General features: G+C 35.2%; 1 protein-coding gene and 5 pseudogenes across 1 annotated transcript; 5 read left to right on the forward strand and 1 right to left on the reverse strand.

Moving 5' to 3' along the window:
* Positions 1-11,272: 11,272 nt before the first annotated feature.
* On the reverse strand, positions 11,273-13,922 carry LOC132177944 (L-type lectin-domain containing receptor kinase IX.1-like; annotated as a pseudogene).
* Positions 13,923-27,839: 13,917 nt separating this feature from the next.
* Positions 27,840-29,936, forward strand: LOC148586202 (L-type lectin-domain containing receptor kinase IX.1 pseudogene; annotated as a pseudogene).
* A 6,834-nt stretch (positions 29,937-36,770) lies between these two features.
* LOC132176957 (L-type lectin-domain containing receptor kinase IX.1 pseudogene) lies at positions 36,771-44,070 on the forward strand (annotated as a pseudogene).
* Positions 40,916-42,320, forward strand: LOC148586203 (acetyl-CoA acetyltransferase 1-like). The gene is made up of 5 exons (XM_088515181.1): positions 40,916-41,065; positions 41,560-41,645; positions 41,766-41,865; positions 41,946-42,056; positions 42,143-42,320. Exons 1-5 carry the CDS (start codon positions 40,916-40,918, stop codon positions 42,215-42,217), a joined length of 522 nt encoding a protein of 173 aa, XP_088371307.1. The 3' UTR covers positions 42,218-42,320.
* A 4,810-nt stretch (positions 44,071-48,880) lies between the features above and the next one.
* Positions 48,881-51,276, forward strand: LOC148586204 (L-type lectin-domain containing receptor kinase IX.1 pseudogene; annotated as a pseudogene).
* Positions 51,277-57,087: 5,811 nt separating this feature from the next.
* LOC148586205 (L-type lectin-domain containing receptor kinase IX.1 pseudogene) lies at positions 57,088-59,238 on the forward strand (annotated as a pseudogene).
* The last annotated feature ends 1,710 nt before the right edge of the window (positions 59,239-60,948 follow it).

The following is a 60,948-nucleotide window of genomic DNA, read 5'->3' on the forward strand; positions in this document are numbered from 1 at the left end:
CGAACGACAATCACATTATCCACATCCACAAAGCGTGGATTCATTTGATGGTGACGAACTTTAGGGCTACCCCGGTTGTCAACTCGGGTCGTGAAGATCTCTATTTCATTCCGCAATATCTCCACCTCATACACCATTCATTGCCAATGAATTGCCGCTTGATTCACCTTTAATTTTTTCCACAACATCTCCACCTCATCCACCATGCGTTGCCAATGAGTCGCCGATTGATTTGTCACCTCCACTGCCTCGCTAGGAACCTTCTTTTTGCTAAAATTTTCTATTTTTTCTTTTTAGGTGTCAAGCTTGACGCCTGCGCCCCAGGATATAGCATGGGCTTGTCCAGTTGGAAATTCCTTCTGCACTCCGTGCCCCGCATAAGGATTGATAGGTTCACCCTCAATGATAAATTTGTCTCCCGCCCCCGCATATCGCGGTCTTGGTTGACGACGACAAACAATCGGACCATCCATGTCGGCCAAGTGATCGGTAAGGACGCACGCACGCCCCTTGTTCCTCATGGTTAGACCACCAAACCTCTCCTCCATGTGCCACAAACGAATCACCGGTTGCTCCTTACGTGCTGCCTCCGTGTGGACGTACACCTCGTTCATGTCTGCAAAGCGGTTGCTCCTCCCCATTCATGGAAAGTAATTGAGCTCTGATACTAATTGATGCAACGTGACTTAGTGGGCTGCAGCGAATAACAACATTAAGCAGGGGATAAATACTTCTAGATCTTGAGACTATCAAGGGATCTAAGAAATCTTCTTCATAAAATCTAGATGCTATCTTGGTTTTGAAGGAAAACAAAGAAAAAACTTAACTCTGAGTAATTCTTATTAAACAAACTTAATAATAATCCAAATCCGCATTCTCAAGGCTCTAAGCATCTATTAATAGCCCCAAGACTCCTAGTCCTAAGATAACAATGAAATAAAGTCAGTTTAGAAGTCTACGAAAGACAACTAAACCAGATAAAAGACTAACAAATAAACCTAATTAAAATAAAGACTGAAAGATAAGATAGAATAAAAGACTAATAAAGAAACTTAATAAAAGATTGGAAGATAAGATAAGCCTTGAATTCCAATCTACATCAGTAACTCTCCCTCATTTTCATGTTTCTCGCCACGATTTGGGAGCATTTTATGATATTTGACGGTCACATTTTGTGAAGTGACTGAGGAAAATGAAAATGAGAGAGGTTTATGCACGGGGTAGAATTTTGGGAAAATAAGAGATTAGGTTAATTTACTGTAACAATATGATGTATGTGGAGTGAGGGCTAATGTGTATTCTTAGTTGGCAAAGTGATTGATTTTGTTAAGTTTCTTAACAGAAATTGATTTCAAGAAGTAAATTATTATTTTCGCACACCTTGAGGACATATAAATCATTTTTTTATACCACATGGAGTGATTTGTAATTTATGCCAATTACATGGACAGATGGACTTATAAATTAGTTTTTTATACTACTTGGAGTGATATGTGATTTAAGCCAACCGCAAAGACCAATTTTACATTTATCCCTTTATAAAAGATAAATGTTATGGAATGGTCCCATTTGAGTTCTCCCCCAACTGTCCCCAATTTACGTATTGACTTATTTTAATAGCAAGTGTTGATGTATAGTTTTGGCATTTCTCTAATAACTTTCTATGTTTTTTTTTTTTAATAGCAAGTGTTACAAAATTTATTAGAGAAATGCCAAAACTATACTCCCATTCCATTCTCATGATTTTATATCCTTAAAATTAAAATGTTCACAGTCGGTAAGTGGAACTGGGCATTCCAATTTGAAAAAGAGTGTTACACATCGAATCGCAGTGATCTACCTTGATCAAGCAAAGCGAAGACTTCGGATTGATGTCATAATGGTGCAACCACACCAATTTCAGCACATGGGGTTGGCCAGACCACTCCCATGGGACACAAGGTTTGGAGGTAGCCAAGCTACTCTCATTTGGCCAAGGGGTGGCCAAGCCACCCCCAGTCAGCCGGTATAGAGGTGGCTAAACCACCGTTATTGATTGGAGGGTTATATTGTCAAATTGACGTAGATCGGAGTGTTTGGGATTACATGAGGAAGACTGGGGCAGATGTGAGTGTGAAGAGACCCCACAGAGTCAAAACACGATCGCAAGGTCCGAACACAACATCCGTGTCCGAACACGGAGATAATATTATTTTAGATAACTCCTAATTACTCTCCTGATATTATCTAAACTAATATATTAATATAAAATTAACTAAAATTAATGTGCTTTTGTGTGGATGGTATCTAATATAATATATAATATGGTACCAATCACAAACTCCCTATTAAATTGTCACTCATTTTTCTTAAATTGTACTAAGTACATATAACACAAGTCAATATTATAAGTATATATTGTCAATTGGATTGTAGTTAAGGGGGTATGTAGACTTTTTCCTACTTATAATTATGTATTTTAAAATTTTAGATCAATACCATTGATTAAATGGTTGAGTTTCAGCTTTCAAGGTAAAATTATATATAAGGAAGTAAAGACAATTCTTAGACTCCATTTGTTTCGGCGTAAAATATTTTTCGTCATAAAATATTTTCTAGGAAGTCATTTTACAGGAATATATTTTACGATAAAAACATTTTCTAGCGTTTGGTGTGTGCACAGAAAATCACAAATATTTTTTTATATTCACAACAAAAGAATACAAATATACAATAATTTAAAAAATAAAATATAAAAATACCCATTCGGAACTTGACCAGGACCCGCCAGGGACTTGACCGGGAGCTGCCCGGGGCTTGACAAAGACTTGTCACCGAACTTGCTTGGGACCCGCCCCGGACTTGATTAAGACTTGCTCGGTCCTGGTCAAGTCCCAGGCGAGTCCCGGGCGGGTCCTGAGCAAGTTCCGGCGGGGTCTCAGGCAAGTTTTGTTCAAGTTTGAGGCAGGTCCCGAGTAGGTCTTGGGCAGGTCTCGGCCGGGTCCCGGTTAGGTCTCAGTCAATTCCTGGTCAAGTATCGGGAAGCTCCCAATCAAGTCTCGGGCGGGTCTTGGTGAGGTCTTCGGCGGGTCCTGGTGAGGTCCCGGCAAGTCTTGGTCAAGTCCTGGAGAGGTCCTAGGCAAGTCCCGGTTAGGTCCTGGTCAGGTCCCGAGTAGGTGCTGGGCAGGTCCCTAGCGGGTCTTAGTCAAGTCCCGGTCAGGTCCCTGCGAGGTCCTGGGCGGGTCCCCAGTCAAGTTCCGGGCGAGTCCCGGTGAGGTCCAGGTTAGGTCCCAGTCAAGTCCCGGGTAGGTCCCGAGCGGGTCCTGGGTGGGTTTTGGCTTGGTCCACCAATTCTAGAATGAGATGTTCAAAGTCGACAAATGGTTTATTATTTTGAAAACCGTAAACCAATTTCTTAAAATTAAAGAAAAATTTTCGATCAAATGAAAAATATTTTCCGTTGATTATTATTTTATGTCGCGCCAAACACCCGTAAATACATAAAACATTTTACAGCAAAACAAGCGGAGCCTAAAATTCTTTCTATATATATATATATATATATATAGATATATATATATATATGAGGTTGTGATAATGAAAGCAGTGAGGAATTTTCATGCACATATATATCCACTTTCTAGCTAGACACACCAAGAATAAATCCAAGCAAGTTAGATATTGCAAAATAAAGGAGATGTAAACATTTCCTTTTAAATCCAAAAAAGGTTTGGAAGTTTATCTTAATGAATTCCACACGAACCTAATTATAAGCTATTTGAAAACAACCGGCGCATTATTAAAAATAGAAGAAAATTAAATTTCTATACCATGCTTTGATGGATGTCATTTTATTGCGTCATAAAAAGGTCAATCGATCTGACTGATTAACAAAATTCACAAAATACACAATTTAACAATTTTTTTCTTGAATATTAAATTTAACGGTAAAGTTCACAATACATACTCCTTTAAACTACCATTCAATTAAAAATATCCCTCAAACTTTCAATTATGACAATATTTTTTTCAAATGATCAAAACATTGTCAATATCCCCCTCTAATGCTAGCAAAAAGATAAAAATGCTCTTATGTATTTCTTAATAAGACAAAAATACTCTTATAAATTCAAAAAATAAAAAAATAATAATAATTTTTTTTTAAAACAATGTTTAAAAAAAAATTAAACAAAAATTTTTAATTTTTTTTAAACTTGATTTTTTTAAACATTTTTTTTTAAAAAAAAAAAAACGAAAATTTTTATTTAAAAGAAAAGATTTTTTTTTTTAAAAAAAAAATTGTTTTAGAAAACGAAAAATTTTTATTTTCTTAAACGAAATTTTTTAATTTTTTTAAACCAGAAATTTTTAATTTAAAAATATATTAATTCACTATAGCGTACTACACATCAATAAAATATTAATTCTTTCTTTTTCTCTCATTATTTTATTGGAGATGCTCGATCCAACACGGCTCTCTCTCTCTCTCTATTTATTAGAAAATAATACTTTAGAAATGGTAAAAAATGAATCAATATTTTAATGTAACCTAATGACTTTCTTGACATTTCAAATGAAATGGAGAAGATAATATTTCCTTAAATTGATGCTCCCCTAACCAGAAGTCCAGTTCATAACTCACCTTTGTCAACTCAAATAACGGGAGACTTTACTATTTCTAAAGGACGACGCACGTGCTAGGTGATCATAAGCCAATACCATACATTGTTGAGAATTTTCTCATCAAAATGTTTAATGGTTCAATTCTGGTAGCTAGTATGACATGTATGATACGTCACAACAGTTACATTCTCTGTACGTATTATTTGAATATGATGCATCTTTGAATATAGGATAAGAGACTTTATCATCCGCCTTAAGAATCTTCAAAGTAATTGGGCGTGTACTAGTTAGGATGAGATCAGTTTAATTCTTGAAATGAGAATCTTCAATTTTATTAGCATCAGTCACTTTGGATTCTACTATTATGTCAGATTATAGCTCAGTTGAATTTGAATGAACGCTTACAGTTTTCACCGTCTAAGTACTCAGCGTGTCAATACAACTATGGTCACACCTAAATAAAATAAATACGTGTACTCTCCCTTACTTGCTTTTTTAATTTAAAAAAACAAAAGCAGAAAGAAGAAAGAAAGAAAGAAGAAGAAGATGATGATGATAAGAGAGACTTTGTTTACGGTTGCTATGTCTCTTTACCAACATCTACCCAAAGTCATAGATAGCCAGTTTAATTAGTTATAAGTCAATATCAAAGTCCACTTGCATTATTCATCCTCAACTCCCAAAAGTCTCAAACCTTCACATTATGCTTCTGAAATATCCGCGCTTGCATCTTGGATAAGAAAGATTTAGGGGCAATAGCCCATATCTCCTTAAGGTCAATAACATTAATTAAACCAATATTAAATCACACCCAACCTGTGGAACTTTTCAACGCATGCACTCAATGAAAATTGTGCTCAAATCCACGACCAGGTCAACGCATTTCGTAGATTTGCTGTCGTGATTATTGGTTCAAGCTTTTGTTAAAATGGGAGACTTTAGAGATTTGCTGTAAATCCTTTATAAAATTGGATAATCAAGGGCATGTTGTAGATTTGGTGTTTCATGGTCAAGGCACATATCTCTTTCATTCCAGAATGGCAAAAAAACAAAAAGGGAATGCCGTATTGACACGGTAATGAAGGCATATAGAGTGGAAGATTTCTTATATTGATAATGGCCTAATTAGCTTGAGACAGGCCAAAAGGAACACGTTTTTGGACCACCTCTTGACTTGTCTCCTAGCCTCTTTCCAAGGGAGTGTGCTGAAGTGCCTTGGATGTTTGTTAATTTGTCAACACACGCAGTTACGTACACTAAAGAGAAAACTGAGACCGATCTTACCGATTGTAATAGGTTTGTTCTTCTTAAGATGCAAAACTTTCTACACTAATCACACCTTGAATCAAAGTTAAAGTTTCTATATAATTAAATTTATTCAATCAGTTCATTTTGATGCTCATTGACTTAATTTCTTCTACTTCTAGTATGTCTACTACTTTTAATAAAAGATAAATGTAGGGGAATGGTCCCCATTTGAGCTCTCCCCCACCTCTCCCCAATTTACGTATTGATTTATTTTAATAGCAAGTGTTGATGTTTTTTTTTTAGTAAGAATCAATGATTTTCATAAATTTATTTGTTAATAAATTTATTAGAGAAATGCCAAAACTATAAGTACTCCCATTCCATTCTCACAATTTTGTATCCTTTAAAATAGAAAGTTCGCAGTCGGTAATTAGAATTGAGCATTATATTTTGAAAAAGACTGTTACATATCAAATTGAAGTGATCTACCTTGATCAAGCGAAGTAAAGACTTCGAATTGATGTGATAATGGTGCAGCCGCCCCTATTTGGGCACATGGGCACTACAAAAAAATATATGTTTTTTGACGTGGAAAACAGTAACTTATGTTTGCCACGTCAAAAACTTTTGACGTGTCTAAGCAGACACGTCAAAAAAAAATATTGTTGACGTGTCTTATTTTAACACATCAAAAAGTTTTGACGTGTTAAACTAACACGTCAAAAACTTTTGACGTGTTAATTTGACACGTCAAAAGTTTTTGACGTGTCAATTTGACACGTCAAAAAGTTTTGACGTGTCAAATTAACACGTCAAAAGTTTTTGACGTGTCAAATTAACACGTCAAAAACTTTTGACGTGTCAATTCCACACGTCAAAAACTTTTTTTAATAAAAAAAAAATTTAACATTAATTTTGATATAAACAAATATGCATTAAAAAAAAATTAATGTTAATTGGCATAAAAAAATTACTTTTTATTGTCATTAGTATAAATTATAGTTTTTTATCATTAGTATAAATTATATATATATATATATATCACATGCATGCCAATTAATATATAAATATATGCATGCATAATCATTCTATATATATATTGTGTACCAATTAATATAATTATTACATGCAAGCATATAATTCAACCATTTCATTAATATTAATTTGAACATCATATATATATATATATATTATATATCATGCATGCATAAATTGATCAGTCTAGTAATATTAATATGATAGCTAGTCATATTAGTTTTGTAAAAATATATAAAACATACTTGATACATTTATTTTATAAGACCCGCAAACCTCATATGAACTCGACAAACACAACATATGTGGTCGGTTAGTTGATACATCTAATTATCTATACATCTAGAATATTAATTTATTTATTCTCTAATTAATTTTAATTGGATAGAGTAAATATATGATAGAGTAAATATAATTTTAATAAATAAAATTTATAATAATTTAAATAAGATAATATATATATATATATATATATATATATATATATTATAAGTTTTTGTGTGGCACGTCAAAATGTTTTGACGTGTCAAGCATGACACGTCAAAAAAATATTAATTTTAATTTTATATATATATATATATATATATATATGTATATATATATCAAAACTAATTGTAATTTTGATATAATAATGTATATAATAATAATTTTGATTAATTCTGATTTATTATATGTATATAATAATGCAAATTATATTTAATTTAATTTCATTATATTATATAATTAAAAATATAATAATTTATCATATTATTTTTGTTTTATTATAATTATATATGAAATTATATATATATATATATATTAAATCAGAAATATACATATATAAATAAAATATATTTTTTATTAGTCTTTTGCATGGCACGTCAAAAGGCTAATAAAAATTATTATTTTAAATTCTTTTAATTATATATATCACACATATAAACGATATTATATATATATATAGAGAGAGAGAGAGTTTTTGACGTGCTGGGTTAGCACGTCAAAAATTATTACTGTTTCAATTTTTTTTTTTTTTTTTTAAATCTGGTTTATTTTTGACGTGTAACTTTTAGCACGTCAAAAATTTTTGACGTGCTAAATGTTAGCACGTCACTAAAAGAAAAGCGGGATTTTTAACTTTTTTCCCTCTTTTTCCTATCTTCTTTTCCTTTTTTTTCCCCTTTATAATTCTTTTATATATTTGGTCATTTTTCTCTCATTTCCAGACTCAACTCTCTCTCTCTCTCTCTCTCTCTCTCCTCTCTCAATCTCCCTAGCTTCTCTCTGCAGCCGGCCAGCTCCCTCTAGAGGGAAGAAGAAAAAGAAGAAAAATAAAAGGAGAAGAGAAGTAGATCTGCAAAAAAAAAAAAAAAAAAAAAAAGGAAAAGAGAAGAAGAAGAATAGAAGATAAGAAGATTTTTTGGGTTTGGGTTTTTGATTTTTCAGGTTAATTTTTTGATTTGGTTTTTGATTTTTGAAGATTTTTTGGTTTTGAGTTTTTGAAAATGAAGGAAAGAAGAGAGAGTAAGAAAATGGAGAAAAGAAGAGAGGGAGAGAGCTGGGGGGGGGGGGGGGGGCAGTAACGAAAATGGAAAATGGAGAAAAGAAGAAAGAAGAGAGAGAGTAAGAAAATGGAGAAAAGAAGAGAGGGAGAGAGCTGAGGGGGGGGTAACGAAAATGGGTGGGGGGGGGAGTAACCAAAATGGAGAAAAGAGAAAAGAAGAGAGGAGAGAGCTGGGGGGGGGGGGGGAGAGAGCTGACCATATAATTTTAATTGAAAAATAATTTAAATTAATAAATTTTTTAATTAAAAAAATTTATTTAATTAAAAAAAATATTTTTGACGTGGCAAAACTGACACGTCAAAAAAATTTTGACGTGCTAAATTCAGCACGTCAAAAATATTTTTGACGTGGCAAAATTGACACGTCAAAAATGTTTTTGACGTAGCAACATTACCACGTCAAAAATATTTTTTTTGACGTATTACTCCCGACACGTCAAAAATTTTTGACGTGTCACTGTAGACACGTCAAAAATCTGGGATTTTTGACACCCACCCTTTTGACCGCTGATAAACGTCAAAAACTCTTGGTCAAAAATTATCACCATTTTTGTAGTGGGGGTTGCCCGGACCACTCCCATATGACACAAGGTTTGGGGGTGGCTTTCAATCGGCTAGTATAGGGGTGGCCGAACCACTCATATGCGTTGGGGGTGGCTGCAAGCCATCCCTTTTGGCCAAATAGGCTTAAGATCAAACCCAAAAGTCTAGAGCAGAAGCAAGCGCATAAGGCGAGGAAAAATTCCTTAACCCTACCCATTGAGCACTAAGAGAAGAGTATGTGGTAAAACCCAAGCCCAATTCCCTAGGCAAGGGAATGCATGGACTAGGGAGAAATTTCCTAGCCCTATGCATTGAGTACACAGAGAAGGTTATGGGGGTAAAACCCAAGCCCATTTCCCTGGGCAAGGGAATGTATGGATCAAGGAGAAATTCTCTTTGCCCATGCGATAATTACATGGAGTTGGCTAGGGTTTTTTGCCACAGCCGTCCATGCAGTCTCACGGTCCTTCTTGGACTGTGTTTTGCACTTAGGCTCCATTTACTTCGATGTAAAATGGTTTTCAGAAAAGGATTTCCGCATTTTACGGTGTTTACTTGGACGTAAAATAGTAGTCAGCGGAAAATATTTTCCTTTTGACCGAAAATTCTTCTTTAATTTTTAGAAAATTGTTTACGGTTTTGAAAACCGTAAACCATTTTCTAACTATGAGCGTCTCATTCTTAAATCGATGGACCTTGCCAAGACCCGCCCAGAACCTTGCCGAGACTTGACCGGGACTCACCTAGGACCACGCCAGGACCTGCTTGGGAACTGACTGGACTTGAACGGGACCCGCCCGGGACCCCGCTGGGACCTGCCTAGGACTCGCCCGGGACCCCGCACAGAACCTACCACGTACTTGGCCGGGACCTCACCGGGACTTGACCGGGACTTGCCCGGGACCCGCCCAGTACCTGACCGGGACTTGACCAGGACCCGTTTGGGACTTGCCCGGGACTAGTCTGGGACTTGACCGAGACTTGTCCAAGACCCACCCGGGTGCTGACTGGGACCCGCCCAGGACTTGATCGAGAATTAACCAGGGCTTGCTTGGGACCCACCCGGAACTTGCCCGGGACCCTCGCTAGGACCCACCCAGGACTTGACCAGACCTGTTCGGGACTTTCCCGGTCAGGTCCCGGTCAAGTCCCGTTGGGGTCTCAAGCGGGTCCCGGTCAAGTCCCGGTAGGGTCCCGGGCGAGTCCCAGTCATATTCCGGCGGGGTCCAGGGCGTGTCCCAGTCAAGTCTTGGCGAGGTCCCCGGCGGGTCTCGGTTAGGTCCCGATCAAGTCCCGGTCAAGTCCTGTACGGGTCCTGGCAGGGTCCCAGGCATGTCCTTACAGGTTCTCGAACAAGTCCCCTGCAGGTCCCTGCGGGAACTTTATTGGAAAAATATATATATAAAAAAAAAATTGAAGAAAAATATTTTCCATGTGCGCGGTAAACACCGTAAAATGTTTTCGACACAGATAAAATGGCTTTCATGAAAATATTTTCCGACGGATACCATTTTACGTCAAAGTAAACGAAGCCTTAGTTCCACATTACTCTTTTTTGTTGTTTTTATTTTTTTTTCTAAGCAAGTTCCACATTGCTTATTTCTCAATCTCTGTGCCTGCTAGATATTAAGCATAAATGGAGAAAAGCCTAAGCTCTCAAATCAATTCATCAAGTTCCCTTGATAATTAATTCTTCAGAAATTCTTTAAGAAAGATTTAAAGAGCCAAGTAAGTACCAGGACTTTTTTGGTTAGTGTAGTCATTGGTGAGACGATCTAGATGTCTCATATTATCCTTGAGATGAGCTGTGTTTTTGGAAGAAAAAAAATCAAAACATTTTTGCCCAAAGTTAGAAGTGGCCGTTGATTTCGAAGTAAGTGTTATTTATTTTAAAGTCAATCTTGTTTTAAAAATTTATTCCACTGTGCAAACTAGTTTTTGCAATCCTATAGCCAACAAGTTATGCCCGGCGTCAAAGTCTCTCTCTGTATCTCCTTCGAGAAACTGATGGTCTTCTCATCATTTTATGTCCGTACGGACGGGAAGGGGCGTATAAGCATGTTCCATCAATATATAATAAAACATACAAATCAAAACGCTCGAGAGATGTTATATACTCTGCCATTTTGGGAAACAAACCAGCTGTAGGAAATTATTTAAATATCAAAATCTAATGGTTTCATACTTGACTCGACATTATTACAGGGAAACATAAATATATATAATCTAAAAATCAAGATCAGAGCATGATTTTAACATACAACTATGAAAACAAATACATCGATCCTTGATAAAATGAGTTTAACGTCCCATGTTAATGGATGAGAAAGACATCGTGGGCGCCAAATCCGTGCTTACTCGAGGGGCCGCAGGTACATTATAGTTGGCAACAGGCATTTTCTTCGGAAGATTTGGCAATGGTGCATCAAAATTGAGAACCTGTATGGCTTGCCTTATGGATGGTCTCAGGCTCTGATCCGGGTGGGCGCACCAGAGTCCCACAATCAACAAACACTCCATCTCTTTCATGTCAAACTCCAACAATCTTTTGTCAACCACTTCATCAAGCCTTTCATTTACGTAAGAATCCCAAACCCATCCAGCAATTGGAACATGAGGACCCTCATATTTGGCTTCTGTTGATCTTTTTCCGCATGCTATTTCCAGTGCCACTATGCCGAAGCTAAAGACATCTGATCCCTATTAGAATATTAATTAAATGATTAAATTTTTTTTTTATAAGCTTAGATTTTTAAAATAAGTGGTGATGTAACACAATATCAGAGTTGTGGTCCTGAGGTAAAACCTTGTCTTCGTCACATCTCACATTTCAGTTAAATATTATATGTATTTGGCATTAGAATATAAATTAAGGGTGCACATAAAATATTTTCAATCGAAAAGTATTTCAACGTATCAATTTTTAAGAAAAAAACAAAAGATTTTCCTAAAAATACTTTTTGCCGTTTGGCTCGTACGAAAAATAAACGACAATAGAGAATAGCCGGCGACTTCCGGCGGAGGTTCGACAGCTTTCGGCAGTACAAACCGGTGGTGGTGCGAAAGCTTTCAGCGATGATCAAGTGAACTCTGGGGCAGTCTGACAAGTTCAAACAAATTTTGACGGTTGTCTGATGATTTGATTCGGAGAAGCTCATACTCAAAAAATAGTTTATGCTTTCATAAAAGGAAAACATTTTACGGAAATCAAAAGATGGTTTTTCTCGTCAACCGTAAATATTTTTGGTTTGACCAAAACTTTTGGTAGTATCAAATAAACACCGAAAAACAGAAAAAACCTTTTTCCATAAAACATTTTACATGGAAACAAACCGAACCTAATGATTAAATTCATCTATTCTTAAAATAAAATTTTGAAATAAGTAATGATTTAACAATACCTTTGTGGCCTTGCCTGTGCTTGCATATTCTGGTGCTATGTAACCCCAAGTTCCAGCTAGCCCTGTCGTCTTCACGCCTGCCTCTTCATCCATGAGCCTTGCTAGACCAAAGTCCCCAAGCTTCGCATTGAAATCTGAATCCAACATTATGTTGCTCGATTTGATATCCCTATGCACCACATATTGTCCTGATTCTTCGTGCAGATAAAGCAGAGCAGAGGCAAGACCAAGAGCTATCTTATACCTAACTTCCCATGTAACTCATAGACAAGAAGGTGAAAATCAAGGCTACCATTAGGCATGAACTCATAGACAAGAAGGAGGGCGCCATTTTCATGGCACCAACCAATGAGTTGTACGAGGTTTTTATGCCTCAATATGCTAATGATTTTCACCTCTGTTGTGTATGCCTTCTTTCCCTGATCGGACGGTCTAGAAACCTTCTTCACTGCAATAAACTGCTGCAACTCACTCAAGAAACCTTTGTAAACACCTCCAAAACCTCCTTCACCAAGTTTGCCTTGTTCTGCAAAGTTGTTTGTAGCACGAACAAGATCATTATAAGAGAACCTTTTAGGTCCTTTTCGCTGTTCAATCTCTCGTTCCACGGGATCAACATTCTTCACACCCTCTTTTCTATTTCCTCTACTCCTTTTTCTCCAAACGAACACCAACATTAAAACAATTCCACAAACTAAAAATAACCCACCAACTACACAACCAACAATTAATCCAGCACTAAAAGTACTGTCTGGAGCCGGTGATAATTCCGTTGTAAATTCCCATGAAAGGATTTCATGAGTCTCAAAGAAATAGGCTGATCCAGCCGCAAAGCCAATTGATACCCACTCAGGCAAAAGTGATGTCAGGTTAACTCGATGTGAAAGGCTAACAAAAGGGTCACCTGGGAAAGACCAGGATATGCTTAAATCATTGGCTTTTGAGTCGTAGCGGATTATTGCATTAACAATTACTCCATTTTTCATACTTCGGCTCAAATCCTGTTCCTTGTCGGATTTGATGGAGTTTATGTTGATGCCGACATGTTCCTTGTTGGTTTCATCCCATGTATTTCCATAGGTGTCAAACTCGACAGCTACCATATCTTTTCTTGGTATAGTGAAATTGTCACATTGGCTAAAGAGTGCAAGGCATCCTCCTGAAGCATATTCCGGGAGGAGAGAACCGTTGGGTGCAAGGAAGAAGGCGAGCCCATCTTGGCCTGGTGGATCAACGGTTGATATTTTGAATGAAAAATGAGTACTGAAGTCGGTGGAATTACCTGTAATGGGATCATAAAGATGCAGCTGTTGAGAATATACAGCTCGGCCGGCAGCGGTATTGTTATTGCGGTCACTGGTGAGGGATAGAATTCCATTTTGGATGGCAGCAGTGCCATTTAATATCAGCCTGCTATCGGTAAAATTAGAGAAATTGAATGATAGAGCATGATGCAAAGGAAGATGGAAATGTAAGCAGCAAAGAACTAGCTGGGAGAGAAACCAAATAGTTCTAAGGATGCTGAGATTCATATTGGGAAGGGAATGCATGCATGCAAATTGCAATGGCAATTTTGGAGGTTTAAAGGGACACTAAAAAGATTAAATATATCTAAAGTAATTGCTGCTTGCCAGGAAAGTTCGTGTAACTAATTACATCAACTTTTCAAAGCCCTGATAAATTTTTTCTAGTTGCGTTTTGGATACTATATTAATGATGGCCTTGAAAAAAGGAACACGTTTTTGGACCGACCACCGCTTGACTTGTTCCCTGTTTTTAAAAATTTGAAATCTTCAAAGGGAGTACCTTGGATGTCTGTTTATTAAATTACTAACTATTGACGAAAACTTGCTGAAGTGCCTCGGATGTCTATTTTGTGAACACGGTCACATGTTCTACGTATCTGCCCTCACATGTGCTTTGTACACTAATGACACCGGCCTTGAATCAAAGTTAAAAGTTCGTATAAATTCATTCAAGAAGTTCATTTCGCTGCTCAATTAGTTTCCTCTACTTCTAGTTTGTGATCCCCCACCTCACCCCCACTTCTCAATATCCAAGAAATGAGGTAGATACTGTAAAACGTATACATCTCCATGCTTTAATATATATATATAGAAAGAGAGAGAGAGAGAGAAAGAGAGAGAGACTAATGGAATTCGGTTGCAACCAAGTGTCATCATGGGAATAAGCATCTTATATTGACAAATCAATCTCCAAGAGTTGTGCATTTGATAATAGGATCACATGGATTTTAAAATTTTAGAGTTTTCTTCTTAACTGAATTAGAAGAATGAGTGGTATTTGGAATACTATAATAATTTTCTGAATTAGAAGAACGAGTGGTATTTGGAATACTATAATAATTTTTATCACAAAATTATTTACAAACTGATATGACACTTCATATATTACCAACAAAATGATGTGGAACATTTAGCATCTCAGCTTTTAATACAAGTCATAAGTGTAATTATCTGAATTTTTGATGTAGACTAGAATGCTAGGGATTTCATAAAGAGGAGCGAGGCAAATGCATGTGAGGGTAAAGGGTCTTCAAAAGACTGTACTAGCTAGGGGTGACAAGACAAGGCTGCAAGCTGGCGAAAGGGAATTGTTGAAGCAGTCATGAAAACCTCCGTTCGCTAGCCGTCCAAACGGTTTAGCTAATAGGACACTCCCGAAAGGCCACCATAGTAAATCTAGAGATGGCCATTCGAAATACGTTCGAAGCTAGTTTAAACGCCTATGTTATATTTCAGTTTTCATACTTAGATTTTAGTTTTATGTTGTGACCGTCTAAACAGTGGTATGTTCTGTACAAACGGCCAGTTGTTTTACGTACTTTAATTTTAGTCATTTAGTGACCACCCCAACGGAAGTATGTTCTGTCCGAACGGCCAGCACATAAGTCTAAATTGACTTAATTTCTATTTACTTTTAGGGTTAGGAGTTTACGGGCTATAAATAATGGTTATAGCCTCCAGAACGTAACCTTGATGTATTTTGTCAGTGTTTCAATAAAAAAGCTCAGAGTTCAGTTTCTTCTATATATTTTCCTCACATTTTAGATAGGCTCCAGGGTTTTAAGAAGAATTTCTTAGATCCTTGATAAACTTAAAGTTTTTAAGACAGATTTCTTTTTTCTTGCTGTTTATCTACGCAACCCACTGCGTCGCTGCATCAATTTCCACGTGAAATTAACACATAGACAGAAATAACATGCAGATAAAATTTTATTTCTTCTAGAAGCCACATACTTGTCTCAAAACCACGAAATCAACCCCCTTACGAAGGTGAACTAATTTCACTTGCAAAATAAGTTTCCTTGACCTGCTATATTGTACTGTTCATCTAAGTTCCTTAGATAATTAGCTATGCCTACAATATTTCTGACTAATTCAAATTTCAGCACATATGGCTCGTCAGTCTCCAAAAAACATTAAAGTTGTACGAGACTTCTTGGCATATTCTTCCAAAAGAAGATATTAAAGACACTTCATTTTTCTTTTCGTGTGAACAACGGAGACCAGGGGATGGGAGGGATATATTAGCTACCCTCAGAATGTTTCCCAATCAAACTTTCAAACTTATAATAATGTGCATATATGTATAGCATTTTGAGTATTATTTGTGCCAGAGAGGTTGATGCCTTGAAGAGTCTTGAAACAATATCCGCCAACTCAAAAGTTTTAATTAATTATTGGTTTAGATCCAATTATGCTATATTAACCACTAACATTTACGACATCTTTTTAATGTGGCACTCGAACCTTTTTGTGCACACTCACACATATATACTCAAAAAGTTTGCCATGTGATTCATAGTCAATTTGTATGTCATTTGCATAGAGCCCCAAAGTTAAGGGTTAATTAATTATATCACTAGTTTATTAATTAACATCTATTATTTTGTGTACATATGCGCTTTTGTGTGGATGTTATCTAATATAATATATAATATTGTACTAATTAATCCCGAATTCCCTACTAAAGCGTCACTCATTCTTTTTAAATTGTACTAAGAGCAACTGGCAGAGTAGCTAAATTGCTCATAATAGTCAAATTTAATTATTATAACCAATTTATCATCTCCAACAGAATAGTCAAAATAATATGTTTTTTCTTCTATTGTGAACGGTAAATTTGCCAATATAGACTAATATATATATATATTTATATTATATATAGATCACTAGTGTGAGCGGTATTTTTTTCTTCTAATATATATATAGACTAGAAAAAATTTTATATTATTTTTCTCTCTCTCCCTAAGTCATTTGTTTTAGTAAATGCATTTACTCCTTTGGTAGTTGAGTTTATGCGAAATATTAGTTGATGAATGCATTTAGTACTCTGAAGGAAATTTGTAGCCGTGAAAGAGACATGGAAATTTTTTCAATGAATTTCAATAAATGATGCAGATAGTGATCGATGCACAATTTCTTCCCTTCCCTTGTAAGTGACTCAGTCAATGTGGAAATCCAATATTTTCCTGAGTATTAATTAGAAATAATATAATTAAAAAATAAAAAATAATATTTAAAAGCAAGTAAAGAAGAAAATAGAGATTTTGTTTAAGAATATATATAAAAAAGCAGAAGCTAAAGTATATATATATATATATATATATATATATATAGAGAGAGAGAGAGAGAGAGAGAGAGAGAGTTGTACTTTTTTAATAGCTATTTTGGTTACTATTGCTAAAGATGCTCTTATATATAACACAAGTCATTGTTATATGCATTGTGAAAAAAAAATTTACTTATAATTTTTTTTTTTTTTTTAATAATTTTATATATCTGAGCATGTATGTTAACTCAATTCTAAGATTCATTATATTTTATATGAAGTTGTGATAATGAAAGAGGTGAGGAATTTTCATGCAAATATCCACTTAATAATTTATAGATTGACCAAGAATAAATTCAAGAAAAGTCGACCGTTAGAAATAAAGGAAATGTAACATTTTCTATAATTAAATCCAAGAAAAGGTTTGGAAATTTATCTCAATGCTAAGAATCCACTAGCCTTGAAGTCTTGTAGTTCTATAAATGCTAATTAATTTTCTGTATGTTAAATTCCACACGCACCAAATTAAAAGGAGTTAGGATTCTCTTCATTTCATTTTGAACATAACTAACTAGATATTATCCAGTTCAAATAAAATGGAGTTGAAAAGCAATCGGCACATATGGTGGGTTATAGCCTAAAGGCTAGTTCTTATAAACAAGAAACTTGACTTAAGATTCTTGAACTACCTCACATTTTGATACGATCTTTCAAATCTCAAAAACTCTCAATTTCACCTGTCTAAACTTTCAATTTGATGCAATACACCCCTCCGTCAGATTTTAAATGTTAAAAGTGATAAAATGACCTCTATACCCCTAAATTTTTTTCATAAAAATCTAAATTTGCTCATAATTTAAAATAAAAAATAAACGAAACATCAAAGGGTAATTGGGTCTTTTTAGTCATTTCTGTTAGGAATTAACGGATAAATATGACAGAGGGGGTCAATTGATTTAATTGAAAATTCAAATGGTTGAATTAAGAGTTTCTGAAATATGGAGGGTCTTCTCAAAATGCATGATAGCTCAGAGGTGTAAATTACACCAAAGTTTTTCCTATTATATAAAAGAAGAAAGTTGAAACCTTGTATGCCTACTCTTCATGGAGAGGGACAACTGTTATCTTGTTTAATATGATGGATGTCATTTTATTTTGTTATAAAATAGTAATGTTAAAAGTCTCTCTTGTGCGTATCTCTGTTGTATCACTCTAAAAATGATGTGGCTTTTAAAATTATTATTTGATTTGATTTGTGATAAATCGTTATTGAATTTTGATCAAATGGTGATTTTAAAAGCAATCATTTCTGGACTGATATAAGAAGAACTTCTAGACTTGCTTTTTGGTTATAGGTTAGTCAATGATTATTTACAGAGTAATGCTATAGGTAAAACTTTTGTTCATTTTTTATCTCTCAAATGTGACAAGGCTTTTAAAATCATAATTGGATCAAAATTTAATAATAATCCATCTCAAGTCCAATGGTAATTGTCCTCAAAAGGTAGCTTAATCGGATGGGACCACGCCTAATAAAGCGGAGGTCACTAGTTCGAATCCCCCTTCCCCCTCTTGTGCGGACATGTCAAAAAAAAAAAAAAAAAAAAAAAAGTCCAATGGTAATTTTAAAAGTTATATCACCTTTAAGCAATAAAAGGAAGACAATAGTCATAATTATAGCATTAATCTCATTTACCACTTCATATTGTTGTAATTAAAGGATGCTTATCCATTATATACTTAGAGCATTTCCAACAAGCTAGTCAAATAGTTCATTTTCTCTCATAGGGTGGACTAGCCAAAATAACTTTTGTGGTACATTAAATAACTTTTTTTTTTCTCATTTTGGCTATTCAATATGGCACACTATATCAATAAAACATTAATGATTCTTTCCTTCTCTTCTTCTTCTTCCTTTTTTTTTTTTTTTTTTTTTATTCTTCTTTAAGAAAACAATTAAAAAAATACTTTGAAAAATAATATTTAAATGAAATAGAGAGTAAAATAAAAAACTTATTTTAGTTTGCATAAAAAAATAGTTAAAATAAACATTTGTATTTTATTACTAAAAATATTTTAACCACTATTCCTGCTAGGGCGCCGTTTGGCAATGGACTTGGCTCAAGTCCCAAGTTTTTTTAAAAAAATTTAACTCGCCAACATTCTTACTTTTTATATCACACCAATAACATTTTATTACTAATCAAACAAAGAATCCACTAAAAAAAATCACTTTTCGATACAAAAAAATTCAAAACTTCTATCTACTTTAAATCACATCAATTACTTCCAAATCAAATATCACTTACCAAGTCGATTGACAAATGGACTTTAGAACTGGCAAGAAATTGATCAAGTAAATCTCCACGAAGCATGAATGTTTAACGTATTAATCTAAGGGTTGTCTTGACTTTTAAAATAGGGGTAATTACATTTTTCCCCATCAACTATGACGCATTGTCACTTTACCCTCATGAATTAACAACCCTACTGCTCGACCCTAGCTATCAGACCACCATTTTCTTCCAAAAACCATCATTCCGTCAGTTAACAACATTAAATTGGACGGAATATTCTCTTTTAGATGTTAAATCTCCTTAAAATACAGAAATACCCCCAAATAAAAAATTAAAACAAAAAATATAAATATATAAATTAATTAATTTTTTTTTTTAAATAGAGGGTGGCTGCCAACCGCTTGGGAGAGGGGGTGGCCAACGAGCCACCCCCAGAGGTGAGGTGGCCCGACAGCCACCCCTAACCAGATCTAGGGGTGCTCAGCGAGCCACCCCAGAGGCAGCTAGGGTGGCCGCGCGCCACTCCAATGGGCCGAGGGTGGCGGCGAGCCACCCCTAGCCACCTCTGGGGGTGCCCAGAAAGCCACCCCAGAGGCGGCTGGGGTGGCTACGAGCCACCCCCATGGGCCGGGGGTGGCAGCGAGCCACCCCTAGCCACCTCTGGGGTTGGCTCACTGGCCACCCCTTCCCCCAATGAGTAGGCAGCCACCCTCAATTTTTTTTTTTTTTTTTTTTTTTTTAAAAAAAATATATATATAGATAAATTTTTAATTTTTAATTTATTTATTTAAATTTAATTAATAATAAGATATATTATCATTCTATTGGTGATGATGTGATACACTATTGGAATCTGTCAAATATTTTAACAGAATTTGAGTAGAGAGACTAAATTGTTATTTTGGCATATCCCTGATAATTTCTGAATTATTATTATTATTATTTTATATCACACAGATGGATTTTTAATTTAGGACAACCACATGGACTAAATTTTTATTTATATTTTTTTAATTTAAGTCTTTTTTAACTGTTTTTTATTTTTTTTTTATATTCACTTTTTTTTATAAATTAAATTATAAGTGTTTTTTAATTTAAATATATTTATATTTTTTGAAACTAGTACTATATATATATATATATATATATATATATATATATATATAAATTTGTTTAATTTTAAGGGTATTATATGTAATTTTCGTATATAAAGTTAGGGTATTTGAGTCATTTCAAGTTTTTTAACGTGGTTGACTGACGGAATGGGGTTTTTTGGAAAAAAAATGGTAGATTGATAAGGTCGGGCAATATGGTTATCAGTTCATGTGGGCAAAATGACAATGCGTTGTATTTAATGGAGGAAAATGTAATTACCCCTTTAAAATATACAATTCTGATAGTATGACAAGTGGCAATTAATGTTGACTTTCCAAAATGATGTCACGGAGATATATAGTTAAAATTATTTGATGGTTCTTGTTGTTGTTTTATGGTTTAGGATAAATAATCATTGACCAGCCTATGCACTAACCAAAAAGCAAATACTTTGGCTCCATTTAGTAGAGGATTGTGCAGTGAATTCTTTTGTAAGTGATTGATTTGATATGAAGTAGAGAAAAGTTTTGAATTTTTTGTAACAAAAAATGAAAAAATCAAGTGCTGTAGTTGGTTTTTTGTTTAAATAGAAATAAAAGTATGTAATTGATGAAATATAAAATGTAAGAATATTTTGAAGTTGACTTTTTAAAGAAAATTTGGGTTAATTGCCAAACGGAGCATACGACCTTTATTGAACGTAACAAAATGACATCCATATATATGTAGGCATACAAGGGTTGGGACATAACCAAAAATTTTTTATTGAGAGGGCCTAACTAAAGTATTAATCAAGGGTTAAATTTAATTTTGATAAAGACAAAACTAATTTTTAGGCAGAGTATATGTATAGATATATAAACTATATGTAAATGTTTTTTTTTTTAAAAAAAAAAAAATAACAATATATAAAAATTTAACTATAAATATGTAAACTACATGTAAATGCATTGAATAGGGAAGAAAAAAAGAGAAAACTTTTGTTGTTTAAAAAAGGATAGAATTCATTCATTTTTAACTATCTTTTAACCATCTCCATAATCTAATGGATGAATCCATCATTAAATTTGTGTGAGAGTCCAAAAATCTAATAGTTAATCTGTTAAATTTATAAAATAAAAAAAAAATATTAATGTAAATCACTTTTCTTTTTTTGTTTTTGTATAAAAGTTGCCATCGTGAAATTTCATGGATTTATCAAAGGGGCATATAAACCATGCATAATACCAAAACTGTAATAGTAAACTTGAGGGAATAGGCCCACCAAGATATATATACAGCAAGAATTTGGTTATAGGTCCAAGGGCTAACTAAAGCCCACACATAGGCCCAAGAACCCTGATTCATTGTGGTAAGGGAAGAAGAGAATATACTCCAATAACAACAAATCGAACGATCTCACATATTTTAAGGGAACTGACTTCCAACTTATTTTTTATGCTTTCAATTGCTTTCCTATTAAGAATTTCTGTTGTAAATCACACCCGTTCATCAACAACAATTAAAGTCTATCAAAGTTTGTAGAGCAAATGTCCAGAAATTTTGGAAGAGTTATTACGGTAGAGGACAAGTAGGTCGCTTGTCAAATATTACAAGGGTATGTCAAATGCAAAGATTTTGTAAGTATAAATATATAGTACTCTCTCATTTCTTTTATATTGGATTGATTTCATAGATTTGACTGGTTTTACTTTTAAAGATCTTTTAAAAAAAGAATTCATTTTGTCACCAAATTACTTATATTGATTAATTTATTGCCTTCATTATATTTGGTTAATATTTGTACGGTTATTAATTTTTAAATCCCATGTTATATTGGCATACGCCTATTCAACCCACATTATAGGTGTTATTTGGAATCTTGTCTATTAGTTTTCTCAAATGGTTAAAGCTCGTCGTTAATAGCTTCCTGCTTCAACCTGCACGCAAGAAAAGGTTCGGTGACGCTATTAGCGGCGACTTTGTTCTTAGGACATTATGTTCTTAGGACATCCTTCTCCGGCACGATTCCGCAATGGCTTGGTTGTTTGTGAAGGTAATATGTCACAACAGTTCATTCTCTCTCACATTCTCTGTATTTGAATATAGGAGGATTATATAAGAGACATTGTTGACGGTCGTTATGTCCCTGGACAAACATCTACCCAAAGTCAAAGTCCTTACATTATTCAACTTCAACTCCCAAAAGTCTCATTCTCACACCTTCGCATGATGCTTCTGAAATCCACGACCTGTTCAATGCATTCTGCAGATTTGCTGTTTCATGTTCAAGCTTTTGTCAAAATTGGAGACTTTAGAGATTTGCTGTAAATCCTTTACAAAATTCGTTAATCAAGCTTTCATGGTCGAGCCACGCATCTCAATCATTCTAGAAGGGGGAAAATTAAAAGAGAACGGCCGACAGCGTATTGACGTTCGAGGTATTCAAGGCATATTGCGGAAGAGTTCTCATATATATTAATGATGGCCTAACCTTCAAGCAACTCGTTAGAGTCGCAGAAGATGAGAATTATAGGCGCTCCGTTAAGTCCCAATGCCTTAGTGTGTACTTAACTACTTTTGAAATTTCTTTGGGCCACTGAACCACTACCCTAAATGGTTACACGAGTGACACCTTGAATCAAAATTAAAATTCCTATAAATTTATTCAAGAACTTCATTTTGCTGTTCAATGATCACTTTGCTCTACTTCTAGTATATATGTCTACTACTTTTAATAAAAGATAAATGTAAGGGAATGTTCCCGGCCATATGAGTTCTCCCCCACTTCTCCCCAATTTACGTATTGATTTATTTTAATAACAAGTGTTGATGAATTTTTTTAATAAAAATCAATGATTTTCATAAATTTATTTGTTACGAAATTTATTAGAGAAATGCCAAAAGGCTCAAAGCTATACCCCCATCCTATTTTCATTCTACTAGGCAAACTTGTAATGCTCATAAGCCCTTGAATTTTTATTTATTTATTTATTATTATTATTATTATTATTATTATTATTTTGTATTATTATTATTAACAACAGCTGATCTAAGCACTGATAGGCATTACCATGTTAGCCCAATGGGATGGAGTAAGATGATGGCATGTAACGCCCCGTGAACATTAATTAACTGGTAATTAACTTCATAATTCGCCTTCTAACCTTATTCCTCTCAGAACAAGACTTAGGGATCTCATCCTCTCCGAAGAGAGACTACAGTGGAAGACTTGTAACTAATGGACAAAGATAGCAATAAATTTAAACCATAATAATAATAAAACATCATGACATAACTAGATCTCTAAATATATGAGTTAGAGACCGATCATCAAAATAATAATACAGACTTCTAGTGGTTGTTTTGAAATAGCATCAACACCTAAGCTTAACCGAAGATAACATAATCACAATCCCGATCAACTCTTGCCAGGTAGTTCTTTTAGCATCCCATAGGGATTTGAGCTATATCAGGTCCAAATTCTCAAAAATGACTTGAATCAAGTCCTTTGCCACCACTTATTGGCTCCCTGAATCCATCATCCGCTAAACTAGCTATGACAACATATATTTTCATAATGTGAGGAAAAAGAATACAAGGGTAAGTCCGACAACTTAGTGAGTAAAAATGGACACAATGCTTATGCCATTTGAATGATGAACTCAGTTGTTGATAAATTTATGCATCATTGTGACATGACAATTATTCATGGATGCAGTATAACTATAATATATGTTGTAATTATGAGAATCGAGTGATAGTTCAAACTGTGTGGTCTACCCAAGGTATTACCTATTCTCTGCAAAGTTGGCACTGTACCAAGAGACTTGTAACACAATGCCGATGCCCTCGACCACTATATGCTACCATTCATAACCCTAATAGCCGACCGAATCTAACCTTGGGTAGCTCACACTATTAATAATGTACGTCTTGTAATGACCTACCAATCATGGCTACCCTGATCATGAAACAACCATTGGATCGAAGATCCGTATAACACACTCACACTTTTGACCATAGAATTAACATGTATAGTAAGCTCAAGACTGTTATCCTCCACGTATCGGTATACCATGTCATACGATACAATTAGTCTTATCTGTCTTTCACATGTATGCTATTACAAATCTGACCATATTCATTTTCTTGTTTAAGCAACATATTTTCAAAAAGTAGAGTTCATAGCATATCAAAATGTATTTTATGAGAGTTGTAAAAATGTATGTTTGGTACACAAAATAATCGTGCAATACGAAAAAATAACGGCAAGCATCCATGTGAGTTTGTACTCACTCAAGTTGTATTATCCTTCCAAAAATAACTTCGATCGGTCTATACTCCTAAAATATGTGAAATGCCTATTATTAGTCCTAGAGCTAAAACGAACCCTAGCCCTAAAACATAAAAAACAGAGGTTTTGACTGGCCAGCGAACATTCTCTTGTTGGGCAGAAAACGCATCTTAACCAAACTAGCTTCTGATCATATCTTAACAGGTTCTAAAGCTACAAGAAAGGTTTCTAACATACTGTAGCTCAAAATAACATCACCATGCAAAATAAAATATGCTAATCAATAACGAAACGCTAAATCAAGCTAGAATCGAGATTAAAACCTAGAATGACAATACAACTTCAAAAACAACAACCAAACTTATGGAATACTGTCTAAACAGAATATTAACTAAGTATAACACTAGTTAGAACAAGAAGGTTACCTCTCTTGAGCAAGACCTCCAAGAAAAGCTCTCCTCCTTCTTTCAAACTCACCAACACTCAAGTAGAGTTTATCTAGGGCTCAGAAGGCAGATTAAAAGGGCGTGAGGGGGGGTATTTATAGGTTTAGAAAAGCTGAGGATGCTGCTATGACAGTCTGCAGTGCAATGAATGTTTGGTGGTCCATGGCTAAATGTTTGGTGTACTGTGTGTATAGTGTTTTAGGGTTGCAGGCATAATTCTGATCATTACCCAACGGCTCAAAGTTTGGTCAACAAACATTCGGTGTGGTCCCTTAGCGAATGTTTGGTATACTGTTTTACCCAGCGGTTTCTTGGTTTAGGTAGCGAATGTTCGGCGGTCTTTTTGGCGAATGTTTGGTCAGTGTTAAAACACCCCCAAAAACTTCTCCAAATGGCTCCTAAGGAACCAAGAACTCTTGCTAATTCTTCGACTAAGCTAATCTCAACCTAGTAATTACCCGGGGCACTACATGGCATTACAATATTTAATATGAAAAATTTATATCTCATTAAATCAAATGGTTGTTATCAATTATTTATACCCCATACCAATTATTAGAGGTGTACAAGCAGTTGTGGTTAGCGATTATTGCATTTGACTGCCACCCGCAACAGCCGCATCTGCTCTACCTTAAGCGGTTAAGAGTTTTAAAATAACCGCTAGTTAGCAGTTATTGAAAATCTTAACTATACCGCATAATAACCGTTAGTTTGGTATTTTTGACCTTCCTTAAGCCTAGGGGTCGGGGTGGGTACTGGTAGGGGCATTTTTGCCAACCGATTCGTGAAAACCGGTGAAAATTAACCGACTTCATACTAAAAATGAATACTTTCGACTTTTTTGGTTAATTGGTTAGTCAGTTAATAAGTGGTCGGCTAAGTTATTTAATGATCGCTTAACCGAATTTTTTTTTTTTTTATCGCCTACCAAACTGAACTGATATCGGAACATTTTTTTTATTCTGGGTATCGATCGCCAAAAGTCAGTGACGGTTCTGTTGCAATCGGTAAGTAGTTGGTAGGTGGTAAACTGTTAATCTGTCCACCCTAACTTAAGCCTCATTTTAAAGGGACGTGGTATTTGCTTTCATCTAATCACCCGCTCATATCCAAACGATAAAGCACCTAAATAACCTATAAATTTAGCTAAAACGTGTCATGTTTTGAGCGGCTAAGTTATTTAATGATCGCTTAACCGAAATTTTTTTTTTTATCGCCTACCAAACTGAACTGATATCGGAACATTTTTTTTATTCTGGGTATCGATCGCCAAAAGTCAATGACGGTTCTGTTGCAATCGGTAAGTAGTTGGTAGGTGGTAAACTGTTAATCTGTCCACCCTAACTTAAGCCTCATTTTAAAGGGACGTGGTATTTGCTTTCATCTAATCACCCGCTCATATCCAAACAATAAAGCACCTAAATAACCTATAAATTTAGCTAAAACGTGTCATGTTTTGAGCGGCCACTTCATTTAAGATTTTTTTAGGGGGATTATTTATTATTTTTTATTGGAATATTTGATGGCTAGCCAAGGAGCTTGTAAGTTTGGGCTCAAAAAATCAAAAAACTTATTGGGGAAGGTTGAGATACTCCCCTCAAACTACCATCCAATTGATAATGTCTTCCTCAAACTTTTAATTGTGATAATATCCACCTAAATTACCAAAACATTGTCAATGTCTCCGAAGGCTGGCAAAAAGATAAAAATACCCCTATAAGTTTCTCAATAAGACAAAAATACGCTTATAAATTTGAAAAAAAAGAAAAGAAAAAGAAGTTAAAAACAAAAATTTGAATCTAAAAAAAATTAATATTTTTTTACAAGAAAAATTTTAATTAAAAAAAAATGATTTTTTATAAACGAAAATTTTTAATTTTTTTTTGAAACAGAAATTTTTTTTTTAAAAAAAAATATATATATTTTTTTAAAATTATGTTTTAACAAAATTTTTTGAAAACAAAATTTTTTATTTAAAAAAATTTATAAAAAACGAACATTTTCAATTTTTATTAAAACAATCGATTTTTTTTTCTTATAAAGGGGAATTTTTTTTTTAAAAAAAAATCAGGCCACTCCTTGGATTTATTTATTTTATTTTATTAGTTTTAGGTTTTTTCTAGAAGTTTTAGTATTTGTTTTTTTTTTTAAAAAAAAAAAAAAAACTACTAAGGGTAGTTTCGTCATTGGGGGGACATTGAGTCATTGGCAATGTTTTGATAGTTTGGAGGATATTATCACAATTAAAAGTTTAGGAGAGATATTGTCAATTGGGTGGTAGTTTGAATGAGATATATGAACTTTACTCAGGCTTATTTATTGAAGAGCTATGTTGTGAAAGGCCCATTTAGATTTTTTCAGAGTTTTATTTTATGTGTATATGACACATTATACATAATCCTGCCTTGCAATAATCCTTATACAGCTATGTGGGTAAATTTTGCTCAATCTACCATCGAGATAAAGTACTGTACACAAATGCATGGCTTCTCAAGTCTTCAGGAAGATTAATGAGCCCTTTGCATTATTTTGACGATTTCATTACCTACCATCTACACATTCTGAAACATTCAATTTGACATTTATCTTTTTGAATTGTCATGGAGGACTTTCTCACACGCACTCCGCCGGACTGCATATATACGTAATCTACGACTTGACCGTTTCAGCCTATTTTCAAACCTGATTATATATAATCATCTGTTTTTAGCTCTTCATACTTCAATCTGCAATTTCTTATCAGACCCAACCTCCCAGCTTCCAATTGTTCCAATACTCATGGCTTTTTACATGTTCAAAATCAAACATTTCCCATTTCCAAAGCCCCTAATCCTCTTTTATCTTTTAATCATCACCAGCTTCTTCTCAGAACCAAGCCCATTTACAAGTGCTTTAAACTTCCGCTTCCCCAATTTCACTTCCGGTGACACCCGTATAAAATATGAGAGAGCTTTCCCCAAAGATCAAGTCATCCAACTCACCGGCAACAAGGCCATAACAAATGTTGTAGGTCGAGCCACGTATTCTAGTCCTATGCACCTGTGGGACAAGGCATCCAGCAATCTCACAGATTTCACTACAAATTTTACCTTTGTCATCGATTCTCAAGGGAAAAGTAATTATGGAGATGGGCTTGCCTTCTTCCTAGCACCTAATGGTTCAATAATTCCTCCTGATGTCAATGAAGGTGGCGCTTTTGGTCTCACTAACGATGACAGCCCAACAAATTCGACGAACAACCATTTTGTTGCGGTGGAGTTTGACATCTTTCCAAACAGTGACTCATGGGATCCGCCTGGCGAACATGTAGGTATTGATATAAACTCTACGTTATCTGTAGCTAATGTGTCATGGCGGGGGGGTAATTATTCTATTATTGAGGGGAGAATTAATGAAGCTCGGATTAGTTATAATTCTATTTCTCATAATTTGAGTGTTCTCTTCACTGGTCTCATAAACAATGCTACTGAATGGCAATCCCTTTATTATATTATTGATTTGAGAGATCGCCTACCTGAATGGGTAACTTTTGGATTCTCAGCCGCAACAGGAGGTTCTTCTGCAATCTATACAGTTCACACATGGGATTTTAGTTCAAGTTTGAAAGATGTTGTAACCAACCAAAGGAAAAAGATCAACTTAGGATTAGCCATCGGGTTGGGTGTCGGTGGACCTTTTTTGGTTGGTGGGTTGGCTTTAATTCTTTTGGGCTTGTGGAAGAAGAGGAATAGGAGGCGCACAGATGAGGAACTTGCCCTTGATAGGTGCATGGATGAAGAATTTCAAAAGGGAATAGGACCAAAGAGGTTCTTATTTAATGAATTGGCTCGTGCCACCAATAATTTCAATGATGAAGAGAAGCTAGGTCAAGGTGGATTTGGTGGGGTTTTTAAAGGATTTTTAAGGGACTCAAACACCTTTGTTGCTGTTAAGAGGGTGTCAAAAGGGTCTAAACAGGGAATAAAGGAGTACGCATCAGAAGTAAAAATTATTAGTCGATTAAGACATAAGAATTTGGTTCAGCTTATTGGTTGGTGCCATGAAAGAGGAGAACTCTTACTTGTTTATGAGTTCATGCCCAATGGAAGCCTAAATTCACATCTTTTTAGAGAAGAAAACTTATTGATATGGGCAATGAGGTACAACGTTGCTCAAGGATTGGCATTGGCATTGCTTTACTTGCATGAAGAATGGGAGCAATGCGTGGTGCATAGGGATATAAAATCGAGCAACATTATGCTTGATCCAAACTTTAATACCAAACTTGGGGATTTTGGACTAGCTAGGCTTGTCGACCACCTAAAAGGGTCACAAACCACTGTTTTGGCTGGCACCATGGGTTACATGGCTCCAGAATGTGTTACAACCGGAAAGGCTAGCAAGGAGTCAGATGTCTATAGTTTCGGAATTGTCGCTCTGGAGATTGCTTGTGGAAGAAAACCAATCAAGCTCAACGCCCCTGAAAATCAAGTAGTTATGGTGGAGTGGGTTTGGGAGCTCTATGGAATAGGTAAGATACTTGAAGCAGTAGACCCAAAGTTAGGTGGAGAATTTGATGAGCAGCAAATGGAGCGATTGATGATTGTTGGGCTTTGGTGCGCTCACCCTGATCGCAATCTTAGGCCTTCGATAAGGCAAACAATTCATGTTCTCAATTTTGAGGCTCCATTGCCTGTTCTTCCATCAAATATACCAGGGCCACCACATTTTTCTGCTACAATGAATAGACATGCAAAGTAACTTTCGATGCCCCATGTTGCTACTCAGCATGAAGGAGGACATAATCAATATACAAGCAATAGTTACACCAATTCCTCTGTATCTACCTCATCCTCTACGGCTTCTCCATCCGCATCGCTTTTGCATACGAGTTAAATTAGTCAGAAGTACACTTAATTTGGGATTCTTATTAATTAATTAGGTGTTCAAGTTTTCTTCTACATTCTTTTTCGTTCTTCGTGTTTCATTTTACATTTTTTGTATACCCAATGCTCAAAATGGTTAATAGTGTACTTTGTTTACGGTTGAGTGTACATGGTTTACATGTGTTTTTGCTTCTACCTTAAATATGACTTTTTGTACAAACCATTCATGTGTATAAACAATCTAATAGTCCCAATTGCAACCGTAATGGATTGAACATCATTATAGTATAAATTTTATAGAAAGATACAATTAAACTATACAATAGTTAGTAAGACCATTTTTAAATCATCACTTGTCGTTAGGGGTGTTAAGAGAGCAAGCCGCTCGTGAGCGAGCTCGGGCTCAACTCGAATATTAAATGAACCGTTTCGTGAACATGAATCCTAACTCAAATATTAAACGAAGTAAGCTCGGCTCGACTTGGCTAAGCTTGTGAGCAACTCGTGAGCAAGCTCGTATAAGGTTCGCATCGTTTATTAGGCTGGGCTCGTATATTTTGTTAATAAGTAACAAATACCTTTGTTTTTTGTTATTTATGCATATGTGTGTGTGTATCTATATATATATATAGAGTAAATAATAAGAAATAATTGATATTATTATTAATTATTTTATCATATGGTACAAGTTATTGTGTCATTTAATAAAAATATTATCATTAGATAGTTTATACTTGACTCGTGTTAAGCATTAACATTTTAATATATTAACTAAATAAATAAATAATACTATATGTAATATGATGGTAGACTATTAGTGTGTGTGTGACATAAAGGCGTTTGACATTGTCATTTAAAAAACATAAGAAGAAGAAAAAAAGGTGATTGAGCCTTGTGTGTATCTATATTAATTATAACTTAAGTAACAAATAACAATGGTCTTACTTAGATACAATAACCTTTGAATCATTTGAATAATCATATGCTTAATCATAATATCAATATGGTATATTGGTATGGTCACATTGTCTAAGTATTATCATGTGAATCTAAGAGTTTTGATCATATAACTTGAAGTATCACCGTTAGATCATTAGGAGTTTTTGCTCATATGAGTTTGAGAATTACCATTAGATGATAGTTTAATATGATATGATTTAATGAGATAATATGATCATATTCATATAAACCAAGATAATGGGTAATAATTGAAGTGTCACCATTAGATCATTAGGAGTTTGAGTATTACCCTTAGATAACAATTTAATTTAATATGATTTAACCAAATCATATGATCATATTCATATAAATAATGATAATGATCCAAAAAATAATTATTATGTTTATTGTTGTTCTTCATAATTTCAAGTAACTACAATTATATATTCTATACAATTGTTTTTGAAGGGAAACAAGAAAGAGGCAAAAGATACTTTTAGAATTATTCCTAGTTTATATAAGACAAATGACAAATTTTTCTAAGCTCTAATTTGTCAAATAACACGAGGAAAAAAAAAAAGACTTTGTGGTCTCCATTTGATAAAAAAACTTGTGGGCTCTCATTATAAAACAATGTTTTTTTTTTTTAATCTTTTCATACCAAACATTCTGATTTTTTTCACATTAATTCATTTTTGCTACAAGAAAAAAAGAAGAAGAAAAGCCCCAAGGCTCAATTTTTTGTTTTTTGTTTTTCACATTAATTCATACTGCACACTTCCCATTTTCCTTCTTGAACCATATTCATATCTAGATATTCTTTGAGATATACCTTACATCAACGCATATTCTTTTGTTTGATTTGCTGCAGATTGGAACGCCTGGGAAGGATGGAATAGAGGAAACAAGTAAAAGAAATAAGCATACTACAATTGCCACGGTCCAGTGGGTCCACGGAGGGAGAGAGAGAGAGAGTTGTGAAGCAGAATTTATGAGAATGTAAAAAAAGTGAAAGAACTGAAGCTCATCCATCCCAAATCGATAAGGAAGCAAAAGATCCCACTTTCAGTTATCTATAAAAGGGCATACCCCTCACAAGAAGAATAACATTAAAACTAAAATTGAGGCTCATGTGGAGCATTGCTTGTGAGGGGTCCCACCTTCACACTTCACAATGCTTGTTGAGCCTTTTGGCTCACTAAGTTGGAGCTTGCCTAAGCTAATAGCTTGGGCAAGCTAGCTTTTTGAGCTGTGACTTAAAATTTAAAATTTATATAAGAAAAATAAAAGTTTGAGTTTATCGAGCCAGCTCGGTTCGCTAAATATGCAAGCTCGGTAGCGAGCCGAGCTCGAGCAAGGATAACTCTTTGGCGAGCCAGCTTTTTGAGCTGTGGCTTAAAATTTAAATTTTATAGAAGAAAAATAAAAGTTTGAGTTTATCAAGCCAGCTCAAGTCGCTGAATATGCGAGCTAGCGAGTCAAGCTCGAGCAAAGATAACTCTTTGGCGAGCCGAGCTTGAACACAATTGTTAGGCTCGTGTCTGAGCTCGGCTCGAGCTCGAGCTCGACTAAAACTTAAATGAGCCAAGCTGGGACAGGCAAAGCTCACCCAAGCTCAGCTCGTTTACACTCCTACTTGTCATCACGTTTAGGCTCAGATTCTTTTTTAATAGGTAAGGCCCAACACAGAAAATATTTAAATGAAATGAGAGGTAAAGGATGAAAACATAGTTTATACCATGAATGAGATTGGTAAATCTTTACCTACAAGAAGAATCTGAACAATGTGGGCTGCTTCAAGTTATCAAATCGAGCAATATTTCATTGTATTTCAATTTCAATATGCCAAGCTGGGTAAACTTTGGTCGGACTAGGCTTGTCATTTATTTCTCAACCCCGGTAAAGGATAAAAGACATATGATTGTGCTTGGAATAAAAGGCTAATATAATGGCTTTAAGAGCTCCACAAATTTCTACAAGAGCCCGATAATAATGCTTCTGTGACCATGTAGTGAAGAACAACCGAAATATATTTGATTTAAAATATATATATATATATCACCAAAAATCACAAGAACAATCCAATCCATACAACCCAAAATCATACACAAACCGAATAAGGCTTTTTTCAAGAAAAATCATACATCCCTAGCCCTAGGATGCTTCGACCACGATCCAAGAAAAGGTCCACCTAATTAATTAAACACACCAATTCGTTCTCAAAGATGAAAATAAATTGGTGATACGGCAAATTGTTGACGTTCATATTCAATTTTTTCTAGGTGGCTTTTAGATGTAGTGTCGCGTAGTGGATTCTTAATAGCAAACAATAATAGAATCTCAACTCCTTTCTAATCAAAATTTTATTAAGGAATTGAGGCAAAAGGGATTGAAAACCAATCATTGAGGTTTAATATTAATTAACTCGTCAAAATACATAAACCAACCGCTAAAGCCATCTTATTATAAGGCTATATATAAAGCCCATGTTCGAAGACCTAAAAAATAATATTAAAAAAAAAAGGAATTAAAATACTTTGTGGTAAAACTAATACAAAACAACAATTTTCTCTTAATAAACGTTAGAATTACGAAATTTTAATAAATTCTTCTAACTCAATTTATAGAAAATTTGTGTCCTCGTCGAGCTTAAATAATACCAAAATCCCAATTACATCAAAGTGCGGGTATATCCCTTCATCTTGATCAATTACATACCTCAAGCACTATAGTTTCCCTCCTTTCTTAAAGATATGGTCACATCTTCGTCACTCAGCAGCATTTATATTAGGGTACTAGTTGAGAGCATCTGGAGGAGAATAGACAAATCCTTGACTATTATAATTAGCATTTTTTCCTCTCCAAAATAGATGTTTTGTAGTTTTTCTTTCAAGTATGAATAGTAAGGCTGATTAGCATATTTACCATTCACACTATAAACTTTGTTTATTATTATTTTTCCCTCCCTTTCTTTCTTTTACTAACTCTCTCCTCCTCTTTCTTTTACTCTCTCCCATACAAAATAATATTTAAAACATAAAGAATACAATAAATAATTTGTTGGAGTGTGTACGAAAAATAAAAATAGTAGCTAAATTAAAATTTTGTACTTTTTCAATAGTTATTTTGTCTACTTATGCTGAAGATGCTAAAGAATAGCTAAATCCCTAATAATAGCCAAATCTAATTATTATGGGTGTTTTTTCGTCTCCAGTAGTAACATAACTTTTTTTCATCGAGTGTAAATCGTAAATAGGCTGATTAGCTTATTCACTATTTGCACTATAAACTTTGTTTATTATTTTTTTTCTCTCACTTTCTTTCTTTTATTCTCTTTCTCCTCCTCTTTCTTTCACTATTTTTCACACAAAATAATATTTAAAGAAAATAAAGAGTAAAACAGAGAATATGTTAGAGTATATATAAAAAAAATGAGTAGGTAAAGTAAAAATTTATACTTTACAAGAGATGCTCATATACATCCTTAATTATTGATAATTGATAAGGGACTCTTAATTGGGTCCTATCGAGATCTCCCTATTCAAACTTCCATGTAATTATTGGAGAAAGTTTACATACCGCCCTCAAACTACCACTCAATTGAGAATGTTCCATTAAACTTTCAATTGGGATAATATCCACTTAAACTATAAAAATTGACAATATCGCTCCAAGGCTAGCAAAAAGACAAAAATAATCTTGAATTTTTTTTGATAAGACAAAAATCGTCTAATAAATTCGAAAAAAATAAAATAAATAAATAAATTATTTAAGAAAAAATGAAAAAATGTGTAAAATTCCACACTTTGTGTGTATATATATATAAATTAATTTTTTTTTTTTTTTTTTTTTTTTTTTAAAGTATTGTTTTATTAAGGATATTTTCATTATGGAGAACATTGTCAATTGATTTATAGTTTGAGGTTTCCCTTAAAAATATAAAACCTCAAAATTTAAAAATTTTAAAAAATCAAATAAATTAAAATTGGTGGTTAGTCCCATCATGTGTTTTGGAGAGGTGGAGCCAACCCAAATGCGCTAGGGGTTTAGAAGTGGACAATCCACCTTTTGGGGTAGGTAAGCCACTTTCAAACATGATTGGGTCCATGTGATTCGAGGGTGGCTGAGGCACCTCTCATTGCAACACCCCCCAACTAGAGGGTGGCCGATCCATCCCATAGAAGGCCCACCTTTTGGGGTAGGTAAGCCACTTTCAAACATGATTGGGTCCATGTGATTCGAGGGTGGCTGAGGCACCTCTCATTGCAACACCCCCCAACTAGAGGGTGGCTGATCCATCCCATAGAAGGCTTGTACTTTTTTTTTTTTTTTTTTTGAAGTCTTAAGTTTTTTTGGGTTGGTTCGTAGATTTTATTTTATTTACTTGAATGAAATTTTCGTTATTTCAAATAAAAATGAGTGCATGCATGTCAAATGTGATTTTTCCTGTCATATTTAATGCGCTAGGCTAATGTAATGGTCTTTCGGGTAGAATTGGTAGTTGAAGAGATAATGTGTCATGGTAATTGGTAGTTGATCGAAGAGCTTATGTGACGTGGTCTTGCAGCACAACATAACCTCAAGAGCTTGTTTAGAATTGTAAAAAGAGTTAAAAAGTACTTGTAGTATCAAACAAATAGTTTGGTTATTTGAAAAAAAAAAAATAATAAAAACAAATTAAAAAATTAAAAAAATATTTTATTGAGGTTTTGCTCTAAAAATGACAAAACGCATTTTGAGAAAAAAAAAATTAAAAATAAAGTTGTTTTCTATAAAATTCTTTTAAACTTTAAAAACTTTTTTTCTCAACCCAATTATAAACAGACTCTAAGAAAATAAAAGAAACAATAAAGATGAAGATTTTTTTTAGGGTTTATTTTGGATTTCTTACTCCACCGAAGTTTAAATTTCTTTCAATTTGGCCTTAAGTGATAATGTGCGGATCACGTGATCACATTTCCATCAGAGAAGACGGCAGTGACTACCGAATATGTCAAATTAAAAAAAAAAAAAGTTTAAACGTTGGTAGGGTGTATTGCAAAAATTGAAATATTAGGGGTCAAATTGGAAATTGACTCAAATTTTAGAGAGAATATAGTGTACTTTTCCCAAGAAAATATTAAAAATAAAATAAAATACCCATTCTTTGAGTTGAACCACATAAACCCGACCCGTAGTTAAAACATTCATCGATTGTAGCTTTCATAAAATTTATTCCCATAGAAGCCTTAGATGGGAAGCTTGCCGGCAGCTTCTTTTAATTAATTGTAAACTCTAATTAATTAATAGATTTATTAATTGCAAGTTGCGTAATGCATGCGCACTCCCTTCCAATCAACACATAATCTATGTTTTATTCATGAAGGTAATTACCCTTTTCCCCATCAATTATAATGCATTGTTACTTTGCTCTCATGAACTGATAACCTTAATATCCGACCCTATTAAACTACCATTTTGTGCCTAAAACCACTCTTCTATCAGTCAAAGGCATTAACTCAGACGGTCAACTCGTCACGTGCGCCCCACATGCGATCTTGAAATGACAATACACTGTAGTTGATGGGACAAAGTAACAATGCGTTGTAGTTGAAGGGAAGAAAAGACGGGATAAAAAATTTCAAGATGGCAAGTGGGGCGCATGTGGCAGGTTGACCGTATGAGTTAATGCCTTTGAGTGACGGAATTGAGGTTTTGGACACAAAATGATAGTTTGATAGGATCGGATAGTTGAGTTGTCAGTTCATGGGGCAAAGTGACAATGCGTTGTATAGTTGATAGGGAAAAAGGTAATTACCCCTTATTTTTATTTTTCAAATCAAGATGGGGATGGGGAAAAGGGAGGACTAATCTACAACTTGACAGTTTCTTACCCCCATTCAAACCTCCCTTGCAAGTTCTAATCATGGCTTCTTACAACTACAAAATCAAACATTTCCAATTTCCAAAGTCCCTACGCCTATTTTATTTCTTAATGATCACCAATTTCTTCTCAATACCAAGCCCAGTTACTGGTGTTATAATCTTCAACTTAACCAGCTTCAGTTCTGGTGACACCCGTATAAGATATGAGAGATCTTTCCCTGAAGAACAAGTCATCCAACTCACCGGCAACAAGGACAACTCAATGTTTGTAGTAGGTTGGGCCACGTATTTCAATCCGATACACCTGTGGGACAAGGCATCCAGAAAACTCACAGATTTCTCTATCAATTTTACCTTTGTCATTGATTCTCAAAATAGAACTAATTATGGAGATGGGCTTGCGTTCTTCCTAGCACCTAATGGCTAAAAAATTCCTAATGTCACACAAGGTGGGGCTATGGGTCTCTCTAACGATTACGAGCCACTTAACTCGACGGACAATCCTTTTGTTGCAGTGGAGTTTGACATCTTTTCAAACATTGACCTGTTACAAACACTACAAGCAATATGGTCTTTAGCGACCAAACAAATAGCGGCGACCAAAAAGTCGCCGCTATTGAGGGGTCATTAGCAGCGACTTTTTTAAGTCGCCACTAATGACCCATTATTAGCGGCGACTTTTGAGTCACCGCTAATAGTGGAGGCTTAAAAAAAAAAAAAAAAAAATTAGTTAGCAGCAGCCTAATAGTGGACGCTTAAAACCAAAAAAAATATATATATTATTTAACAGTAGCAACAATAGCGGCGACTAAAAGTTGCCGCTATTAAGCATCATGAGCGGCGACTCAAAGGGGTCGCCGCTATTCAACATCAATAGCGGCAACTCCTGTCGCCACTAATAATACCCCAAACAGCGGCGACACTAAAGTCGCCGCTGATGAATGGTCAATAGCGGCGACCTTAGAGTCGCCGCAATTGACATAAGAAAAATTTTTTTAACAAAAAATAGAAAACTCATTAGCGGCGACCATAAAGTCGCCGATGGTCAACAACGGCGACCCTTAGGAGTCGCCACTGATGAGTGGCCAATAGCAGCGACTTTAGGGTTACCGCTATTGACATGAGAAAAAATAAAAAAATAAAAAATTAGAAAACTCATTAGCGGCGACCATGAAGTCGCCGCTACTGATGGTCAACAGCAGCGATCCTTAGGAGTCGCCGCTAATGAGTGGCCAATAGCGGCGACTTTAGGGTCGCTGCTATTGACATGAGAAAAAATAATAAAAAAATTAAAAAGCTCATTAGCGGCGACCATAAAGTCGCCGCTAATGAGTGTCAGCAGCGGCGACTCTTTAGTGTTGCCGCTAATGAGTGGTCAATAGCGGCGACCTTAAAGTCTCTAGGTCGCCGCTATTGACCCTTGAAAAAAAAAAAACAAAAAAACAAACAAATAAATAAATATTGGGGCGATGTTATTGACCCTACATATATAATAGAAAAAATTTATTTCCCAAAAATTCACCTCCATAATATGTCATTATTTCTTTTATATTAATTATTGCTGAATTTTTTCTATTTTTCTATTCTTATTTTATATAAAAAATAAATATTTATTTTTTTCTTTTAAATAGAACAAATTTTCTTATTAAATTAAAAGGCTTAGAAAAATTAATTTTTTTAATATTATTATTGAAGTTTTCTATTTCTTATTCTTATTTAAATGTTTGATTGATTGTAATATGATCAAATGTTCAATCAAACATTCGATCGATCCTGGTGAATTAGTTTGATTGATCGTCATAGGATCAAATGTTCGATCAAACATCCGATCAATCCTAATGAATTAGTTCGATTGAATGTGATAGGATCAAACATCTTATCGATCCTAATGAATTAGTTTGATTGATCATGATAGATCAAACATTCGATCGATCCTGGTGAATTAGTTCGATTGATCGAGATAGGATCAAATGATCGATCGAACATCCGATGGATCCTACTGAATTAATTCGATTGATCGTGATAGGATCAAATTATCGATCAAACATCCTATCAATCCTACTGAATTAATTTGATTGATTGTGATAGGATCAAATGATCGATTAAACATTTGATGGATCCGAATGAATTAGTTTAATTGAGATCGATCCTAATGAATTTGTTCAATTAATCGTGATAAGATCAAATGATCGATCAAACATCCGATCGATCTTAATGAATTAGTTCGATTGATCGTGATACGATCAAATGTTTGATCGAACATCCGATCGATCCTGGTGAATTAGTTCAATTGATCGTGATATGATTAAATGTTCGATCAAACATCTGATCAATCCTAATGAATTTAATTGATCGTGATAGGAGCATATGTTCGATCAAACATCTGATCGATCCTAATGAATTAGTTCGATTGATCGTGATAGAATCAAATGTCCAATCGATCCTACTGAATTAATTCGATTGATCGTGATAGGATCAAATTATCGATCAAACATCCGATCGATCCTACTGAATTAATTCGATTGATCGTGATAGGATCAAATTATCGATCAAACATCCGATCGATCCTACTGAATTAATTCAATTGATCGTGATAGGATCAAATGATCGATCGAACATCTGATTGCTCCTAATGAATTAGTTAGATTAATCGTGATATGATCAAATGATCGATTAAACATCCGATTGAATCCTCCGATCGATCCTAGTGAATTAGTTCGATTGATCGTGATAGGATTAAATGATCGATCAAACATCTAATCAATCCTAATGAATTAGTTCGATTGATCGTGATAAGATCAAATGATCGGTCAAACATCTGATCGATCCTTCGATCGATACTAGTGAATTGGTTCGATTGATCGTGATAGGATCAAATGATCGATTAAACATCCGATCGATCTTAGTGAATTAGTTCGTTTGATTGTAATATGATCAAATGTTCGATCAATTTTTTTAAAATATTTTTAAAACTTGCACCAAAGTACTAGTGTGTTTGCTTCCAGAAAGTTGTTATAAAAAAGTTTTTTTTTTTTTTTTTAAAAAAAAGTTCATAATTTTGATCAAATTATATATATATTTCCGGATCAGAAGGCCAATTTATTGGGCCAAATTATATACAAGCCACCACCCATCAGCTTTAACTTCTCCTGAAAGTCTGGAGCTGAAGCAAGAAATGAAATATATATTCAGATATTAGGTGCTTAATTATTCTAAAAATATTGTAAGTATAATTTTTTTTTTTTTAAAAAAAAATTATCCTATGTCGCCACTGATTATGCTCAATTTTTGTGCCAATAAGTGGCGCGGTGTCTGGAAAATTTTCGAACCAAAAATTTCAGCTGCCCCAAGCCGTGTTTTTTTCCCCAAACTCTCCAAACACCCCCTCTCACTCACCTCCCTCATCACTCTCACTCTCTCTCTCTCTCTCTCTCCCTCACTCCGGCGCACTAAGCTCTCTCCGACAGCTCTCTTTCCGGCCCACCTTTTGAGTCTTTAAGACACACTGAGAGACTCAGAAAGAGCTGCGAATCGATCGCTACAATCACAAATCAAATTACTTCCCCGCAGGTACATCTCCGTTTCTCTCTAAGCTTTCTTTCTTTCTTCCTTTTCTCTGCATTTCGTTCCTATTTTCTAGGGTTTCCGATACTGCAATCCGGCTTAATTTTCTTAATTTTGTGTATTATAAAGAAATAATATCAGACAAGAAGGTTCTCTAGGGCCCGAACTCAAACGAACCTGAATGTTGTTCTATTGTGTTTGATTCAATGGGGTTTTGAATGTTTAGAGAGATTGTTCTGTTCGGATTGTTTTGTTTTTGGGGTATGTGTGGGGTGAGGGGTTTGTATTGGATTGCTTCTCTTGTCCCTGAATGTTGTTCCATTGGGTTTTGCCCTTTTTTTTTTTTTTTTTTTTGGTTCAAATGGTTGAGATATATAATGAACAAGTTCGTGATCTTCTTTCAAGTGATGTTCCTCAAAAAACGATATCCTTTTTTTTTTTTTTTTTTTTGTCTTTCATTTTTACTTTTCGATTTCATTCTTGATTGTAAGTTGAACTCCATCTGATCATTTAATTACGAGCCGTACTCGTCTTTTAGTGGAAAAGTTTTTGTTTGACTTGCACACACTTGGGATTTGGAACACCACCCAAACGAATGGGTTAGCTATCCCTGATGCAAGCATGCACCCTGTTGAATCAACCACAGATGTCTTGGAGTTGATGAATCTTGGTATCAAGTCAATATCAACTGTTAATTCTGTGCAGGTTGAAATTTATGGGGGAAGAGGGAAGCCGTCCATAATTGTTGACAAGGATGAAGGTTTAGGAAATGTGAATTCAGGGGAGGGATTGACTTATTTAAACTATATCATTTTCTGAGCTAGGTAATGTGAAGTTGTAGACATCTCTTCTCCATTGATTATTTGACATGCAATTGGAATAGCCATCATTAGGTACAGATTACTGCCAAATTCGCCAATTAGATTGCACCAAGCAAGCAAATAGATATTAACTACTTGTTTTTTTATATCAACAACTTTGGTATTATTAGTGCCGTAGAAAATTATGGGAAAGAGAAGCAAAGATAAAGGGAAAACAAATCATTACCAAGTGTCTCAAACCCCAATCTTTTCAAATGGTTACCAAGTTTTCCATCATTTTATTTATTTATCATGTGGTCCCTTGGGAGGGCCTGGTAGTATTAACTCTTCTTTTGATTCTAGACTTTTGGACTCCTAGAGTAAAAAGTTTGGAGTTCTCAATGTCATTTCCTTGTTTTATGTTGACTTCTTACCTTGTCCCCCCCACAATATGTACTGTATTAGTTTGATGCTGCAAAATTGAGGAAGCTGAAACCAAGTTTCAAGGAGGATGGTGGTTCTGTTACTGATGGCAATGCTTCTAGCATAAGGTCTCTCTCTCTCTCTCTCTCTCTAATGCATTTGTTGTACAGTTTTGTTGTTTCCCTTGTATTGGTGCTGAAGTGAATTCTTTAACATTCACTCTGGGTTGGTGCTGTCATCATCGACAGTGATGGTGCAGCAGCATTAGTGCTGGTGAGTGGGGAGAAGGCACTTCAACCAGGGTTGCAAGTGATTGCAAAGATCAAAGGATTTGCTGATGCAGCTCAGGTACCATACATAATATGGTTCATATTTGGCTTGGTTTTAGACTTAAAGTGAAATTATGCTAAACAAGGTTGTCTGTGCAGGCCCCTGAATTATTCACAACTGCACCGGCCCTTGCAATACCAAAAGCTATTTCAAATGCTGGTTTGGAGGCTTCTCAAATTGATTACTTTGAAATAAATGAAGCATTTTCTGTAAGAATTCACTCTTTTATCGCAGCTAATCACTTGTTTATTGAGTTTTTTTTGCTAAATATCTGTACTTAAACTCTTCCCTGCAGGTTGTGGCACTTGCCAATCAAAAGCTGCTTAGTCTTAATCCTGTGAGTCTGCAAGTGACTATTGATTATTCTTAACTCATTGAACTCTGAAATTGAGTTGATTTTAGCTGTTTCATTCTCTTGTGCATTCTCAAAATTATTATCAACTCGATATTTTCATAAAGCTATGGGATCCATCAGGCGAACATGTAGGTATTGATATAAACTCCATGAAATCTGTTGCTAATGTGTCATGGCAGGGGAATAGAACATCTATTATGGAAGGGTGAATTAATGAAGCTCGGATTAGTTATAATTCTACTGAGTGCTCTTTTCACTTGTCTCATTAACAATGCTACTGTTTGGCAGTCCCTTTCTCATAATCTTGATTAGAGAGATCACCTTCCTGAATGGGTGACATTTGGATTCTCAGCCGCAACAGGAATTGCTTCTGCAATGCATATGGGATTTTAGTTTAACTTTGGATGATACTATAGCGAAACCAACAGTCCCAAGCAACTCAAGTCCGAATCCAAATCCGCCCCCGACCGAAGGAAAAATAATAGGTTTGGATTAGACCTAGGGTTGGGTGTTGGTGGATCTTTTTTGTTTGGTGGATTGGCTTTAATTCTATTTGCCTTGTGGAAGAGGAATAGGAGTCACACTGAAGAGGATCGTGCCCTTGATAGATGCATGGATGACGAATTTCAAAGGGGAACAAGACCAAAGAGGTTCTCTTTTAAAGAATTGGCTCAAGCCACGAATAATTTCAACGATGAACAGAAGATAGGCAAGGGAGGATTTGGAGGGGTTAATAGAGGACTTTTAAGGGAATCAAACTCCTTTGTTGCGGTTAAGAGTGTCAAAAGGGTCTAAATAAACAAGGAATAAAGGAGTATACCTCGGAAGTAAAAATTATTAGTCGATTGAGACGTAGAAATTTGGTGCAACTCATTGGATGGTGCCATGAAAGAAGATAACTCTTACTCGCTTATGACTTCATGCCCAATGGAAGCTTAGATTCACATCTTTTTACACAAGAAAGCATATTGATATGGGAAATGAGGTACAAAGTTGCTCAAGGATTAGCGTCGGCCTTACTCTACTTCCACGATGAGTGGGAACAATGCGTGGTGCATAGGAATATAAAAACAAGCAATATTATGCTTGACTCAAACTTTAATGCTAAACTTGGGGATTTCGGGCTAGCTAGGCTTGTGGACCATGTGAAAGGGTCACAAACCACTAATTTGGTAGGGACCATGCGCTACATGGCCCCTGAATATGTGACAACTGGTAAAGCTAGCAAGGAGTCAGATGTCTATAGTTTTGGAATTGTCGCTCTAGAGATTGCTTGTGGAAGAAAACCAATCAAGCCCAACGCCCCTGAAGATCAAGTAGTCATGATGGAGTGGGTTTGGAAGCTTTATGGAATAGGAAGGCTACTTGAAGTAGCTTACCCAAGGCTGGGTGGAAATTTCGATGAGCAACAAATGGAGCACATGATCATTGTTGGCTTTGGTGTGCTCACCCTGATTGCAACCTTAGACCTTCAATAAGGCAAACAATTCATGTACTCAATTTTGAGACTCCATTGCCTATTCTCCCATCAAATATGCCGGGGCTACCACATCTTTGCCCTGTAATGAACAGACATGCAATGTCGCAATCTATGTATTATGATGGAGGACGGAATCAATATCCAGGCAATACCAGTTCCTCATTGTCTACCTCGTCCTTTGCAGCTTCTCCACTTACAGTGCTTTTGCATACACTCGAAAGTGGTAAGAATTTCACTTAATTTCGGGATTTTTATTGATTGATTAGGTGTTGAATTTTTCTCCTACATTATCACATCATTGTGTTTCATTTTACATTTTTTGTTTACCCAATGCTGAAAATGGTTAAGAGTGCACCTTGTTTTTGGTTGAATGTACATGATACACGTGTTTTTGCTTTGTACCTGAAATATGACTTTTTGTACATACTATTCATGTGTATAAACAATCCAATAGCCTCAAATTGGCCAACCGTCATGGATTGAACTTAAAAATACAATTAAACTATATAATCTTTAGTAAGACAATAAATTTGGATCTAAAATACCATGAATAAGCCTCGAGATCCGTTTCTACATCCCTCGGCCTGTAAGAAGAATTTGAACAATGTGGGCAGCATCGAGTAATCAAATCAAGCAATATTTCCTTGTATTTGGTTTTCAATGCCTAGCTGGGTAAACTTTTTGTTAATTAATCACTATTTGTTCCAAAAGTTTAAGGTGCGAGTCCAAACTCTCTTTTACTAGGTCAGGCCCAACACGTAAATATTTAATTGAGATTAAGGGTAAATGACGAACTCAACACTCAAACTCAAAAGAGTTGGATCTGATACCATGTTAAATTATTATTTATTTTATTACTTTAAGCTTAAAGGAAAAGATAAATTTAATCATTTAATCAATACATTACAACTTTTGTCGGACAAGGTTTGTCATTTGTCAAACTCGGGGATGAAAAACTATGATTTTGCTTGGTATAACAGGCTAATGATGGCTAGCTTTAAAGGCCCGATAATAATGACTGTAACTATGAACTGAAGAACAACCGAAATATTGTTGATTTAAAATGGAAAATATCACCAAAAATTACAAGAACAATCTAATCCATCAAACCCAAAATCATACACAAACCGGGTAAGGCTTTTTTTTTTTCAGGAAAAATCATACATCCCTAGATGCCTAGGAGTACGACCACGATACAAGGTTTGGCTTGTTTGGCTTGTTCAAAAACTAAATGGACAGCTATGTCCCTCTAAATACACTAAATGGACCCTCTCCATTTCAAGTGAAATGGAGAGGATCCATTTTCTCAAATTGTTGGCCTTCATAGTCAACTTTTTCTACATGGCTTTCATTCGTATAAAAATGGAAGTACATAGGTGGCTTTTTAAATTGAAGGTGAGCTTTTAAAAAAAAAAAAATTAAAGGTGAGCCGCTCTTTCTGAACTTTTCTCAAATCTCATAAAAAATTGGTGTAATTTATTATTCTAAATATAATTTTGAATCATTCAAGTTTCATAAAGGTAGGCATATAAAGCTACCATCATGTCTTTTAAAAAAAAAAAAAAAAAAAAACCCTAACATCGATCGCTGGAAAAGCCCGATGGTCATGTGTATAATCAACACATGCATGACGATTTAACATTAAACAAAAAATAAAACTAAAACAAAGCAAAAATTATAATTTATTTTGGAGCTAGGCTCATGAAAAGGGAAGGAAGATTTGAACTAGCTAGTAACGTTTGTTTCACGATTCATAGTCCCCAACTAATTAAACTACTCTTTAAGAACCCAATTGAGCGACCCTTGAGGACTCAACAGCAAACTTATCGAAGGAGAAGAACTCCAAATATTTCAACAATAAGAATCTCGAACATGGATCACTACACTTGTTACTTATTCAATCGTCGGTAGTGGAGATAGCCGTTAACTAGTGATGTTAACTAGTGACGCACTCTGACTCCGTCAATTCCTGCGTTATTATTGGGTTAACAGGTGATAAGTCAAAACAATGGGGCTGTATGAGTTATCAATTCAACAAATATTTCGTTGGATTTGAATTTCATGCCAAGCTGCATAGCTTTTTTCGGGCTAGGCTGGTCAACCACGGGGAAGAATCAAAATATTCGATTTTGCTCTTGATAGAAGGTTACCTGGCTCTTGGGTGATATATTTTCTAATGCTTTTATAGTTTTATATCACTAATCCAATCATATTATACGGGGAAGTTTCATAATAAATAGTGATGAGAATCGACTAGTAACAGACACAGGAAACCCAATATTTAGTTATTTCGAAGGAGTGTTTGTTGAGAATAAGGTTTTATATTGAATTACACAGAATAATGTACACAAGAGACCTATATATAAGCTAATAATAGTAACCTAGTAAACTAAAGAAAGGTAAACCTAGTAGACCTAAAATACCTAATGAAGTAAATAACTGTTAACATAATATTCTTAACAATCCTCCTCAAGCTCAAGGTTGAGTGCGAGAGACCAACTTGAGTTTGGATATAAGATCACGAAAACGCCCTATCGGATGGGAATTTGTAAAGATGTCTGTAAGTTGATCACGGGACGTGACAGAATGAAGCTCTAGTGAACCCTTAAGAAGATGATGATGGACAAAATGACAATAAATCTCAATATGTTTGGTCCATTCATGAAAAACATCATTATGAGCAATTTGAATAGCACTCTTGTTGTCACAATATACAGAACTAGCAGAAGAAAGAGAGACGCTTATATCTTGTAACAGCCATCGCAACCAAAGAAGCTCCGCGGTAGTGTCAGCTAGAGCACGATATTCTGTTTCGGTGCTAGATTGAGCAACAACAATTTGTTTCTTACTTCGCCAAGAGATAAGTGAGGTGCCAAGTAGAAAACAGTAACCAGTGGTAGAGCGACGATCTGTCGGATCACCCACCCAATCAGCATCAGTGTAAGCATGTAGATGAAGAGGAGACTAATAGGAGAAATAGAGCCATGAAATAATGTACCCTTTAGGTACCGAAGGATGCGAAGGACAGTTGAGAAATGAGTAGAGCGAGGAGCAACCATAAATTGACTCACTTGATGGACAGTATATGAGATATCAGGTCGAGTGACAGTAAGATAGACAAGATTACCAACTAAATGCCGATATAAGGTAAAGTCGCGAAAAGGCTCGCCATCATGAGGAGTGAGACGAGTATTAAGCTTAGTCGGTGTGTTGACAATCTTATTGTCTGTGAGATTGGCTATGGAAAATAGATCAGATATATACTTCGCTTGTGTCAAATAATAACCATAAGAAGAAGAGGAGATCTCAAGACCAAGAAACTAGCTAAGAGGGCCAAGATCTTTCATCTCAAAGTGCTGACTGAGAAACTGTTTAAGTTCCTGAATACCAGTGATATCATCTCCAATGATGATCATGTCATCAACATATAATAGAAGTATGGTACCCTGGTCTGTGCAGCGAATAAATAAGGCTGAATCTTAAAAGCTAATGGAGTAGCCAAAGCGAGAGATAGTGGCGCTAAACTTAGCAAACCATGCTCGAGGTGCCTGCCTAAGTCCATATAGAGCTCGATGGAGATGACAAACCTTATTTATAGGATAAGATAATCTAGGAGGTGGTTGCATATAGACTTCTTCACTTAAATCACCGTTAAGGAAGGCATTTTTGACATCCATTTGACAAAGTAACCAATGTCGAGAGGCTGCAACAACCAATAGAGCACGCACAGAAGAAAGGCGAGTAACATGAGCAAAAATCTCCTTATAATCCACATCATATAGTTTGTGCCATCCAATACAGTCTGAACATGATGAATAATTTCGTTTTGTGCCATCTAGAATGGTCAAATGCAAAAACAGACCACAAATACGAAATCAGGACAAAAAAATAGAGTAAAAAGCACATGGTCAACTCTGGTAGTCAACGGTCAACTCTAACTGAAGTCAACAGTCAAAGTCAATGGTCAACTTTGATTAAGTCAATGATTAGCACAAGGTGAAGTGGTACTGGCTGACATGGCACCGACTGACGTGGTACTAATGATGTTGCACCGGTTGACGTGGCACTGATGATGTGTCACCTGATGATGTGCCACATCATCAGCGCCTGGCTGACGTGGAACTAGAACTGACATGGCATGGATGACATGGCAGTCTAGATTGCCTGTCGCGTGTGGTGCACGCACTACTGTAGGCAGCAGCACTTGGCGTGTGAATCTCACGCGCGGACCTTTGGGTGGCGCGTGGAGTGGCAGAATGTGATTTTGTTGGTGGGTCTGGAGTCGTTGGAAGAAGAGCTATCGATCAGTGGTTTGGCGGAAGCAATCGGACAACTGTGGCGGCCTATGGCAGAGCGGCAATGGCGGAACGGCGGGGACTTCAAGCGGCGCATGAGGGAGCATGAGATCGCCGATGGGACTGTGTGCGGCGGCTCTGGAACATTCGTCTTCCGAGGTTTCTAGCCGTATATTGATCCGCTGAAAAGTATAAGAGGAAGAGAGAACCAAAAAAGACAGAGTAAGAGATTTGCCGGAAAACGCCACCCTCAAAAAAAAAATAATAACAATAATAATAATAATAATAATATGCGAAAAAAAAAAAATTAAGGTGATTCAGAACTTGTGCTCTGATACCATGTTGAGAATAAGATTGTATATTGAATCACAAAGAATAATGTATAGAAGAGGCTTATATATAGGCTAATAATAGTAACCTAGTAGACTAAGGAATGGTAAACCTAGTAGACCTAAAATACCTAATGAAGTAAATAACTTTTAACATAATATTCTTAACACGTTAACCTCCAAAAGACAAGAAGTATATAGTATAATAATATTCAGCATACTTTTTTATTGACGATGTTTCCTTTAATTTAAATAGAAGAACACTAAACAAGGTCTTGACTTTAGAATTAAGATTCTGACCTTAATTACAAGGGAAGAATCAGAATTAATATTATAGAAAGTTCGGTTCCTTATTGGTAGAGAAATAAATGGACACGTCTTTGAGAGGATTGGATGAAATAAATGGAATGTTAGGTATTTTTCTCATGTTCTAAAAGACCCCTTCTTTGAGTTAAAACATACATCGATCGTAGCTTTCATAAAATTTCATCCCATTGAAGCCTTAGATGGGAAGCTTCACAGCAACTTCTTTTAATTGAATGTAAAAACCAAACCTCCCTTCCGACTTCTACTCATGGCTTGTTACAACTTCAAAATGAAGCATTTCCTATTTGCAAAGTCCCTAAACCTCTTTAATCTCTTAATGATCACCAATTTGTTCTCAGTACAATACCCAGTTACAAGTGCTATATCCTTCAACTTCACCAGTTTCAGTTCTCGTGACTTCAGAATAAGATGTGAGAGAACTGTCGTTGAAGACCAAGTCATCAAACTCACCGCCAACAAGGTCCCTATAAACTCTGCAGGCCGAGCCACGTATTTTAGTCCCATGCACCTCTGGGACATGGCATCCGGAAACCTCACAGATTTTACTACCCATTTTACCTTTGTCATTGTTTCTCACGATGCAAGTTATTGGAGATGGACTTGCCTTCTTCCTAGCACCTAATGGTTCAATAATTCCTCCTAATGCCAACCAAGGTGGCGGCATGGGTCTTGCAAGTGGTAACCAGCTACTAAACTCGACGGACAATCCTTTTGTCGCGGTGGAGTTTGACATATATCCAAACATTGATTGGTTTACAAAGCTATGGGATCCGCCAGGCGAACATGTAGGTATTGATATAGACTCCGTGCTATCTGTTGCTAATGTGTCATGGCGGGGGGGTAATTATTCTATTCTTCAAGGGAGAATTAATGAAGCTCGGATTAGTTATAATTCTACTTCTCATAATTTGAGTGTTCTCTTCACTGGTCTCATAAACAATAATACTGTATGCAAGTCCCTTTCTTATAATCTTGATTTGAGAGATCACCTTCCTGAATGGGTAACTTTTGGATTCGCAGCCGCAAGAAGACTTTCTTCTGCAATCTATACGGTTAACTCTTGGGATTTTAGTTCAAGTTTGAAAGATGTTGTAACCAACCCAAGGAAAAAGAACAACTTAGGATTAGCCATCGGCTTGGGTGTCGGTGGACCTTTTTTGGTTGGTGGGTTGGCTTTAATCCTATTAGGCTTGTGGAAGAAGAGGAATAGGAGGCACATAGATAGTTGCATGGATGAAGAATTTCAAAAGGGAATAGGACCAAAGAGGTTCTCATTTAATGAATTGGCTTGTGCCACAAATAATTTCAATGATGAAGAGAAGCTAGGCCAGGGAGGATTTGGTGGGGTTTATAGAGGATTTTTGAAGGACTCAAATTCTTTCGTTACTGTTAAGAGGCTGTCAAAAGGGTCTAACTAGAGGATAAATGAGTATGCCACAGAAGTAAAAATTATTAGTGAATTTGATACAACTCATTGGATGGTGCCATAAAAGAGAAGAACTCTTAGTCGTTTATGACTTCATGCCCAATGGAAGCTTAGATTCACATCATTTTGTAGAAGAAAGTATATTGAGATGGGAAATGAGGTACAAAGTTGCTCAAGGATTGGCGTCGGCCTTGCTTTACTTGCACAATGAGTGGGAACAATGCGTGTTGCATAGGGATATAAAATCAAGCAACATTATGCTTGATTCAAACTTTAATGCTAAATTGGGGAATTTTGGGCTAGCTAGGCTTGTGGACCATGTAAAAGGATCAAAAACCACTAGTTATGTAAGCACCATGGGTTACATGGCTCCTGAATGTGTGACAACCGATAAAGCTAGCAAGGAGTCAGATGTCTATAGTCTCGGAATTGTCGCTTTAGAAATTGCTTGTGGAAGAAAACCAATCAAGTTCAACGCCCCCGAAGGTCAAATAGTCATGCTGGAATGGGTTTGGAAACTTTATGGAATAGGAAAGGTACTTGAAGCTGCTGACCCAAAGTTGGGTGGAGATTTTGATGAGCGGCAAATGGAGCGGTTGATGATTGTTGGGCTTTGGTGCGCTCACCCTGATCGCAAACTTAGGCCTTCAATGAGGCAAACAATTCATGTTCTCAATTTTGAGGCTCCATTGCCTATTCTCCCATCAAGTTTGCCGGGGCCACCACTTCTTGACCTTGCAGTGAATATACATGCATAAATTTCTAATGTTCATTTGATGTGGAACGTAAAAGTCCTAGAGACTAGAAAAAGAAGATTTATTTTATTTCATTTCCCTTCTGGGATTATGTTTACTTTTCTTATTTAGATTAGATTTACTTTAATTATTTTCTTTTCTTATTAGGATTAGGTTTATTTTCTCTACACGTATTTCTCTTCTATAAATATGCTAGTTTGTAATGTAAAACATAGACTCAATTGAATTATTATTAAGTTGCAGAATTTCTCTCTCAAACTCTGCGAAGTTTATCTTTCTTTTAAGCTTGCGGGCTTGTTTTATATTTTAGTCAGAAGACAGACACTTTTAAATGTTGTTACTTAATTAGTCTTCTGCTACGTCACCATTGTTTCCACTGATTATAAGGGAGGACGGAATTAATACTCGAGCAATGTTTCCTCATTGTCTACCTCATCCTCTGCAGGTTCTCCATCCACATAGCTTTTGCAAATGCACTAAAATGGTAAGATCGAGATACACTAATTAGTTTGGGATTTTTATTGATGGTTTATGTGTCCAAATTTTTCTCCTAGTTTATTACTTCTTTGCGTTTCATTTTACACTTTTGTTTACCTCGCTCAAAGCGATTAAGAGTGTACTTTTTATTTTATTTTTTTAGTATGGTTGAGTGTACATGATATACATGTGTTTCAGCTTTCTACCTGATATATCATCGATCTATGTACAAACTATTAATGTGTATAAACAATCTAATAGTCCCGGTGGAAGGGGATGCTCTACTTATTATTTTAGCTATTAATAGTCCTGCTCTTTTTTTTTTTTTCTTGATATTATGCAAATTGTATTTTTTATATTAGTTTAGCTCTTTCTTCATTTCAAAGCGGGAATGCTTTGAAAGTGTCTCGATGTGTCAATTTTAGGGCACATGCTTTAACTAAATGGGCCGCTTTTAATCATATTTTTGGAAGCATTCCCACAGAATCCCCTATTCTCTCTTCAATTCCGATCAAAAATGAGAAAAATCATCTCTTGTAACTTTTTTCCTTATTCAATTAGAATATATATAAGGAAATTGAATATATATATATATATATATATATATATATATATATATATATATATAATAGTCCCAAATTGGCGAACCACAATGGACTAAAAATCATTACGGTATATGTTTAATAGAAAGATACAATTATGGAGAAACTTCACTTAACTCTCCAGCATTGTTATCACTTTTGTAATGTTTCTTGTAAAGTTCAATTTATCTCAATTTAGTGTATCGAACTTTGAATTTTTTTTTCAATGTCCCTCCTCCGTTCGAATTTTCTATTAAATGCCAACAAAATTTCCAAAATACTCCCATTTGTTTTAGGGGAAAAAAAAATTGCAAAGATTAAGGCATTGGTCTGAATTTAACAGTATTTGCAAGAATACCTATGCCCCAATCTTTGCAAAACATTTTAAATATTTAAAAAAAAAATAATGTAGATATTGTAGAAATTTTGTTGGGATAATATATATAACAAAAACTTTTAACGGAAGAGAGACATTAAAAAAAATTAAAAGTTCGTTACACTAAATTGAAAGATTTTGAACTTTAAGAAGGACATTGCAAAAGTGATTAATTCAAAAAGAGTAGTGAAGTTTCCCCTGCAATTAAAATTTGGATACATGTGGAGTACTATGAATAAGCCTCGAGATTACTTTCAGCATTCCTCTGCCTACAAGAAGACAACAAGTTATCAATCAAGCAATATTTCATTGAATTTCAATTTCAATCTCAAGCTGGGTAAACTTTGGTCAACCCTGAGAAAAGATCAAAAAATATGGTTTTACATGGAATAGAAGGCTATGTGGCTCTCTGTTTTCTTTTTCTTTTTTTATTAATTTTTGAAAGAACGTGGCTCTTGAGTGCTTTGAAATCAGCAAGTCCAATAAAGAATTTCGTTCTATTGTTTTGGTATTGTAGCATTAGAATATAGCCTTTGAGAGTGGACCATTGAGGATGTAATAGAGACTGGAAAGAGGTTTAGAATAAGATTGGCGATTGGAATTTGGTAACAATATTTGAAACGAAATATTTAGGAGGCATGCAGCCAATCCAGTATTGTGCAAGAATTGTGTGCAACGAATGGAATATTTGATTGATACTTGACTTGCTTTTAAAATTGTATGGTATATGAGTTTTATATTTGTCACACGAATAATGTTACTCTTTAAGCATATTTATTAAAGTTAATTACTTTCACTTTACATTTGAGTTCACATACCAGCGGTCCAAAAATAGTCAACGAACGTTCAGTACTATTGGGCGAGCGTTTGGGTGTACTTTTGGACTTTCGCCTTTAGATCTTGTCTATACTTTGCTAACATAGTGTCAGCGAACGTTCGGACAGACGGTACTTCTGTCCGAACGTTCGGTCCTTCAACGAACGTTTGGTCAAGTGCAGTCTTCCGTAAAACAGCCATAACTTTTGCTACGGGTCTCGAAATTACGCGTGCGACCCCATTCTGGAAAGCTCTTTCTGAGACGAACGTCATGTTTACCATTCCAATATTTTTGAGTTCCTTCTTAGGATTTGAAAATCTAATATTTTCCTCTTAAGACGGTGTTTCCAATGTTTTCTCGTCCTTTATGAATTATTCATTAATCTTCACATCGTAATTTATCTCATAGTCATTGGTTACCATATAAAAGCTCATTCTTCAGTACTACAAGCATTGGTACCTCTGTTGAATATTCGGTGCAACAGTAAATCCTTAAAAGTCCAAGGTCTTACACTTTACCCAATGAGATCCAACCCTAGCATTATAATTAAAATGTACTTAACCCTAATTTATTTTCGGGGTATTACACAATGTATTATCGTTTATATCTTCTGCATGTGTGACAGTGTTATAAATTCCTGAGTCAACCCGAAAAAACTATAAAATTCCCAAGTTTTATTTTTAGATTTTTTACTTTCTAGGTTAATCAAAATGCCAATAAATTCCCACCGTCAAATTTTTTCAAATTTATGTAACGCTCGTTAATCCCAATCAAAACACACCGTTTTACTACGTCAGCATAACAATTTTTTATTAATTTAATTTAAAAGTTAAATCTAAACAAAAATTTGAAGGGGTAACCGTAAAGCCACTTGGGGTTGGTGGCAAGCCATCCCCAACCCCTAAATAAAACAAGCACTACGCAACTCCATAAAAATGAATTTTTTAGTTTCAGAAATTATCAAAAGTAGAACAGAATTAACCAAAAACAAAACAAACCCATCACAAATTCGCGAGAATTGGATCAATTACCTGCGGCGGAAAGAATCCAAGCGAGTTGAGAAAGCCAGAGGGGCTCAACCCAGGTGGAATTGTAAACAATGGTGACCGAGCAACCATCAAATTCATGGGCCTGCCCTGCTTAAACCCAGAACCCGTATCGGAACCCTGTTCTGCAGAAGAACTGTCGGTGGAATTGTCAGCAAAGAAGCTAGGCCAGGCGAGCGGGGAGGCCATGGCACCCATGAGTAGCTGAGAGAAGGAACGAAAATCTCCGTCCGCGCAGCCGTCCGAGAAGAAGCTGGACACCAGAGTCATGGGTCTCGGGCTCGCTCCGGCTCCACCCGTGAAGAAGGTCTCCATGAATGGACGCGGGATAGCGTTATCGTAAGACGCGCTGTTGCTGGCGCCGGCACCGAAACTCTCCTATAATCGTCCTTCTTCACCGTACCCCAACCCCTAAGGGGTGACTTTCGGCCACCCTTTCAAATTTTTTTCTTTTTTAGATTTAATTTTTAAATTAAATTAATAAAAATTTATTATGCTGACGTGGTAAAATGGTGCGTTATGATTGGGACTAACGAGCATTACACAATTTTAAGAATATTTAACGGTGGAGATTTATTTGGCATTTCGATTAACCTAGTAAGTAAATATATATATATATATATATATATATATATAGGAATTTTACAATTTTGACAGGTTGACTCAAGAATTTATATATATTTACCCTACAATTAATGTAACTTAAGGTTACATATGCATAAATGTCACACACATATATAAAGATATGCCCAACATTCTAATAAATTTCTGAAAATAAACAACTTTATAAATAAGCCGAAAATGTCATACAAAATAAATTGGACTTAGGGCATTATCCCTAACAATCTTTCACTTTCCCTCAAATCCAATTCGACATACGTTCTTAAACCCATTCTCTTTAGGTGAGACTCAAAAGTGTTTTATCATCCTTCATACATTAACTTCAAACGCCATTTCCTAAACACCACTTTCAAATGTCATTTCCTAAAGATTGCTTGGAAGCTGCTTACTGAGAATCATGATGCTTGGCAGTATCCCTTTTGCAAAGGTCCTCAATAAACTCTCATTCATATTTTGCTTGAGTGGTCCTGTGCAAAATTCTTTGGACGATCTCAAAGTGGCCTATCATCACCAATGCTTTCTCCAATCACCCCATCACTGCCTGGATTGCTACTATTTTAAAGCCCATCACTGCCTGAATTTTTTTCTTTTTATTTATACATACTTTTTAATATAATTTGCATTAATTAAAAAAATATAGAATATATTTATTAACTGAATTAAAAAAACTTCTACATTCTAATTAAATTGAGCTAAAAAGTCTTTGGTTGATCACATGGCTAGAACTAGAAGGTTCTCTCGAATAAATTTTCTCTTTACGTATTCCCCACTCCCCAGTCCCTCCCTCTTTTTGACTTGACCGTTTCAGCATGTTGGGTCTCTCTGTTCACTGTTGAGACCTGTACATATCAACTAATCAATTAAATGACAATTTTTTTAACCAACAATTAAAAGTGTCTAGTCTTATGATTAAAAGATAAAATCAGAATATCTTAGACTTAAAAGAAATATAAACTTTCGCAGAGTGTTCCAAATAAATTCTCAAAGTTTATAATAATTTAATTGATTCTATATTTTAGATTACAAATTAAAAGTAAACTAATATATATATATATATATATATATATATATATATATATAAAAAGAGAACTACTTGTAGAGAAAGTAAATATAATCCTAGTACCGGATCCGGCTTACATGCTGTTATTAAAACAACAGCATGTATGCTGTAGTGTAAGCAACGGTCAAGATTGAATCTCAAAATTAACTTATTTTTAAAAGCTTTTAATAAGAGAAAGAAAATAAAAATAGATTTTTTTGAAATTTAATCTTAACCGTTGCTTACACTACAGTATGTAAGCCGGATCCCCTAGTACCAATAGTAAACACAATCCTAAGGGGAAAGTTCACATACCCCCCTCAAACTACCACCCAATTGACAATGTCCCCCCAAACTTTAAATTGCGACAATGTACCCCCCTAAACTACTAAAACATTGTCAATGTCCCACTTATTGACGAAACTACCCTTAGTGAAATTTTTAAAAAAAAAAAACGAAAATTTCTGGAAAAACCTAAAATTAAAAAAAATAAAATAAAATAAAAAAATCTTTTATTAGAAAAAAATTAAAAAATTTCGATTTTTTTTTTTTTTAAATTTTCGTTTGTTTTTTGTTTTTTTTTTTGTTTTTGTAAAGAATGTTAGCTTTTATAATTTTTTAAATAAAAATTTCCGTTTAAAAAAAAATTAAAATATTTTCGTTTAAAAAAAATTAAAATGTTCGTTTTAATTTTTTTTTAATTTTAGGGGTATTTTTGTCATATTGATAAATACATAAGGGCATTCTGATCTTTTTGTTAGCTTTGGGGGTGATATTGACAATGTTTTGGTAGTTTTAGAGATACATTGTCGCAATTGAAAGTTTAGGGAGGACATTATCAATTGAGTGGTAGTTGGAGGGAGATATATGGACTTTACTCCAATCCTAATAAGAAAATGAAATATTTAAAGTAACTTTAATCTTAGTAAAAAAATGAAATAAAGTCCTAATCAGATAAAATATTATAGAAATAAAATTCAAGTATAAAATTGACAATAAGCAGAAATCATGACAATCTTTTCTTTTGTATTTCTATTGTTTCAATATTATTTTTTATATTTCTTTTATTTTCATATTTACTAAAAAGTTAAATATGAGTAAATTTTTTCCATATCAAACAACAAGCTCAGACCACTTTATTCATTTTTTAATAGACGACCGCCAGTCTGCCAATTACTCAGACCGAACCGCCCCACCAATTAAGCTCAAATCATGCATGACTGGTCCTGGACTTTCTCCTACGCACTCTCACGACTCAAACCTGCTTTATATAATCTTATTACAGTCTGCAATTTCTTCTCAGACCCAATCTCCATTCCAAAGCTCCAATCATGTCTTTTTACATCTTCAAAAACAAACATTTCCCATTTCCAAAGCCCCAAATCCTCTTTTATCTCTTCATGGTCACCAATTTCTTCTCACCACTACCCACATTCACCACTGCTATATCCTTCAACTTCACCAGTTTCACTTATAATGACAATATAACATATGAGAGAGCTTTCCCTCAGAACCATGCCATCCAACTCACCGTCAGAAATGTCAGAAGATGGGATGTAGGTCGAGCCACGTATTTCAAACCCATGCACCTGTGGGACAAGAAATCCAGAAACCTCACAGATTTCACTACCTATTTTTCCTTTGTCATTGACTCTCAACATAATACTAACTATGGAGATGGGCTTGCGTTCTTCCTAGCACCTAATGATTCAACGCTTCCTGAATACAGCGAAGGTGGAGGTATGGGTCTTGCTATGACTAACCATTCATTAAACACGACCGCCAATCATTTTATCGCGGTGGAGCTTGACATCTATTCGAACCAAGAATGGGATCCGCCCGGCGTACATGTAGGTATTGATATAAACTCCATGAAATCTATTGCTAATGTGTCATGGTGGTCGTCGTGGAGTAATATTTCTATTACTCAAGGGAGAACCAATAAAGCTCGGATTAGTTATAATTCTACTTCTCATAATTTGAGTGTTCTCCTCACCGGTTGGCGAAAAAATGCTATTGTAGAGCAATCCCTGTCTTATATTGTGGATTTGAGAAATTACCTACCTGAATGGGTAACTTTTGGATTCTCAGGAGCAATTGGAGGATCTACTCCTGCAATGCATACCATTTGCACATGGAAGTTTAGTTCTACTTTGAAAGAAATTGTCACCAACGTGGCAGGCAGGCAGGCAGTCCGAGTCCAAATCCTGCCCCCAACCCAAGGAAAAACAACAGGTTTGGGTTAGCCGTGGGGTTGGGTGTTGGTGGATCTTTTTTGTTTGGTGGGTTGGCTTTAATTCTGTTTTGCTTTTGGAAAAGGAATAGGAGTCACAAAGAAGAGGATCTTGTCCTTGATAGTTGCATGGATGAGGAATTTCAAAGAGGGATAGGACCAAAGAGGTTCTCATTTAAAGAATTGGCTCATGCCACGAACATTTTCAATGATGAAGAGAAGCTCGGTCAGGGTGGATTTGGAGGGGTTTATAAAGGATTTTTAAGGGATTCAAACTCTTTTATTGCTGTAAAGGGGTGTCTAAAGAGTCAAAACAAGGAATAAAGGAGTATGCATCAGAAGTTAAAATCATTAGTAGATTGAGACATAGGAATTTGGTGCAGCTCCTTGGCTGGTGACATAAAAGAGGAGAACTCTTACTTGTCTATGAGTTCATGCCCAATGGAAACTTAGATTCACATCTTTTTACACAAGAGAGCTTATTGGTATGGGCAATGAGGTACAAAGTTGCTCAAGGATTAGTGTCGGCGTTGTTTTACTTGCACGAAGAGTGGGAGGAATACGTTGTGCATAGGGATATAAAATCAAGCAATATTATGCTTGATTCAAACTTTAATGCCAAACTTGGGAATTTTGGGCTAGCAAGGTTTGTGGACCACCTGAAAGGATCAAAAACCACTATTTTAGCGAGTACCATGGGTTATATGGCTCCTGAATGTATCACAACCAGTAAGGTTAGCATGGAGTCAGATGTTTATAGTTTTAGAATTGTCACATTGGAAATTGCTTGTGGAAGAAAACCAATCAAGCTCAATGCCCCTCAAGATTAATTAGTCATGGTGGAATGGGTTTGGGAACTGTATGCAATAGAAAAGGTACTTGAAGCAGCTGACCCAAGGCTATGTGGAGATTTTGATGAGCAGCAAATAGAGCGCTTGATGATTGTTGGGCTTTGGTGCACTCACCCTCATCGAAACTTTATGCCTTCAATAAGGGAAACAATTCATGTTCTCAATTTTGAGGCTCCATTACATATCCTCCCATTAATTAGATATGCCGGGATCTTGCTCTAGTAGGGAATAGATATGCAATGTCGTCACTTTTTATTTCCAATGTTGCTGCTGATTAGGAAGGAGAATGAAATCCATATTCAAGTAATAGTTACACCAATTCCTCACTGTCTACCTCATACATTGCAGCTCCTCCATCCGCATCGCTTTTGCATACATGCTAAATAGGTGAGCGGTTCACTTAATTTGGGATTCTTATTTGTTCATTTACAACTTTTCTCCTACGCTATCAATTTTTTGTCTTTCATTTTACATTTTACTTTAACCAATGCTCAAAATGTTTTAAAATGTACATGATATACATGTGTATGCATGTGCTTTCTACCGTAAATATGAATTTCATACAATACATATATAGACAACCAAATTGGAAGATGGTGGTGAAACCATTGTTGTCTTTGATAGCAAGTTATTATGAACCTAAGTTCGCAATGAGATAAATTAAGCTCTAGCCTAGTCTGACCAAAGTTCCTGGGGGTGTAACCTCACTCCCTCAGGCCCCACTGCTGACCACCCCACCTTGGGAGGATTTGTTTTTCTTTTCTTTTTTAGATTTTTATCTTTTTGGGTTTCTCTTTTTAAGATTTTAATTATTTTAATTTTTAATAAAATAAAATAAAAATTACTTTAATTTGATGTGGCAAAAATGCTTATGCATGTAGCATTAATAGAAGTTGTTTTGTTGGAGAGAAAACACACATAAGAACCCACTTCAAATTTGTGACAAACCTAAGTAGTTAAAATTCAAATTTAAAAGCTTAGGGAGTTATTATAAAAGTCTGAGTTTACTAAGGAATTCATTATAAATTTACCTTTTTTTCTTTTTTGGGTAAATTCTTACTAATCTATATAGTTAATTAAATATTGTTAAGATTTTGTCATTTGAGATAATTAAATAAATTAACTTGATTCTTAAACAATTCAATCTCAAATTTGTACCAAGTAACGTCATAGTACTTCCTCCCACTTCTTCACCCCCACTTTCTCACACCTATATGTGAGTTTTTAAAGCCACATAATAAGTGTAAAAAAGTGAAAATATGCCCAACATTACTCATCTATATATACCAATGTTTTATAATATGTATTGGTACAAACATATATATACTTTTACCAACATACAAACACATCCGTGTACATAGAATCACATATAATATCTATTTTAAAATTAAACTTACTATCACAATAATTCAAGAGGCCACGTTAGCAGAGCATAAAGCGAAATTGACCAGCAGACAAGTTGCCCACGAGAGGACATAAAGAGGCCCAGCAAAGTTTGTACTAACTATCCGGACCATCAGAATCGGATCCAAAGCTATTTATTTGTAGAAAAACTCCTGTATGGCCAATGCATTGGCAATTTTGTTAGAGAATATTAGGGGGTTTAATTTCATTGTAATCGATAGTAATCTTCTATAATCATATTTGATGATAATCAAATCTGATTGATTTTATTGTAATTAGATAATTAGATTTGACGGTAGTCAAATTATTTTGATTTGATTACCAAATATATCTACCCCAATTCTCTTATAGGAAAACCTCCTATCCGGTTAGACTGCAAGAGTGGTCTTTTGCAGCAACCAATAGAAGAAAGACACATCACCTAAAGCACAAAAAATGCACCAAACTAACCTACCACCTAAAACACTAGATTTTAAAGGTTTTCTTCTTCTTCTTCTGTATCCTTACCCATCTGCCGACAACTCCTCTCCCTTAATAGAGAAAGAGAGATGTTGTGAGAGAGAGAGAGAAAGAGAGAGAGAGAGAGAGAAAGAAGCACAGGAGAGAGAAAGAGAGACACAGAGATTGTGAGAGAGAACCCGAACCACAGCTGGGTCACGGCATGCCGCATTAGAAACGGGTTAACCTAC

Source organism: Corylus avellana, chromosome 4, assembly GCF_965113065.1.
Source record: "Corylus avellana chromosome 4, dhCorAvel1.hap1.2, whole genome shotgun sequence".
NCBI classification, from domain to species: domain Eukaryota; kingdom Viridiplantae; phylum Streptophyta; class Magnoliopsida; order Fagales; family Betulaceae; genus Corylus; species Corylus avellana.

Coding starts and splice junctions, on each gene's coding strand:
- LOC148586203 (XM_088515181.1), top strand. CDS start 40,916: ATGCACCCTGTTGAATCAACCACAGATGTCTTGGAGTTGATGAATCTT. Junction 41,646..41,765: donor GGCAATGCTTCTAGCATAAG/GTCTCTCTCTCT, acceptor CATCATCGACAG/TGATGGTGCAGCAGCATTAG. Junction 41,866..41,945: donor GATTTGCTGATGCAGCTCAG/GTACCATACATA, acceptor TTGTCTGTGCAG/GCCCCTGAATTATTCACAAC.